Genomic DNA, 72,089 nt, shown 5'->3' with positions numbered 1-72,089 from the left:
GTAGACTACAGCAGAGTGTGACGTATGTGTAATTACTCTGACTGCCAGAAGGGGGAGACAAACGACCCACACTGCAGCTTTAAATAATAACATTATGGGGATTTTCAGCCTGAGAAATTAAACCTGCAACTTACACTTATTTTAATCATAAATAAATCTGGTGATATCTTTTCTTTATTAATTAATTGATTAGTTATTTGGTTAATAAAATGCCAGAAAATTGTGATAAATGTCGGTGACTGTTTCCCAAATATAATCCATTTACTGACACATTTAAGATGCTCAGAGAAATCAGATCAGAGAAATTGTCTTCTAAAAAATGTGACTTATAATTTAATAATTGGATAATTTATATATTAATGACAATAAGCTGTTAAAGCAGCTGATGGATGATGATGATTATAAACAGAAACACAAGACTACAAACTTGTGCTTTTATTCTCTCAGACAGCTTCACTTCTTTTCCAGACAGTCTGAATGAAACAAGGTCGGAGTGTGTGTGTGTGTGGTTGTGTGTGTGCGTGCGTGTGCGTCTGTGTGTGTTCTCCCTCTGTCCTTTCAGTTTGTGCAACCACTTCAAGCAGCAGGACAGAAACCCCATCACACACACACACACACACACACACACACACACACACACACACACACACACACACACACACACACACACACACACACACACACACACACACACACACACACACACACACACACACACACACATTGACACTGCAGCGTGGTTACCATGGTAACCAGACATCCGGTAACAACCCCGTACTCCTCTCACACACACACACACACACACACACACACACACACACACACACACACACACACGCACACACGCACACGCACACGCTGTGCAGCTCCGGAGGCGGTCAGTATAGAGTAAAACGAGGGAGGAGTGAGAGGTAAAAATGAGGACAAAAGGAAGGCGGGAAGAGGAGGAGAGGATGGAGGAGGAGGAGGAGGAGAGGAGGAGGGTTAGGGGTAGGGGGAGGAGGAGGAGAGGATACAGGGTTAGAGTTAGGAGGACGAGGAGAGGAAGAGGATGGTGAGGAGGAGGAGGAGGAGGAGGAGGAGGAGAGGAGGAGGGTGAGGAGGAGGAGGGGGAGGAGGAGGAGAGGATGCAGGGTTAGAGTTAGGGGTAGGAGGAGAGGAAGAGGAGGAGGGTAGGAGGAGAGGAAGAGGAGGAGGAGAGGAGGAGGGTGAGGAGGAGGAGGAGGAGAGGAGGAGGGTTAGGAGGAGGAGAAGAGGAAGAGGAGATGCAGGGTGAGGAAGAGGGGAGGAGGAGGAGGAGGAGGAGGAGAGGATGCAGGATGCAGGAAGTTGTGACAAGTTAATGAGTGAAGCCAGCGTTTCCACGGCAACAGTACAACATTAAAATTCACTGTTCGCTTCAGTCTGTGGCTTTTAAAGGCTTTAACACATTTAAACTTTACATTAAACATTAAAAGTCATTAAGATTATATTAAAACATCATAAATAAATAAATAAATACATTTAAAAAGAATTAAATATAAAATAAAAATAAGCTAAAATAGAATAAGAGTGAATGTTAGAGAGCTAGATGCTAGATGTGAATCAGAAGCCTTTAATGTGATTATATTAAAGGCAGATTTGCAGTTTTTTTAATCGATGTTTGTGAAGATTTTTTTTTTTTTTTGGATAAGATTTTTTCCTCGAGGTTTATTTTGGAGATCTGGACCGATGTGATCCGGTCTCCTGGTCTTTGTTCGGACTCTGAATCAGCTGCAGCTGTCTGATCCAGTTTGTAGAGAGACTTAAAGACTCTGTTACTGTAGTGGAGTCTGCTGAAGATGAACTGAGATAGAAGTCTGAGTTTAAACACTTAACATCAGATATTTATATATATTTAAATTAGGAGTTTATTCACTAATTACTCTTAAACCTTATATTTAATTTCTGCCAAATCAGTCCCTTAAATCATTAAAGAAATTAACTGTACTCTTCTTTCTGGATCAATGAAGTAGAACAACATCATAACAGCTCATATTATTGTATTCTATGCATCGCTAAATTGTCACCTCAGTTTTTTATGTATTTCTTTACTCTGAAGTTTTTATGTTGCATATTTGCATTGGGTTTTTTTTTTGGGGGGGGGGGGGGGGGGGGGGGTTATTGTTTGTTTTATCCATTGTAAGGCGTCCTTGGACTTGTGAAAAGTGCTATATAAATCACACCTGTTATTATTATTAGGGCCCGAGTGCTGACCAGCGTGAAGCCCTATTGTATCTGTAAACCGACAGGCATGGGGGGGCGAGGGCCCGTTCATCGCTGCTTGCAGCTTTAATTATTATATTATTATATCTCACCTTAAAAAAGAAAATCTGTATTGTTGTATTATTTTTGTCTTTTATTTGGATTAAATTAAATCACAGTTTTAAATCTAGATGCCACTAAATCCTACATACTGCACCTTTTCTTTTCTTTCATCTTTCTTTATGTAATCTCTCCTCCCACGCCTCTTTTTTACCTGTTCATCATCCTCTCTCTCTGTACACCTCTCTCTGTACACCTCTCTCTCTCTCTCTCTCTCTCTCTCTCTCTCTCTCTCTCTCTCTCTCTCTCTCTCTCTCTCTCTCTCTCTCTGTGTGTTTTAAATCTGGGACATTTTGATGTACAATTTGTATTTAATCCTCAAGACAGCGCAGCGTGTGTGTGTCGGAGCTCGTTGAAGCGACGCCAACATCAAACAAACGTGATTAAAATATTCCCAGCTGTCGTCTGCTGAGTCACACACACACTCACACACACACACACACACACACACACACACACACAGAGAGACACACTAACACATGCCAATCCAGTGTTTCCATAAGTTTGAGTAATAAACCTGTGTGTGTGTGTGTGTGTGTGTGTGTGTGTGTGTGTGTGTGTGTGTGTAGCTGACCTGTCTGCAGGATTTCTTCGGGGACGATGACGTGTTCATGGCGTGCGGGCCGGAGAAGTTTCGTTACGCTCAGGACGACTTTGTGCTCACACATAGCACCAAAACACCCACCTTCGTTAACGGTGAGACTGACACACACAGACACACACACACACACACAGACACACACACACACAGGGATGAAAGTTGGACACAGAAATGAATAAAGAAGGTAAAAAAAGGACATGAAAACCAAAGTGAACCAAATAAAATGAGAGAGCAGTAACAGACGAGACGGCGCTCTTTTCTTCCATTTATTCCTGATGTGAATCGAGGGTCTGAAGCTAATTCGTCAATTTGAACTTTACAAATAAAACCGACTTGACTTAAAGTTGGAAATAAAACATTATTTACTGAGCTTAAAGGTTCATTACTGACATTTGAAATAAGATCTTTCTAACTTTATTAATCACAAACTATCATCTTGGACATTAAAGATGATTTTAGCAACTTCATTTCATTTTGTTGTATTCTAGTGTTATTATGGAAAACATGAGACTCAATCATAGTGTGATTTCTGATAAATATCAATATAAAGTAGTAGTTATATCTCTACCTCTCTGTCTCTCTCTCTCTCTCCAGAGTGCAGGACCAAGGTCTCTCGCCCCTCCGTCCTACAGAAGACTCCGGCCTCCAAGACTCCCAGCAGCTCCAGTTTATCCACCTCTAAGACTCCACCCAAAGCCCCGTCCAGAACAAAGTCTCCTGCTCCAGGTGGGAACTGATAACAGATAATCAATATGAGTTAGAGTTGGGTGAATTATGATTTTGGGGTGGTGCAGTCTTGTTTTATTAAATATAATCATATAATCATTAATTGTTTGTTATTTACGTTTTAGACTTCTTTCATGTAGCTAGCTCAGTCTAATTATGGCCACGTGTAGACACTACTATTACTGTTACCGTCACCATCCTCTTCCACTTATCCGCGGGGGCAGCAGCCTAAGCAGGGAAGTCCAGACTTCCCTCTCCCCAGCCACTTCGTCCAGCTCTTCCAGGGGGATCCCGAGGCGTTCCCAGGCCAGCCGAGAGACATAGTCTCTCCAGTGTGTCCTGGGTCTTCCCCGGGGTCTCCTACCGGTGGGACGTGCCCTGAACACCTCACCAGGGAGGCGTCCGGGAGGCATCCTGACTAGATGCCCGAGCCTCCTCATCTGGCTCCTCTCGACGTGTAGACATTGAAGGACCAAATGGCTTCAGGATCGAGTTGTTTTTGGTCTGTGTGGATCAGTTTGGGCCTGAAAACAGAAACCCAGAGCTGGTCCAAATCCAGCCGGTGTCATTATGACCCACGATGAAGTTAAACCTGCTGTCTGATAAACTGATTGGAGAGTAGATGGAGAGTAGATGAACGTAGATAAAACTCTACGGACAGATACACACACACGTTACTTTTTACCTGAGTAATGTGACGAATCAAAAGGCTTCTTTCTGTCTTTCTTGTCTGCAGCCAATGAGCCGTTGGTATCACAGTCAGGTGGGAAGTCGTCCAGGTCGAGCCCCTCCCCCACCAGCCCCGGCACACGACGGAGCCTCAAGGTTCGACTCAGTTATTGATTCATGTTGTTCAGTTATAGATCATTCATGTTAGCAACTGTTCAAATGTCCAAGTACTGTTTTTATATTCCTCAACTAAACAATATATCATTTATTTTCTGCTATGTTTTAATCATCATCGTCGTCTTCATCAGTATTGAGTACAGATATATAGTGATTGATTATTGAGTACTTTATTGATTCTATAAGCAGATTTCGGTGTTATATTGTTGCAGCTGAGTCAGTAGCTTAAATAGATTTAAATCAAAGCTGAGAATAGAAACTAAATGTTGGACCATTTTCTTTAATGCTAATAGTAAAAATACACGTTACCATGACAGTTTAATGTCTCTCTGTTGACCTCTGTTGTCACTTTGTCTTTGTCTCCAGATTTCTCCTCATCGTTCTTCCTCCACGGACGTTAACGGAGAGGCAAAGCAGACCGATGACACCACCGCTGAAGGTTTGTGTTCGCTCAGTCTGAAATGCAAAGATCAGGACATTCCCTTTTCTGTCGAGATTTGGGTCCAGTTTAAGAATCTCTCATCCCGAGCAAAGACTGAAAGAAAATTGAGCTTTATAGAAAAGTGTTGAGCAACATCTTCATGACACTGAAGCTCAAACTGTTCGACAGCTAGTTGGAAGATCTGAGACTTTGGAGGTTTTTTCTGGTTGAATATTAAAGTGAATCTCAGGAAAAGACAGAAAAATCAAACTTTCTCTGTCGCTTTATGAGCCAGTGTCCGTGAAATCTACGACAGCTTCTGAGATTATCAAGAGTTGATATGTTTGTTTATTTTGGACACGTAACAAAAGAAATGAAGACTAAAAGGAAACAAGGATGAATATTACATGTTTCACTTCTTTATAACTCAATTAACTCAATATTTATCATAAATACAACTCATAAACATCCACTTCAATGCTGTTATTGGACAATTACCTCAACGTTACCTTCTTGCATTGATTTATATTTTGACTTTTGTTGAGCCAACGCCAACTAAACACTGACAACCTACGGAGCAGAAAAGCCTCAAAGTGCAATAAAATGATGGCAGATGTTTGAGTTTCTGAGAGTAAAAGACTAAAAATTTCTTCTTCTTCTTCTTCTTCTTCTTCTTCTTCCCTCCACAGTGAACGGAAATCGGTCTGTTTCTTCGTCCATGATCAATGACAAGTACAAAGTCGGCAAAGTAATTGGAGATGGAAACTTCGCCGTGGTGAAGGAGTGCGTGGAGAGGTAGAGAAACCGAAACCGAAACTGATCATTTAAATGATGATAATAAGGAGAAAACTTCAAATCCCATGATGCTCCTCTCTCCATTGAGGAAATCTTTAAACAGGAAGTTCACCATGAAATCAGATCTGTTGAGTCTCTTAATTTATATCAATTAAATAAATGCTATTTCCAGCTTCTCCAATGTGATGATTAGCATCTTTTCTCTCTTTTACAGTAATGATTGGAGACTTTTTGTAGGTAGTTATTATTTTATTTATTTATTTTTGTTTTAAGTGAACATGAAGACACGTATTTTTAGATTTCCTCATTCTGTATACACGTTTTCTCTGTTTTGATATTAAACAGTTTTTGGACTGCTGGTCACCTGGTCGATTAATTGACTTAGAGAAAATTAACTTGCTTCGATAATTTAATATTTTTTAAGCAAAAATGCCAAACGTGCAGGTTTGAGTCTCTTGATGTGATGTGACACTCAGATGTGATGATTTAACGCTTAACTCAAATATGTTGATAAACTGTGGGTCAAACAAAATGACTCTGTGACGTTATAATGAGCATTTTTCACTATTATCGGACGTTTTTTTAAACCAAACAACTTAATCGATAATATAAATAATCTTTGGTGCAGCAGTGATGATTAATGTTCATGTTTCTGTTGTGGTTTGATTGACAGGTCGACGGGACAAGAGTACGCTCTGAAGATCATTGACAAAGCTCGCTGCTGTGGGAAGGTAACGCCGATTCATAGCTAGAGGATCCATACTGGCATCTTATATTATTACAAGAACAACTAAAATACAGATCAGAATAAAAGGTGTAGTCGACATTTAAACACACAAAACAGAGAAATCTAACCAATAGTCGACTGTGCAGAGAGTTTAATACACACATCAGAGTGGTTTCTCCCAATTATACCATGAAATTAAGCCAAGCCGTCAAGAGTGAATATTCAATGCATTTTATATATGATTCAACACGTTACAGCAATATTAGCTCACGTGGCTAATGCTAGCTCCATGATAAGTTACCTGAATGTCCAACAGATATCATTTGAAAGCTGTTGAGAGTTTTTGAGGCTTTCTCCATCTTTCAAATGCTGCATTGGTGTTACTGTATTCATGTCACATCGGTAATTACAAGTTCCCATCTTGTAGATAACGCTTATGTTAACATCTGAGTCGTAATTATATTGGGCAAACTTGTGCGATGTGGGTATTTAATAATTCAAAGATGGCAAATATGGATTCCACACATCAGAGAAAGAATCTTGCTCAATGTAATTAAACCCATCTTGATGATTTGAATGCTCACAAGTTGTTACCATGGTAATCTTTCCCCTGTCTACCATTCATACTGTATATCAGAGCTCTCTGTGTGTAGTTCAGGAGGGCTGGGAGATCGGAGCATTTCCAGGAATTGCTAAACACTGAATTGTCTGAACAGCTGCAGTCTATGTAGAATATAAAACCAGGCTTGATTTCCAATAACAGTGTATTTGACTTGATGAGGATGATGTCTGTGTTTCAGCATAATGAGAGTCACTGTATGTATGTGTGTGTGAACAGGAGCACCTGATAGAGAACGAGGTGGCGGTGTTGCGGAGGGTTCGACACCCGAGCATCATTGAGTTAATCGAGGTGGATGAAACGCCCTCTCAGCTGTTTCTGGTCATGGAGCTCGTCAAGGTGCTTCGTCCTCTTCTTCTTTCTACACCTTTCCGTCTTCTCCACTGAAAACATAGAAAAACATTTGAAGCACGTGAATAACAATTGTCTTTCTCTCTCTCTGCCTCCTTCAGGGTGGCGATCTGTTCGACGCCATCACCTCCTCCACAAAGTACAGCGAGCGCGACGCCAGCGCCATGGTGTTCAACCTGGCCGGAGCCATCAAATACCTGCACAGGATGAACATCGTCCACCGAGACATCAAACCAGAGAACCTGCTGGTACGCATGCACACACAATTCACACCATGATCACTTACGGGGACATTACATAGACTTACTTACTAACATTAACTTTAACCACTGACCCAAAAAACACCAATTGGGGACCCCAATCAAATAAATATCCCCAATTAACTGGTCTTTAATCTGGAATATGACAAACCACACACATGCACATTAGTTCACTGAACCTACATAACCAGCCAATACAGTACGAGAGGAATATTAACATAAAAGCAATCAGTTAGTTTTACTTTTGCAATTTCCTGTATTTGAAGTGTTTGTCTCTGTCTATTGCAGGTATGCGAGTATCCAGATGGCACAAAGTCTTTGAAGCTGGGTGACTTTGGTTTGGCGACGGTGGTCGAAGGACCGCTGTACACTGTGTGCGGCACACCAACTTACGTTGCACCAGAGATCATTGCTGAGACCGGGTGAGACAGACAAAGAGTTGAAAAGCAGTTTCTGGGTATTAAGTTGGTGAAAAAGAGGTTAATAGACTTTTATATTAACCTGATCTGTGTGTGCAGGTATGGTCTGAAGGTGGATATTTGGGCGGCAGGAGTCATCAACTACATCCTGCTGTGTGGATTCCCTCCATTCAGAAGGTCAGTGAATGATTTCTAATAATAAATAATGCAGAGTTGACGAGAATCATTCATTTCTTTTTGTTTAATTTCTTATATTTACAATTTTTATCTTATAAATACAGTACCTGGTTCTTATTGTTATAAAACTTAATGAATTGCATTTCTCATCTCGTTTTCCTCAGTGAGAATAACGTCCAGGAGGAGCTGTTTGATCAGATCCTCCGAGGGAAGCTGGAGTTTCCATCTCCAGACTGGGACAGCATCAGTCTGCCTGCCAAGGTCAGTTTGATGCACAATCTTAAGTCGTAAAATTATCTGCATTTTTGTTCAAAGTCTCCCAGTACTTCTATTAGAACATGATATTAGACATTTTACTGCAGGCTGCTAACAGTCACATGTTCTGCAGATGCTGATCAGTCAGATGCTGCAGGTGAACGTAGACGCTCGTTTTACTGCCGAGGAGGTCCTGTCACACCCTTGGGTGACGGTGAGAACACAGGCACACACACAAACACTATATATACAGTACATTCAGGTCAAATATTGTATTTCTTACCTTAATTTGGAAGCATTCATTTAAAACACCGAACTGTTTGCCTCTTTCTAAAAGTCTAATGTTACATAGAACGTGGAAACTTTCACATTCTGGTTTTAAAATTCAGTTCATTTGCATCAGTTTCATCCTATGTTACCTTTTAATAATGAAAAACCTTGTTATTGATATGTGTTTCTGCAGGATGAGGCTCCTGCTGACACCAACACTGTGAGCAGCACTGAAGAGCAGACCAGCGGAGAAACACTGGAACCAGAGCAGGAATCCCCAATTCTGGAAACCAAACAAATTCCTTCCCCTCTGGTCTAGAATATGTCCCCCTTTCATCTACTGTAAACCAAACAAGTTCCCTCATTTCTGGTCTAGAACATGTCCCCTTTCATCTACAAGAAACCAAATAAGTTCCCTCACCTCTGGTCTAGAATACGTCCCTGTTCATCTATTGGAAACCAAACAAGTTCACTTAAATCCAGTCTACAATCCCCCTTTCGATCTATGGGACATCTATCAAGTTCCCACATCTCCAGTCTGGAATTTGTCTCATTTAATCAACTGAATAAAGATCTTAAACACATCCTATACCTTGGACTGTAAAGTGGAAACCAAGCACACTCTCTAGAAATAGTCCTCTTTCATCTATTGGAAACCCATCTCTAGTCTAAAACTCCTCCCATTTTACAAAGTACAAGTTTCTTCTATTGGCAACAAAATCTGTCACTTCACTACTGTTCCAGAAGAGATCCCCATTCCTCTACTGGATACCGAACAAGTTTTCTCACCTCTGGTCTAGAGTGCAACTATCTAGACCTTTTCTTCTCCTGGAAGTTACCTCAAATGTGACCAACAGCACACACCTTTTCATCTACTGGTAACCAAACAAGTTTAGACACCTCTAGTCTATAACTTGTTCCCGTTTTTTTCTACAAAAAACTAGATGATTTCCCTCAAATATGGTCTTAACCCGGTCCTGTTTCATCCACTGGGAGCCAAACAAGTTCCCTCGCCTCTGGTCTAGAACTTGTCCTGTTTTATCAACTGGATAGAGAACAAGTTCCCTCAACTGTGGTCTGGAATTCATTTCTGTTTCTTCAATTGGAAACTAAGTGAGTTACCTCCCATCTGTCCCAGAAGACGTCCAGTTTCATCTACTGGATAATGAACAAGTTAGATCACCACTGGTCTAGAACCCATTCCAGTTTTTCTCCTAGACACGAAACACTAATGTTCAATGTCAATCCTTTTTGCTGTACTGAAACACAGTTCCCTTAGCTCTGGTCTAGAATACCTTCAAGTTCACCTACTGGAAGCAAAACAAGCTCCCTAAAACCTTGCCTAGAACCTTTCCCCGTTCATCTGTTAGACACTGAACAACGTCCCTCACTGGTTGATCCAGAAGTGTTCAGTTTCATCTACTGGAAACTCAACAAGTTGTAAGTGCTGGACCAGAACTGTCCAGTTGCTTCTACTTGACAACAAACCAGATCCCACTACTGGTTTATAGTATGTCTTGTTTCATCTACTGGGAATACTTTCTGGTCTAGAGCACATCCACTGGAATACAAACTGGTTCCCTAATCATATTTTTCTATTTTATGTTCTGGAAACTCCCCTCTGGTCTTGGACATCTGGCATTAAATCTACTGAAAACTACAAAGTGTTTCCACTGCTGCTGTAATATAGGAAAGTATTTACATCCTCTTTAATAAGCTCCACTGAATACACTTTGTTTTGGCTAGACAGTAATGAAGTCGCCTCACTGCTGCTTGAAGGAGATCTACCATATCGGCACTGGGACACCATGAAGGTGCTAATGGACCAATCTGTTTCGTCTCCCAGTGTCTCGTGGGCCTGGACCATTTTGTGGAAGTGGCCCTTACCTCTGGTCTGAATGACATCATTTCAACTTTGAGGCTCTAACAAAAGGCCTCAAACAACTTTCGTTAAGGACATAAACAACTGATTCATTTGTGAACATTCCCTCTGGTACAGGGATTATTTTCTCTGTCGACCCTGCCGCCTGGCGACCAGGATGTCTTCCATTTATTCTGGGAAATGTCCCATTTCTCCTGCCTTTAACCTCCGGCTCTCTTTCTGCTGGCCTGAAGGATGATTTCCCATCTCCGTCTTGGCGCCCACCAATCTGTGGAGATATAGTACTGTGCCTGATTACGCTGCTGATGAATTCCTCTTAATAGCCTAAATCTTAGCCCTTTCATTTATTGTCTCAACACATAAGGCTCATTGTTTTTGGTTTTTACAGATTTTTTGCTGAGATACACCTCGGTTTTTGACAAGAAGCAAATCAGCTTAATAGAATAGATTGGGAGCAGTGGGGAAACTGGCTCTGTCTTCTACCAGCACCTCCAAAAGCTCAATAATTATCCACTTTTTAAAAACTTGTTCACAAACAGAATTGTAGAAGTATCAATTTGGGATTTAAGAAGGAGATCGATTGTGTAACTATTTTGTGAAACATTTTATCCATCTGCCAAACACTTCTGTGCTGCATCTTTGCTGACTGTGGGAAGTCACTGTTACTGGCTGTTGTTCGCAAAGAAATTGTTACAGCACCTAATTCTCCAGACAAAACTTCTGTAAATAGTTAGATAATAGCAGAGTGATATAAAATCCAGGATGTTTTTGAAAAATAAATACTCAAAACAAAGAGCCTTATCTACACAGTCTTTCACTTCTATCATCAAACAAACTCCTTCATTTATCCCCCAGGCTTCGTACTGTATCTCAAATTAACTGAGAGACGACTTCCAAACCTCATCTTAGCTAATTTCTAGGACAAGTTTAACAACCTTCCCAGGTTTCTACCTGCAGTATGACTGAGCTAAAGGGCACGTTCCAGTCCAAGACCACAGCTCCCTGCCTTTCCTCCTGTCTGCAGTTTTATGGAGGATGAAATATGTTGTAAATAGTGTAAATAACTCTGTCTGTTGATGTCTGTCTGTGTGAGTCAGTTGTGAAGTAGGAATACAGTAGCAGTTTGAAATAAAAAAAAATACTACAATGAAAAGAAGTAATCTTATCACAGACATGTGTCAGCACCCCCCAAAAAACCTTGGTTTCCCCAAAGAGTGCAACATTTCTTCAATTAAAAAAAGATTTTTCCAAGTTCATATGAAAACATTTTCACATTTTAAAATGTATTTTCACGAGTCAGTTAAAAAAAAGAGATGAAAAACAGAAGAGAAAAAACAGATTCAAGGTTTCTGACGGGTGTTGACAAACTGTAATGAAAGAGTTCTTACCTTCAAGTTGAGTTCAGATGCTTCCTGATAGATCTGGTAGCAAATGTTGCATAACGACAAAGAAAGGACTGGACAATGGCGGATCTCTTTCCTTATGTGGTCACATGTCTGTAAGATATGACATAGTGGGTCGTCCACCAATAATATCACTCCATCCACACATCCATCATGTTGTCTGTTGATGTTACTGGTTATTAGAATCACTGAGAATGAAAGAAAAGTGTGTCTGTGTGTAAATAAGTGTGTGCGTGTGAGTAATTCCCACAATGAAATTTAACTTAAGATTGTGGCAATGGGGGGAACTATGAGATACAGTGTGTGTGTGTGTGTGTGTATGTGTGTGTGTGTGCGCATAAAGGGAAAGGGTCTTTTTTTTTAAACTTGAAAAGAAGTGTCAGTTGTCGTCTGGATAAATGTGTTGACCTGATGCAGTGTTATGACCTTTGAACTAAGCACGACCTTTCCATGGCCTTGACCTTTTGGTTGGAGCCACTGATTAAGAGTTTGGCGGTGATGTGCTGTGGAGGCCATGATGCAGACTTGGAGCATTGGACTAAAATGCTTTTTGTCACTTGCTAAAAAAACAACCAGAATATTCAGCATCACAGATTTAATGACGGTTGTCTCGGTTGAGTTTACATAATTATCTCATATTGCAGCATCGTGTACAGACTTGGGTTTTAAAAATCAAACAGATGCTCGATTCTTATTTGTTTCAGCAGTGCAGATTCTACTACATTGGCGATACCAAGCTAAATATTCTTTATCTGATCAAACTTAAGAATTAACAAGAGGATTTAAATCAGTTTTTCTTACAGATTTTGTCACAGAAACATTCTGCAAACGCTCCAGTTGGTCCCAAAACCCAACTGGTAAATTTGTAACAAAGAAGACAACATGGCCACCAGTGAAAACGGCAACAGCAGTCCAACTCTTTAATCAGTGGCGTTGACCTTTGACCTTCTATGCCTGCTATGAACCCAGTAGTCTTAATTCTTTTCTCTTTGCTTTATACCAAACCAAAAGGAGCCTTCTGTTGATGATGTGCAGCCACACAGGGGTCAACGAGCAGCTGAAATCTTCTCAGTTCACGTCACTTTTGTGTTAATGTGTTACGCTATATGTCAGTGCTTTTTCTCTCCAGCTGATGCACAGTTTAGTGCAAACAGGAAGCTAATGAGCCAGAAGTGGAGGAGGAGAGTAAAAATGGTTTTACCCCATTTAGTAACAGTTTTCAAAATCCTTTAAGGTTTTAGATTGGTTTCCTTCCTTCCTTCCAGGCAAATACATGTTACACTTTAGTTTAATATGCAATGGAAATCAACTTGCAGACAATTATAATTTTGTTCAGTTAATCACAAAAATCACTGAGTATTTTTAGTCAAAGTTACATTATCATTACGGCATACAGTTGTGATCAGGAACCTGTTTGATATTTTGTGGTACTAAAAACTGTTGCAGATGTCAAAGGTTCCTTTTAATCAATTTATGCACTCAAGTCATAATTTGGTGAGCAAGACAATTACTTAAAGGTGCATAAGATTAATCTTTGTCTCTACATCCTGTGTGGATCACAGCTGAACATTGTGAAACATCAAGTTTTCACTAGCAATGAAAAACTATTGTTTTACTGATCTGGAATCCCAAGAACTATCAAAGTTTATGTGTTAAAGGTCTACCGGAAAATACAGTCATTGAGTTTTGACAGCTTTCACATGATGAAACAAATAAACATTTTTAATTCCCTCAAACTGTGTTAACACAAAATCAGCTCTACAGTAACTCACAGGTGAGCAGAGTTCACCAACGCTGCTCCTGTATCTCCCCACTCTAACACACCTGATTCTAACAATTAACTCCTTATCAAGCAGCTGAAGCTTGTCACAGGCTTGATAAGTTAATTATTAGATTCAGGTGTGTTAGAGTGGGGAAATACCTGAAACATGCAAGGCTCCAGGAGCAGGGTTGGTGACCGCTGTTGTAGATAATCTTATGTCGAAGTAACTGATCTGATTTCAGAGTAGTTTGACTCTTGGTGGCTGTGGTTACTTGGCCCTTTGTGTGTGTTTTTAGCCAATGCAGTGTGTGTCTGTGTGTATATGTGTGTGATCATTCCACATCATGCATCATTTTAGACAGGAACAGATTTTTTTTTATTAAGTGCTGTAGACAAATTTAAGATATTGAAACAAACTGGACTGGTTTTCCTAAAAGGAGTCTTTGGGTTTGAGTTCAATCAGCTGAAACGTGATTCGTGTTGAATCATTTTATAATGGGTTTAATAACATGATCTTCTCAGTATAAAGGTTCTTAAATGTATTATTTTGAACACAATCCAATTTTTGGAAGGACAACATTAATGTTTAATTTGAACTCCTGAACATTGAACCTGCTATAGTTATAAAATATTTTATAATTGCAGCATAGAAGTGTCATTTCTTTACAGCTCTTTAACCTCAATAATGATTAGCTCTGTACTTCAATATTTCAAGAATATTAAGAATCTAAATAACCGTTAATAAGCTGTTTAATATTTGAGTGTTTCTCTCTGTGAGATGCTTTTAGGAAAACTAGTCCTGGGTTAAAGTGGAAGGAGAAGTGAGAAGAACAGTGTTTTGAAGACATGTTGTAGACATGTTTTAATGCTAACAATGATCTGTAATGTGATGTGTGTTGATATGAAACATGTATGTTTGTTGGGATCAGGGTGCGGGCATTTGGCGATAACAAAAACCCTGATTTGTATTGAGAAAAGATGCATTCAACTGTGAAAATAAAACTAAGGCAGTGGCATCACGTCAACCTGCTGTGTCTGACTTATTGTATTTAAACAGCTGTTGGGACTAAGATAACATTTCAGCCTTTTCCTTCAAAAATGTCAGTGATACAACATTTACTCAAACACTAAAGGCCACACTGAAAATGTATACGTCCCTTTTAAACGATGTTACCGTCACTGCTCACATACTTCCATGCGTCCTTTACGTTGGCATGGATGTTAACCAATACATCCACCAGGGGGCAGTGCAGAGTCAAAGGTTTATGAAACAACAACAAACTCAAAAACAAACATGGCGACTGTGGAGGAGATAGTGATAATGTTCCTCTTGCATTATGTAATGTAATGTAATGTAATGTAATGAAGTTTATTTATACAGCCCTTTATAACAGTCCTTGCGGTGTACCAAAGTGCTTTACAGTAGGTAATAAATAAATAAAGAGAAAAGTAAAAACAATTAAAAACAATAAAATAACAGTGAAAGCAATAAAATACAACAAAATCGAATAAGATAGAATAAGATAAAATAAAATAAAATAAGATAAAATAAAATAAAATAAAAGTGTCATCCTACTAGGTGTTAAAAGCCATCCTAAAAAAGTGCGTTTTTAGCCTGAACTTGAAGAGGCCCAGGTCAGTAATAGTACGCATCTTGACGGGGAGCTTATTCCAGAGCCTGGGGGCAGCGACAGAAAAGGCTCGGTCACCCCAATGCTTATACTTTGACCTGGGCAGTTCCAGCAAGAGTTGATTTGTTGACCTCAGAGCTCTACCAGGATTACGAACAGTTAAAAGCTCAGAAAGCATTAAAGACAAAAACGATATGTTTAAAGTTTCTAACCAACTCACACAACCTTTCCTCAAAAAGTTCGAGTAGTTCCTCCATCATTATTTCTTCTTCGTGTCTGACTAGAGCTACGTATCGGGTAGTGACAGCAATACAAAACTGAGGACGGTTCGTTCAGTGCATCAGTAAAATTGAGTGCTTTAGCAGTAAATAATTCAGTGAAATCTAATCAACTTTAAAAAAGAGGATCTCTGTGGTAAGGTATGACACCAAAGTAAAAACTCCCGAATTAAATCATATTATGTTTAATATCATCTTACATTCTTTCCTTTCCTCCTTTCTACCTTCAATCTGTAATTCTTTCTTTCCACCTTCAGCTGATCTTTAAGCATGATAAACATATAAATTGTAGATTTCTTGACTCAACTTCACTGAGTACACTACATTGCAAAAAGTGTGACACCCCTTTTGCCTTCTACCATCCTCCCTGTTGTCCAAAACTACATATTAAAGTTTTATTATGGGACAGAGAGCACTGCCAATCAAATTGACTGAAAATGAATGAGGGCCATAAATGCTACCAAGGTTCAAACCACTCCTTTTACCATTATAAATATGGGTTTATTTACTGGTTCCCCATATCACAGATCAACAAGTTTAGAAATGGATGTAACCAACATGCTGTGAAGTACAAGAACCGACATGCCACTTTAAAGCAGATCAGTGTGGAAAAAGGAGCAGAGGTTGCTGTGTGTGACGCTTTTGCTACGCAGAGCTTCTTCGCTATCTGGAAAGTGAAGCTGTTGAAACATTAACCGTCATTGAGAGGTGAAATGGCGCAGCAAGGAAATCAAGCACACAAGGTGAAATTCTGTTGTTCGATGTGTTTGGATCTACTGAAGGATCCGGTGACTATTCCCTGTGGACACAACTACTGCATGAACTGTATTAAAACTTTCTGGGATGGAGAAGATAAGAAGAAAATCTACAGCTGTCCACAGTGCCAAAAGACTTTCAAATCAAGGCCTGAACTTGTGAAAAACACCATGTTAGCAGAGTTAGTGGAGGAGCTGAAGAAGACCGGACTGGGAGCTGCTCCTGCTGATCACTGCTATGCCGGACCTAAAGATGTGGCCTGTGATTTCTGCACTGGGACAAAGCTGAAAGCCATCAAATCCTGTCTGGTGTGTCTGGCCTCTTACTGTGAGCAACACCTTCAGCCTCACTATGATTCTCCTGCTTTTCAAAAACATAACCTGGTCGACGCTTCTGCTAAACTTCAGGACACCATCTGCTCTCTTCACGATGAGGTGATGAAGATTTTCTGCCGCACTGATCAACAGTGTATCTGTTTTCTCTGCTCCATGGCCGAACATAAAGGCCATGACACAGTCTCAGTTGCAGCAGAAAGGACTGAGAAGCAGAAGGAGCTCAGAGCGAGTCAGCAAAATATCCAACAGAGAATCCAGGACAGAGAGAAAGTTGTGCAGGAGCTTCAACAGGAGGTGGAAGCCATCAATCAATCAGCTGATAAAGCTGTGGAGGACTGTGAGAACATCTTCATTAAGTTGATCCGTCTCATCCAGAAAAGAAACTCAGATGTGAAGCAGCAGATCAGAACCCAGCAGGAGACTGAAGTGAATCACGTCAAGGACTTTCAGAAGAAGCTGGAAAAGGAGATCACTCTGCTGAAAAGGAAAGACACTGAACTGGAGAAGGTCTCATGCACAGAGGATCACACCCAGTTTCTGCAAAAATACCCCTTTCTGTCAAGTGTTGAGAGATCTGCAGGCTCTCCCAGAACCAACATTGATCGCTTGTGGTACTTTAAGCACGTGGTTGCATCTGTGGCAGCGGTCAGGTATAATCTGCAGGCCATTCTTAGTGAGAAATGGCCACAAGCAGAGCCGAAGAAAAGAGCAGAGTTCTTAAAGTGTTCAGGTCAGATCACACTGGATCCAAACACAGCAAATGATTGCCTGGTTTTATCAGAAAGGGACAGAAAGATAACATATAATGTTAAAAATGAACCATATCCTGAACATCTAGAAAGATTCATTCACGCATCTCAGGTCCTGAGTAAAGATGGACTGACTGGACATTGTTATTGGGAGGTGGAGAGGAGCGGGAGCGTTGGAGTAGCAGTTGCATACAAGAGTATTGGTAGGTCAGGGGACTTTAATGCATATGCGTTTGGATACAATGATAAGTCTTGGGCTTTACGATGTGACACTGCATACACATTCAGACATAACAAGATCTCAACTACCATCTCAGGCCATCAGTCCTCAAAAATAGGAGTCTACCTGGATCACAGTGCAGGTGTTCTGTCCTTCTACAGCATCTCTGATACGATGACTCTCATCCACAGAGTCCAGACCACATTCACTGAGCCTCTCTATGTTGGACTTTGGCTTTGCTCTGATGGACACACTGCGAAGGTTTGTAAGTACAAGTAGACGGAACAGAATAAAAAGACTGAGGGACAGTTAATGTTTATCTGTGATCTATGACCATTGTACTTCATGTCACAATCCTTGAGTGTTGACATTTTATTGCTGTAGCTGAGGTGTTCATAAAATTTATTACACAAAGAATGTAAGATGTAATAATTCACAAAATGGTCAACAATATGCTTAGTGACTTTTAAGATGGAAAACAACATGAGGTGACTGTTAAGTAGGGCTGGGTCTCGTTTAAAAAATTATGACACCAGTAAAAATCCAAGTACCCTTAAAGTGATTCTGATACCAACGGAGTAGTTCATTTGATACCCATCATGTGAGTAGAAGCATTAAAACACGACTTCACCATCACAGACAGGTCGTAGCTGCTGTGGCAGTGGACCAATCACATGTTGCATTAAATTGAAGAATGCTTGTGTTGATTGGCTGTGAGTAAGTCCATACAAATAGTCATATTTTCTAGCTTTGGGTGCAAAAAGGATCGATTGCAGGTATCGTTTGACTAGAGACGTGTCGATACTACTTGGTATTGATTTATTTCAGGTGATACCTTAAGCTGTCAAGTACCTATACCCAGCCTGAATGTTAAGTAACTGAAAACAAGAGTCACAATGACAGAGAAGAGCGTTTTCCATTGAATGATTGAAAGGCAACACCTTTGACAACTAACATTTTTTAACTCTGTAACCTTTCAAAGCTGTTGTACTTATTAGCTCCTTATAGCTAAATCTTCCTAATTTGTCACTAAAAAATAAAGCAGGAAACTCTGACTATTAAAAAAAAAAGAAAAGTTAATTAAATTTCAGCAGTGTTTCTATGTGGAGATCATTATAGGAAAAAATGTCTTTGATGAAATTAGAAATAGAAGTGACAACAAAAGTGTTTTGAGGACATGTTGTAATGTAATAATGATATGTAATGTGATGTTTATTCATATGAAACATGTATGTTTATTGAAATCAAGTTGTGGGGATTCTTGGAGAAAATCGAGACACTTATCTGTATAAAAAATGTATTTAGCTGTTAAAATAAAAGAGAACCATCTGGCATCGTATTACTCTGTGTCTGACTTTCTGTCTTCCTACTGTGATGGTAAACTCTATCTACATGAGTTAATGTATACAATTTTATTACATTATGTTAAACATATTAAGAACAATTTTGAGTGTAATTATTGATTGTGACATTTACAACACACAATGCACATTTTAGACTACAAAATACTGTGTGGACAAACTTACAATTTGAACCTTGTTCATTGTGGATTACAATGAAACTACAGTAAGTACATATTGTCTAGCACCCTTTTAAGGATTTGGTACTTCAAATATATCCAGTAGTTCCATTTTTTAAGACTTTCAACTCATTCATCTGATAATGTCAGAGGGGGATATTCTACTTCTTAAACCACTACATTTAACTAAAGGCTAAAGTTACAGGTTACTCTGCAGATTCATACTTTACATTCTACATTAGAGATCCCACCTGACAATGACACTATTGTACTTAACTATGAATATGTTTTATACTCAAGTTCAACCTCTTTTTACTTTAACTGGTTTGATATTTTTCCACTGTGGTATAATGTGACTTTACTTACAACAAATAAAGGACCAGAGTACTTCTAACTAACACTGCTGATGACAAATGTGGTAGAAAAAAGATATGAGTATAAAGATTACTAGAATGGCTGAACACAGTCTATAAAGGTCCGTCCACACTGAGAATGATAACTATAACTGTAACGATGTGCTCGCGTTCACACTGAGAACGATATGACCTGTAAACAGCGGTGTCCAGTACGAGCTGCTGTAGTATGTTATACGGAGAAAGAAAAAGAAAAGCAGCAGAGTTCAGAGGTGGGTACTGATTCAGTAATGATCAGAAGTATTTCAGACACTAGTTGCTGTGATGGTTCAGTATTTACACACCAAACTGACCCACAGCAGATGTTGAAACGCGGTGTGTAAAAGTGCACCGCTGCAGCAATGACACACAGTATGAGCTCAGATCTGCTTACAAAGATCCGCTAACTTTGTTGTTGTTATTTTAGATTATAATAGAGAACAAAGCCACAGCATCTTTGTAATAATAAAGACCTATCTAAAGAAATCTCCTCTGTCATCTTGCTCCAGTTTACAGTGCGTCAATCCGTGGTGAGAGAGGAGCAAAGCCGCTTTATAGTTTGACAGTCAGTGTTTTTATCGTTCATCAAATCGCTCTGAAAGTGATTCGTGATATCGTTACAGTTGTGGTGTGGACTCCGCCATCCAACATGAATTAGACATATATTTAAAACGATACATGTATAGTTATCATTCCCGGTGTGGGAACCAACGTGAATGAAGGCTGTGAATGAGTTAAAACTGCCTCTATTTCCTTGACTGCAGCAAAGACTGACAACCCCTCCCACTTCTCACAGAGTCCTGCTCTGACTGTTTATTTCCTGGTTCCCGCCCCTTTCACAAATCGACAAGTTTAGAGATGAGTGTAACCAACACGCGGTGAAGCACAAGACCCAACAAGCCACTTTACAGCAGATCAGTGTGGAAATGAAACTTATATTTTCTGTGTGTGACGCTTTTTGAGAGTGTCTTTGCTTTAGTGAAAGTGAAACTCTAGAGACATTAACTGTGAAATGGCGCAGCAAGGAAATCAAGCAGACAGAGTGAAATTCTGTTGTTCCATCTGTCTGGATTTACTGAAGGATCCAGTGACTATTCCCTGTGGACACAACTACTGCATGAACTGTATTAAAACTTTCTGGGATGGAGAAGAGCAGAAAATCCACAGCTGTCCTCAGTGCAGAAAGACTTTCAAACCGAGGCCTGAACTAGGTAAAAACACCATGTTAGCAGAGTTAGTGGAGGAGCTGAAGAAGACCGGACTGGGAGCTGCTCCTGATGATCACTGCTATGCCGGACCTGAAGATGTGGCCTGTGATTTCTGCGCTGGGACGAAGCTGAAAGCCCTCAAATCCTGTCTGGTGTGTCTGGCCTCTTACTGTGAGCAACACCTTCAGCCTCACTATGATTCTCCTGCTTTTAAAAAACACAACCTGGTCGACGCTTCTGCTAAACTTCAGGAGACCGTCTGCTCTCTTCACAATGAAGTGATGAAGATTTTCTGCCGCACTGATCAACAGTGTATCTGTATTCTCTGCTCCATGGATGAACATAAAGGCCACGACACAATCTCCGCTGCAGCAGAAAGGACTGAGAAGCAGAAGGAGCTCAGCATAAGTCAGCAAAATATTCACCAAAGAATTCAGGACAGACAGAAAGATATGAAGGAGCTTCAACAGGAGGTGGAGACCATCAATCAATCAGCTGATAAAGCAGTGGAGGACAGTGAGAAGATCTTCACTGAGTTGATCCGTCTCATTCAGAAAAGAAGCTCAGATGTGAAGCAGCAGATCAGATCCCAGCAGGAAACTGAAGTGAATCACGTCAAGGATATTCAGGAGAAGCTGGAAAAGGAGATCACTGAGCTGAAGAAGAAAGACACTGAACTGGAGAAGCTCTCATGCACAGAGGATCACACCCAGTTTCTTAAGAAATACCCCTCGATGTCAGATGTTTGTGGATCTGCAGACTCTCCCAGAAGCAACATCAATCGCTTGTGGTACTTTAAGGATGTGATGGCAGATGTTACAGCAGCCAGAGATAAAATGCAGGTCATTCTTAGTGAGAAATGGCAACAAGCAGATCCGAAGACCAGAGCAGAGTTCTTACAGTGTTCATGTCAGATCACACTGGATAAAAACACAGCACACACTCTTCTGATGTTATTAGACAGGAACAGAAAGATAACATATAATATATTTAAACAAACTGTTCGAGTTTCAGAAATATTGAGTGCATATCAGGTTCTGAGTAAAGATGGACTGACTGGACGTTGTTACTGGGAGGTGGAGAGGAGCGGGACTGTTGACGTAGCAGTCGCATACAAGGATAATGGCAGAAAACTTACAGATGCATTTGGATACAATGATAAGTCTTGGGCTTTACGATGTGACACTGGATACACATTCACACATAACAAGATCTCAGTAGCCATCTCAGGCCCTCAGTCCTCAAGAATAGGAGTCTACCTGGATCACAGTGCAGGTGTTCTGTCCTTCTACAGCATCTCTGATACGATGACTCTCCTCCACAGAGTCCAGACCACATTCACTCAGCCTCTCTATGCTGGACTCAGGCTTTTCTCTGATGATGACACTGCTGAGTTTAGTGAGTTGAAGTAGACAGAGTAGAATAAGGATAGTTAATGTTTACACCTGATTTGACCATTGTACTACAAACTGTGGTCCTGACTTACTATGACAGAGAAAGTTGTTTTCCATTACATTTTTCACAATGGCTGAGAATTACTACACTTTCAATGTTACTGCTCTTAATATTCAACACATTTTTGCATATTTGATCAATCTAGTCATTAATATTATGTGATAGTTGTTTGATGTTTTTTGTGATAATTACTTTTAAGTCATCCTGATATATTTGAATTACTGTTTGTATCATGGCATGAGTTTGGTGTGTTGTGGTTTGTGTTGGTTAAATTTGTTAGTGGAATCATTATATTGGTTAAAAATATAATGCTTTCTTAATGTTTTCTTATTAATAATGAATAATAATGTAATAAATCTGTACTGTTAACATTTACAGAGTTTTCTTTTTGAGCATGAATAGTCTCAGTCTTTTAATCATACAGACATTGTAAAGATAACCTTTCTTCCTTCCAGGTAACTACATGTTTCATTTTAGTTTACTATGCAATGAAAATCAACTTGCAGACATTCGGAACATTATTCAATTAATCACAACATTAGTCATAGAAACCTTTTGTCGAGGTTATATTATCTTGTGTAATGTAACACTGCAGTTGTGAACAGGGACCTTTTCCTTTTTTTGGTACATTAGAGAACGATCGGACATCTGATGATTAAACAAAGCACTGTGCGAGCTGTATCATTGCAAACAGAATTAAACCCAGAAGACAAATAAGAAACATGAACGTTGCTAAAAAATTTAATCTGAATTTTATATTTTGTGGCACTAAAAATGTTTCAGTTCAGCTGCCAACTCCTGAATTACAGATGTCAAAGGTTCCTTGAATGCACCAAGTGACTTATCAGTTTCATGTCTTGTGCTGCATTCACTTTCCACAGGAAAGATGGTACATAGTAGTGACTTAATAGAAAGTAACATCAATGAGTTCATTACGCACTGAAAATATGAAGAATGGGATATTGAGATTTGGAATAAGCCATAAAACTTAGGACATATGGTTTATTCAGTGCTTTAGTAAACTTTAGCAGCTTAGTAGTAAAAAGTATGACATTTAATTAGCCAACAATGAAAAGATGTCTGTATGATGTGTTACCATTACATTTGGAAACAGGATGTCATGTTCGTATTGAAGAACAGGATTGGCTTTGTCAGTTATACAAGTTAAATAAAGCAGAAAATGTAATTATTTTTTTGTATTGTCCTTTGTATCATTACTTTCTTATGGAAAATGATTAAATTATGAAAAGACTTTTGCTCTGTGTGAGTATTTTAACAAAGTTTGGTCATTAAGAAAAAATGCTTTTAACAGGTAGCCTTTATATTACTTTCGGGTTTTTTGTTTGATCAGTTTTTTCTACTATGGTATTTGTGATTTTACTTACAGCAAATAAAAGACATGAGTTCTTCTAACACTGGCGGTGACAAATGTGGAAGAAAAATAAGACATGAGTATAAAGGTTATGCTGTATGTAAATTGAAAACCACCATTGTGAATGGAGTACAGAATGGCTGAACAGACTGATTTAATTCAGTCTGTAAAGATGTGAGTGAGTGCTGTAAATACTGCCAAGGTTCAAGCTGCTCCATTTCCTTGAATGAAGAAATGTCTAATAGATCAGAACGAGAAGCCAATCTCACTGACAGAGACTGAATGTTTTACTGCCAGAAATAGGCTCCCAAAAAGTATAAAAAATGAAAATTAGTATGAGATAATCAGACATATAACTACACATATTCGCAGGATTATTTCAGGTAATGATCAGAGGTAAATATATCAACTGAGGATATTTGCTGTAAACTCGTAAAATACAGCAAACATATAAAGAAAAGCTATGAATGTAGTCAAACTGCCTCCATTTCCTTGAATGAATCAATGACTAAAAACTCCTCCCTGGTTCCTGCCCCTTTAACAGATCAGCCTTTGCTTTAGAGAAAGTGAAACTCTTGAGACATTAACTGTGAAATGGCGCAGCAAGGAAATCAAGCAGACAGAGTTAAATTCTGTTGTTCCATCTGTCTGGATCTACTGAAGGATCCAGTGACTATTCCCTGTGGACACAATTACTGTATGAATTGTATTAAAACTTTCTGGGATGGAGAAGATCAGAAAATCCACAGCTGTCCTCAGTGCAGAAAGACTTTCATACCGAGGCCTGAACTGGTGAAAAACACCATGTTAGCAGAGTTAGTGGAGGAGCTGAAGAAGACCGAACTGGGAGCTGCTCCTGAAGATCACTGCTATGCCGGACCTGAAGATGTGGCCTGTGATGTCTGCACTGGTAGGAAGCTGAAAGCCCTCAAATCCTGTCTGGTGTGTCTGGCCTCTTACTGTGAGCAACACCTTCAGCCTCACTATGATTCTCCTGCTTTTCAAAAACACAACCTGGCCGACGCTTCTGCTAAACTTCAGGACACCATCTGCTCTCTTCACAATGAAGTGATGAAGATTTTCTGCCGCACTGATCAACAGTGTATCTGTATTCTTTGCTCCATGGATGAACATAAAGGCCACGACACAATCTCAGCTGCAGCAGAAAGGACTGAGAAGCAGAAGGAGCTCAGAGTGAGTCGGCAAAATATCCAACAGAGAATCCAGGACAGAGAGAAAGATGTGAAGGAGCTTCAACAGGAGATGGAGGCCATCAATCAATCAGCTGATAAAGCAGTGGAGGACAGTGAGAAGATCTTCACTGAGCTGATCCGTCGCATTCAGAAAAGAAGCTCAGATGTGAAGCAGCAGATCAGATCCAAGCAGGAAACTGAAGTGAATCACGTCAAAGAGCTTCAGAAGAAGCTGGAAAAGGAGATCACCGAGCTGAAGAGGAAAGACACTGAACTGGAGAAGCTCTCATGCACAGAGGATCACATCCAGTTTCTAAAGAAATACCCCTCGCTGTCAGGTGTTAGTGGATCTGCAGGTGCTCCCAGAACCAACATAGATCGCTTGTGGTACTTTAAGGATGTGATGGCAGCTGTTACAGCAGCCAGAGATAAAATGCAGGTCATTCTTAGTGAGAAATGGCCACAAGCAGATCCGAAGAAAAGAGCAGAGTTCTTAAAGTGTTCAGGTCAGATCACACTGGATCCAAACACAGCAAACAATTGTCTGGTTTTATCAGACAGGAACAGAAAGATAACACATAATGATAAAAACATACGATATCCTCACCATCCAGACAGATTCATTCATGCATATCAGGTCCTGAGTAAAGATGGACTGACTGGACGTTGTTATTGGGAGGTGGAGCGGAGCGGGAGTGTTGGAGTAGCAGTCGCATACAACAGTATTGGTAGGTCAGGAAACCTTAATGCACATGCATTTGGATATAATGATAAGTCTTGGGTATTACATTGTGGAAACAGTTACGTATTCAGACATAACAAGATCGGAGTAGCCATCTCAGGCCCTCAGTCCTCAAGAATAGGAGTCTACCTGGATCACAGTGCAGGTGTTCTGTCCTTCTACAGCATCTCTGATACAACGACTCTCCTCCACAGAGTCCAGACCACATTCACTCAGCCTCTCTATGCTGGACTTTATCTTTCGTCTAATGGGGACACTGCTGAGTTTTGTGAGTTGAAGCAGACAGAGTAGAACAAAATGGCTGAGGGATAGTTAATGTTTATACCTGATTTATGACCTTTGTCCTGAGAGCCTGACATTTGTGACTTTGAAAATATTAAAATGAAACATCAGGTGTGTGTTAAGTAGCAAAAAACAAGATTTACTAAGACAGAGAAAGTTGTTTTCTATTAATGAATGAAAGCAATACTATGGTGATTAAAGCAGTAGTTTCATTTACACAATATATTTGACAGAAATATATCATATATCTTAATGTGAAGATAATATATTATTCACAATGGCTGAGAATCACTTCAGTTTCAATGTTACTGCTCTTCATATTAAACATATTTCATATTTGGAAAATGGATTAGCAATATTTGTATGTGATAGTTGTTTGAGGGTTTTTGTGATAGTAATTATTTTACTGAATATATCATTCTACAATCTTTGCATTTCTGTTTAATCATTTTCAGGTGACAGCTAAAACACTGCTGATTAAGTCATCCTGATGTATTTGAATTAATGTTCATATAATGGCAAGATTTTAGTGTTTGCGTTGTTTAAATTTGGTAGTTGGAACCATTATGTTGGTGAAATATATAGTGCTTGTCAATGTTTTCTTATTAATAATGAATAATAATGTAATATATCTGTCATTTACAGTTTTCTTTTTGAGAGTGAACAGTCTCATTCTGGTAATCATACAGACATTGTAAAGATGTTTCACTTTAGTTTACTATGCAAATTGAGACTTTATTCAATTAATCACAACATTAGTCATAGATACTTTTTGTCGAGGTTATATTATCTTGTGTAATGTAACACTGCAGTTGTGAACAGGGACTTTTTCCTTTTTTTGGTGCATTAGAGAACGATTGGACATCTGATGATTAAACAAAGCACTGTGCAAGCTGTACCATTGCAAACAGAATTAAACCCAGAAGACAAATAAGAAACATGAATGTTGCTAAAAATTTGATCTGAATTTGATATTTTGTGGCACTAAAAATGTTTCAGTTCAGCTGCCAACTCCTGAATTACAGATGTCAAAGGTTCCTTGAAGGCACCAAGTGACTTATCAGTTTCCTGTCTTGTGCTGCATTCACTTTCCACAGGAAAGATGGTACATACTAGTGACTTAATAGAAAGTAACATCAATGAGCTCATTAAGCACTGAAAATATAAAGAATGGGACATTGAGATTTGGAATAAGCCATAAAATTTAGGACATATGGTTTATTCAGTGCTTTAGTAAAGTTTAGCAGCTTAGTAGTAAAAAGTATGACATTTAATTAGCCTACAATGAACAGATGTTTGTATGATATGTTACCATTACATTTGGAAACAGGATGTCATGTTTGTATTGAAGAACATGATTGGCTTTGTCAGTTATACAAATTAAATAAAGTAGAAAATAAAAAGCATATTTTTGTATTGTCTTTTGTATCATAACTTTCTTCTGGTAAATATTGAAATTGTGACAACGATCATCAAGAAAAAACAATTTTAACAGGTAGCATTTATATTGGGTTGGGTTTTTTTCTATTTAAAACATGTTTTCCCCTCACTGCACACAGTGTGTTGCTTCTGTGTCACCAGAAGTTATTTCTATGTTGTATTATGTGTCACAAAATTTACTATTTTAGTGGTGTGACATGAAACTAGAAAACAATCCTAAATTCAGTCATATTATGTCTCATTTTACACTCTTTTTCTTCTTTGCTATATTCAATCTGTTATTCACTCTCTCTCTCTCTTCCTTTAGCTGATCTAAAAGCATGAAAGAGCCCAAAAATGGATAATTCATTACTCAACAGCAACACAACATGTATTGTTACTCTGAGTACACTATATGACAAAAAATATGTAGATATCTCTTTTGCCTTCTACCATCCTTCCTGTTTATCTAAAGCTACACATTAAAGTTTATTGTGGGGCAGAGACCACTGACAATCAAACGGACTGTAAACATGTGGGTGAGGGCCATATATGCTGCCAAGGTTCAAACCACTCCTTTTACCACTATGAATATGTGTACATTTCCTGGTTCCTGCTCATATGACAGATCAACAAGTTCAGAGATGGATATAACCAACATGCTGTGAAGTGCAAGAACCGACAAGCAACTTCAAAGCAGATTGGCTGTATGTGACGCTTTTGCTACACAGAGTGTCTTAGCTATCAGGAAAGTGAAGCTGTTGAGACATTAACCGTCATTGAGAGATGAAATGGCGCAGCAAGGCAATCAAGCAGACAGAGTGAAATTCTGTTGTTCCATCTGTCTGGATCTACTGAAGGATCCGGTGACTATTCCCTGTGGACACAACTACTGCATGAACTGTATTAAAACTTTCTGGGATAGAAAAGATCAGAAAATCCACAGCTGTCCACAGTGCAGAAAGACTTTCATACCGAGGCCTGAACTGGTGAAAAACACCATGTTAGCAGAGCTGGTCGACACTTTTGCTAAACTTCAGGAGAACAGCTGCTCTCTTCACAATGAGGTGATGAAGATTTTTTGCCGCACTGATCAACAGTGTATCTGTTTTCTCTGCTCCATGGCCGAACATAAAGGCCACGACATAATCTCAGCTGCAGCAGAAATGACTGAGAAGCAGAAGGAGCTCAGAGTGAGTCAGCAAAATATCCAACAGAGAATCCAGGACAGAGAGAAAGATGTGAAGGAGCTTCAACAGGAGGTGGAGGCCATCAATCAATCAGCTGATAAAGCAGTGGAGGACAGTGAGAAGATCTTCACTGAGTTGATCCGTCTCATTCAGAAAAGAAGCTCAGATGTGAAGCAGCAGATCAGATCCCAGCAGGAAACTGAAGTGAATCTGGTTAAGGATATTCAGGAGAAGCTGGAAAAGGAGATCACTGAGCTGAAAAGGAAAGACACTGAACTGGAGAAGGTCTCATGCACAGAGGATCACACCCAGTTTCTGCAAAAATACCTCTCAATGTCAGGTGTTGGTGGATCTGTAGACTCTCCCAGAACCAACATTGATCACTTGTGGTACTTTAAGGATGTGATGGCAGATGTTACAGCAGCCAGAGATAAAATGCAGGCCATTCTTAGTAAGAAATGGCCACAAGCAGAGCCGAAGACCAGAGCAGAGTTCTTACAGTGTTCATGTCAGATCACACTGGATCCAAAAAAAGCACACAGGTATCTGGTTTTATCAGAGTGGAACAGAAAGATATCATATATCAAATCTGGACCTCTTCATCAACACTTACTAGTAATGCATTCATTGTTGGGCTCATTTCGTCCATCTCAGGTCCTGAGTAAAGATGGCCTGACTGGACGTTGTTATTGGGAGGTGGAGAGGAGCGGGAGCGTTGGAGTAGCAGTCGCATACAACAGTATTGGTGAAACAGAGGGCACTAATGCATATGCATTTGGATACAATGATAAGTCTTGGGCTTTACGATGTGACACTGGATACACATTCAGACATAACAAGATCTCAACTACCATCTCAGGCCCTCAGTCCTCAAGAATAGGAGTCTACCTGGATCACAGTGCAGGTGTTCTGTCCTTCTACAGCATCTCTGATACGATGACTCTCATCCACAGAGTCCAGACCACATTCACTCAGCCTCTCTATGCTGGACTTTGTCTTTGCTCTGAAGGAGCCACTGCTGAGTTTTGTGAGTTGAAGCAGACGGAGTAGAATAAGGATAGTTAATGTTTATACCTGATTTATGACCATTGTACTCCATATTGTGGTCCTGAGAGCCTGACATTTGTGACTTTGAAAATATTAAAATGAAACATCAGGTGTGTGTTAAGTAGCAAAAAACAAGATTTACTATAACAGAGAAATGTGTCTATTAATGAATGAAAGCAATACTATGGTGATTAAAGCAGTAGTTTCATTTACACAATATATTTGACAGAAATATATCATATATCTTAATGTTAAGATAATACATCGTTCACAATGGCTGAGAATCACTTCAGTCTCAATGTTACTGCTCTTCATATTAAACATATTTCATATTTGGCAAATCTGATTAGTAATATTATGTGATAGTTGTTTGAGAGTTTTTGTGATAGTAATTATTTTACTGAATACATCATTCTACAATCTTTGCATTTCTGTTTAATCATTTTCAGGTGACAGCTAAAACATTGCTGATTAAGTCATCCTGATGTATTTCAATTACTGTTCATATGATAGCATGAGTTTGGTGTTTGTGTTAGTTAAATTTGGTAGTTGGAACCATTATGTTGGTGAAATATATAGTGCTTGTCAATGAAACACTCTCAAAGATCTGTACTACTGAAAATGTGGGTATTTATTTGCTCTAAACAGCATCTGGTAGGTTCCCCACATTCCCACAATAATCTCCACCAATCAATTGGAGGTTTAGTTTATAAATTGGATGTAAATAGTAGTATATATATATATGGATTTTTACTCATATTTCCATCAATGTCTACAGTAGAAATTTTACTTTTTTATCTTTTGGTTGAATTAATGTTCAGCTGCCAATCAATCAGTCAGTTATTGGAGATTTGCACTGAAACAGTTAAACTCACCTGTTGAAGTAAAACATGTCTCATAAATGTCAAATATACAAAAACTGAGCAATTCATTTAAAAACTGTAAGAAAAATTATGAGATTATTGAAATGTCTCAAAGTTTTATTGGATTAAAAAGTTGGAATGTTTGGTTATACATAAAAATATCTGTTACAAAGCGATGTATAAATCTCTTTCACTGTTTATTCTCTATCATTCACACTAACGTACACAAACCAGTCCCAAAGGTTTGAAGATACCACATGTAAGATTTCCTTTTTTGACAATTTGCCACCAAATTAGTAGTGATGCCTGCAAACTAAGAAAAATGGAAACATCCAAACTTCCTGACTGAAATTTCAACCTTTAATGTTTTAAAGTGCAATAACTGAGAATTAAGACATATGGACACTGAAAGGTTTTCCTCACTGACTGTAAAATACTGACTACTTCACTTGCTTGATTGTCTAGTGAGAATCATTATATAACTGATGGCTAAATGCAGTGTTTGCAGGTAAAAAAGACAGACTGTTTATTTTTTGTGCTCTATTATTTACCTTATAGTCTGAACATTTCCCCCAAATACCTTCATGACTGTCAAAAAACTGCATGATCTGTATTTTTTCAGTGTGTGTAACATCTCAAAAAGCTATCAAAACATAGCCGATACTGTCTTGTTATCGCTTTCACGTAAACTATAATTAAATTGAATACTGTGAGAAATATAAAAACTACATACATGTCAGATACATTTTTTTAAAAATGGGAAAGGCTCCTGTAGAGAATGCAGACCACTGGACTTTTATTATTTGTGTAAATGTAGCTTTTTTCTCCTCAAATCAAGGCAACACAACTTTAACTTCGCCTTCTCAGACTTAGAGAATTGCATGAGAAATACTATGAATAACAACTTAATGTAAAGTAACTGGCAAAGCTTTTATCTGAGCACATTTACAATGAGAAAATGGGTTTTCCTGTTGATTCCTGCAACAGCACACAAAACCACTGACCTCCAAGTGTCAGATAAACAACTAAAAACACAAATTTAATGAGAGGAACTTTCTTAAATTGACCTTGAATCAGTCATCATCACTGCTAATATGCTGACAGACATCTAAAGAAAACCTTCCATGTTTTTATCTGTAACAAAAACTAAAAAACTTTTTGAGATGTAGTGTTTTAACACAGGAAACACATTAAGGGGAATGTGAAGGAGCACTTCAGCAAAAAAGATGCAAGTACAGTACGTTGTTTTGGTTTTTTAAAGCTACAGCCAGAGCTCTGCACTGTGAACCCTTTCAGCAACGTTACAACCACTTCCTGTTCCCTTTACAGTACCAACATGGTGCAAAAATGTACTCAAAAACACTGTCTGGGTGCAGGAAGAAGAAGAAGAAGCAAAGGTCAAAACAGGTTTTTAAAGTAGTTTTTAAACTTTTTCGATGTCGTAAGTTCATCAGCAAACTGGTGTTGCAACCGTTTCTTGGTCCAGTCTGTATGGACTTTATAACACGTAAAGTCTAATTAAGAAAAAATACTAAAAACATGTTGATATTTTATAGCATCTTCGTACATGGTGTGATTTTAAAGGGTAAAGCTGTCATTTTCTCTGGTTTTCTTTTTATCAACAAATCTCACGTACAGAGCCAAACTAACAATGAACTCCTCTCCTAATTAAGTATCCAAAGCCTGACAGATCTTCTTCCTCTCTGTCATAAACTTCTGTTATCATCCAAAAACTATTAAAAACACATCAGTGAGTCACATCGTTGCACATATTTCTTTACAGTCACATTACTATGTTTAGAAATGGCTCCAAAGTCCAATAACAGCGATTTTCTATGTGAGCATGTACAGGAACACCTTTATAATCTCTGAACTTTGTGCCAGTGTTATTTACAGTGTAGAGGTTAGTAGTGTGGCTATAATTAGTGTATGACGCTGTTTCTAACATGACCAAACTCTTTATAACGAAGGAACATGTGACCCAGTGCAGCCGTGTGACTCGATGACGTGTTTTTGAATAGTTTTTTAGACGATAACGGAGGAATAAGATACAATCACCGGCCTCTTTATTAGATAATTCAATCCAATACAACAACTCAATTCAATTTTTGTTAATATTGACAGGAAGTTGATTATTCTACTTTGTTTATTATTGAGGTCATACTGAGGTGCATTATATTGACTGGTGTTCCTAATATTTTGCCTCCCTCATATATGTTAATGTAGTGGACAAAATATTAGGAACACCATTTAATATACTCCTCCATCACCCACTATATTGGATTAAATTAGATGCACAGTTATACCCAATAAAGAGGCCAATTAGTGTATTTAAGGCTTTGATATACACTCTAGATCGGATCATTGTTGGTTTGGCTCTGAACATGAGATTTATTAACAATGAGAAATATATAGAAACATATAGAAAATGGGCAACCAAATCCTTTAAGTATTATAAAATATACAGCTGCTGTTGTGACTGATAGCTTTGTGTTCGTAGTGTATAACTGCTTTTATTGAGATACTTGCTTTTAGTGTCAAGCTTTAGTTGCATGTTTTAAACTGTCAAATATAAAATATGTATAAAACCTCACATTACAATGTTCAAAAAAATGGTCCAGAAGCCAAGTCAACAAAATAAAGTAGCGTCTGAAAAAAGGTCAAGCAGTCAAGTTAATGGACTAAACCAATAATAGTGTTCTTTATTGTAAAAATGCTACTTTTTAAGCTTCAAAGCTCGAAGGGTGTTTTGAAGAGGCCTTTTTGTCAGAATTTATAGGCCATGAGAATTTATGTGCAACATAAGAAATGAACTCTATAAACATTTATAAATAGCTTTAGGTACCTACAGTGTCATAAAAGTGTCATTAACTAAACGGAGAATGTTTTGAAAGTGGTGATTTTTTGGTCCTTTTCATAAAATCTGCAGGAGGTGGGCTTCATTAAGAGATGAATTAAAAGGAAACTAACAAAACATTATTAACACCGGTCAGACTTACCTTACAGTAACTATCACAAACCTGACCCAGCAGTGATTCAACAACTTAAAGCTCCACATATTTCAGTTTTAATTCAGTTTTCTAATCTCCTCTGGCTCAGAATGAGACTAACGTTCTCCTGTTTTTAGAGTTTGCTGAAGATAAATGTAGTTATATGCTTTAATGGGTTAGATAACATGAACTAATCCACCTCTCTAAACCTGTAGAGTGAACACTTTTCATTCTGAGTGCAGTTGAGCTGGCCTGATTTTAAAACAAAGCTCATGAATGTAATCCGATGTAAACACTGAAACACGATAAAAAAAATCCAATTTCGGCTAAAGTTTATGTCAAACATCCGTCATCAGACACAAAGAGGAAAAAAGTTGAAGTCGTGGCTCTTTGAAGCGTGAGTCCAGCCATCTGGATGATATTCGGGTCGATTTTGGGTCCGTCAACGCTTTTGTGCAGAACTGAAAACGAGTTTAGCGAGTCAAACCGAATCAGCGAAAAAAAAGAGAGAAAAAAAAAGTCCAGTCAAATTTCTTCTACAGTCTAATGTAACCGTCAGTTTTAAGGCAGCGCATGTCCGTCCAGTTCTCTAAGGGAGCACAGCAAGGTCTCGGTCGCCATGGTGACGCTACATCGGCGTTGTCCAGGATAGAGAAACAATCCCATCGCACCGCAAGAGTTCATGTTTCTCCAATTTCACAGCCAAACTACCAACAAAACTTACCAGGCTAATTTTGCTACATTAAAAAAAAAAAAAGATCAAGGAATCAAAATTTTTTTTATCTGAAATTCAGTGGATCGCCATCGCTGCCGTTGAGTGCACTTGCGTTTCGGTCCGGTTAACAAACAGGAATCCACCGTAGAGTCATTAACAAGTCGGTCGGGGAGGGAGATACCCGATAATTGTTTGTTTTGTTTCAGGATTTCCTCGTCAGAGAAGTGAAATGTAGTTTTTAGGAACGATCCCACGCTTCCCGCCCACAACTGCTACAATCCACTGTTCATCTACAGACTCCACCTCTGTTATAACGTCACCAACCTGCAGGAGGAGACAGAGAGAGAAACAAAAACATGAAGCTGGTGACTTCAAAACCAAACTTGAATCATAGTTTCAACAGATTATTCCTCATGTTTTAATATTTAACATGTTACTGAATACATATATTGCTGTTTTTAATTCTTTAAAATCAATATTTTCTTTTATATTTAGTAAATAAATCATGATGTGAGCTTATTTGGAGCACACATGAGTCACAATACCAATTAAACCCACTTTATTCATCAAATATCTTTATTTTATATTCCAAAATCTACATGAACTAATGAATACATTTTACAATGAGAGATAAATGTTGCTTTATAAGAAATGATCTCCCTTATAAATCATGTCAGTATCCATGACAACAGAGCTGGGCTTAGATTTTGGTGCTTAATGGGAACATTTACCCTAACAGCTGGACTTAGATCTTAGGGAGGAAGGAAAGAAGGAAGGAAGGAAGGAAGGAAGGAAGGAAGGAAGGAAGGAAGGAAGGACAGAAGGAGGGAACATTTATCCTAACAGATGGAAACATTGGTTAGAAAACTAGAAAAGTCATCAAATGCAATAAGTTACATTAATTTGATGAAGTCATTGAAATAGTTACATTACATTTTAAATAGAGTAACTAGTAATCTGTAACCATAGTAACCTTCCCATCCCTGCTCATGACACACACACCTTTAGTGAGAGCTCATCGTCGCCCTCGGCGATGAAGTCAAACAGAACTTTGGCCACGCCCTTAACCGCTGACTGCTGCGCTGGGATTGGCTGAGCTGGAAACAGGAAGTTGTGGTTAGAAAAGTATATTATAGTATGTTTATTATATTTGATCTATTTCTGGTCTTTTTTCTCCTGTTAGTGTGTTTGGGTGCTTGTGTCGTACCCTGGCAGGGCTGTGTGAAGGCAGCAGGGTAAAGTCCCTCCCTCCCCTCCAGTCTTCCTCTCCTCCACTCAGAGTCGATGTGCTCCGTCACTCGGATCAACGCCCCCTTGTGGAAAGACAGATCCTCTGCAGTCTGACCGGGGAAGTCGAACAGAGCCATGACCCACTCCTCCGTCTACAGACACAGATTTAAAACATTGTTAAGAACATTTAAAGGAAAATAAATGTAAAGAGAAAAAGCAAATATTACAGGAGAATAAATTAAAAGCCTCTAACCACTAACCTCTGTGTTCAGGTCCTGTGATGACTTTGGTGCTGTAAATGTAAAAAAATAAATAAACATACTCACGGTTAATATTCAGAGACAAAGACATAATTACTACATTTTTAAAAAGGTGTTTTCTACTTTTTATAGTTCAACTAAAAGCAAAATACACAGAAACATATAACAAATACACACACAAAATTACTCCTTAACCCTCCTGTTGTCCTCGAGTCAAGGAAGGAAGTTAGGAAGGAAGGAAGGAAGGAAGGAAGGAAGGAAGGAAGCAAAGCAGGAAGGAAGGAAGGAGGGAGGGAGGAAAGCAGTAAGGAAGGAAGGAGGGAGGAAAGAAGGAAGGAAGTAGGGAAGGAAAGAAGGAGGGATGGAGGCAGGAAAGAAGGAGGGAGGGAGGAAAGAAGGAGGGAGGGAGGAAAGAAGGAAGGAAGGAAGGAAGGAAGGAACAGTCAAAACACACAGGGTCAAGTATATATATTTTATTATTAATAAACTAAGCAAAGAAAGAAGCTGAAGAGTTAAAAGTAAAGTCTATCGCTCACCTGTACTTTCTATCACCGCCGTTTCCGTCGATGTAGTTTTCTCCTTTTCCCCTGGCAACGGTGCCGTCTCCCCCGGCAACGGCTCCACCACTTTGGCGAAGTTCAGGGGGAATATCCCGACCCGCCCGTGGATCTGTCCGCGGGCCCACTCCTGCCCGATGAGCTCCAGCAGGGCGATGACGTCACCCTGGGAGAAGGTGAGCTCGTCCTCTTCCTCACCCTCGTAGTCGAACAAGGCGACGCACCGAGGACCGCTGAGCACACAGGAAGGAGAACAAGAAAACATTATACTCTTTCTTCTTCTTGTTCTTTCTATAGATAGAGAAGTTACTGTGAAGCTGTAGAAGATGAGCAGGTTGTGTGTCGGACCTGACAGGAAGAGGATCCGGTTGTTCTTTCGGCTCGGTCGGCTGCACAGGAAGGATGGACTACGAAGGAAAAAACGATCAGTCACAACATAAAATGCTAAAAAAATCAAATATTTTACTTTTATATCATCATAATCTCCCCAATTTGAGTCCAGGAAGTGACGTTTGTTGCATGTTATACTGCTGTATAAACTAAACTCTAAGGTTGATGTCACCAAATCTGCTTTTTATCACTTCAAAAAGACACAAAGACACTAAAGCATGATTATTATCATTATGTACTGTAACCAGAATTTCATTAGTTTTTATTTTTATTCAGTTTTTCAGCTTATTTTTTTTTTTTAGAATTTCAGTTTAGTTTTAGTTTAGTTTTTATGTAGTTTTAGTTTTTCATGTATTAGAAGGAAAGCCTTGATTAGTAGAAACTGTAAAGGGATGAAATAATGTTGACACTGAGGTAAAGTTTGCTTCATGCTTCTTTGTGAGAGCTTCCAATGTGGACTTTCACACTAGTGGGATTGTTCTGCAGCAGCTGGCGTCCGCTCTGCTGCCCCCTGCTGGTAGAAGCCTGTTGTGTCAAGAAGTCAAACTGAACAGGACAGTGAAAATCGAAGCAGTGCAGTTTAGTTTTAGTTAGTTTTGCATCGTTCATTGTAGTTTTTATTCAGTAAAACTAAATTATTTTGTTCACTGCTAGTTTCAGTTTTAGTTAACTATAATAACCCTGATCCAGGCAGAACTTTAAGGTTCATGTGTAACGTGCCAAATTAGCTTTTTATCATTGAAAAAAATATTAAAACTGACACAAAGACACTACATTTGTTATTATCATTATTACTGTACTTACACTACTTTTGACCACTCAAAGCTCTTTTACACTACATGTCACATTCACACACTGTTGGCATAGCAACGGGAGCAGGTTGGGGTTACATGGACATGAGGACTGGATGAGCTGGGATTCAAACCACCAATCTTCCAATTTGGTGGACGACCGCTCTCCCTCTTCATCCATTGTAACACTTCATTGACCATTTTATGATACTTAACACTATAAACCATCAACACATATAAACAGGTTGAGCCAGATGTTTCAGTACCTCGGACTCTGGTAGGTCGAGGCCCTCCAAGGCGGGTTTTGATTGGCTGTCTGGATCTGGCATCGGCTCTGGTTGGGTGTCCAGGTCCAGGAGACACTGCGATGAGTCGATGAGAGCAGTGACAGCGGGTTGGCTCTTCCCTTCACCGGATACTTCCTCAGTGGGAGCCGGGCTCGGGTCGTCCAGGACGATCAGGACTTCCTGTTTCTAAGATGTGATAAAGAGGGACATTTTACTTAATGACTCAGATTTACGATCTTTAAATGTATGTGAGTGTGTGTGTTTGTCCATACTGTGCTGCTGTTATAAAGCGGGTGTCCTGGTTTAGGGCGGGGGGGCAGAGGTGGCCCTCTCTTTGCTGCCTTTTGACCCTGCGTCTGATTGGATGTTACAGCAGCAGCGGTCTGTGGGGGCGGTGCGGACTGGCTGGCCGGAGACACGGAGGGGGCAGGACTGGTTTTAGAAGGAGGAGGAATCTGGTTCGCTGTGGAAGTTGTGGAGTTGATGGACGGAGGCGGCGGTCGGCCGGGGGTGGATTTGATTGGTGGGGGGCGAAGGGGGAGGAGCTTCACACTTGAAGGCCTAAAGAGAAAGAAAGATACAAGATACATGAATCACTTTATGGCTCCAAGCTGAAAGAGAAAACTGAGCTAGAGCTTTCTGTTTCTGGTGAAAAAGAAAATATGCCAAATAAATAAAAAACGTAACTAGAAACTTCTCTCTCGTCTCTAATATTATAATCTAAACACTGAAAGACACCAGACTGGACTGTTTCTGTTATCTCGTCTTTGAGGATGAACATGTGAGCATGAATAGTTTGTGTGAAGGCCGAACTTAAAGCGTAATAGGACGGTGACTCGATCATGTTTCTTTCATCTAAGAAACCCAACCAAACTTCGGTCTACTGTGTCAGGAAGTGAAATGGAGATGATAAAACATGCCTGTATCTCATCGTGTTCGGACTGCTGTGGTCTTCTTCTTACCTGCCTGAACAAATCTCCTTTAGATCATTTATAAACCGTTGACAATGCTGCTGCTAGGCTTCAACAGATCGTCACATATTACACCTACTTTAACCTCAATGCATTGGCTTCCTGTTAATTTTAGAATGAATTTCAATGTTTTGGTGCTCCCTTATAGAGCCCTGCATGGCTACACATATCTTTGCCCCCTACACCATGAGCCAAGTCCTTTGGTCCTCAATCCAGGGTTTTATAAGTCTACTTCAGACACCCTTCTAGTTGGCAGCGCCAAAGCTTTGGAAAAGTCTCCTACTGTAATACGCTTGAGGTCTTTGGATACTGTGGACTCATTAAAAAAGCAGCTAAAAACCATCTGTTCAGTCAGGGATTTAGGTAGTTTGTGGTATTTCTTGACACCTATATCTGTTCCCTTTGTAAATTTAAGGTATTTGATTTTATATGATTGATATGACTATATACTTCAAATGATGGGAAACACTTCAATCCTATGTTGCATGATAGACGAATACTTAAATGACTCTTATTAAAAAAGCAAAGGGAGCAGCCGACCTTATGACGCAAGAACATTTAATGAGTAAAAACTACTAACACTGAGTTTTAATCCCAGTTACTGAGTATTTTTACCCATTTAATGCATATTTTATTGTCAAAACTAAAAAATGTGCAGGTTATTTAACTGTTTATTGTATAATTTCGAAGGGTATTTTTACTTTTCTTTAGCTCTGAGCCAGCAAATGTTCATTTCTGACCTTAACTTTCAGTCAATCCTGCACTACAATTGAACCCACATCATGGAGGTCAATGTGTTTTGGGTCAACACAGCTGCATTTGATATTAAAAATAACGATGTTTGGTGTAAAAGCCCAGAAATAATAGTCTGTCAGTGGAGGTATTTTTACTTGTTCTGAACATTAAACAGTGTTTTTCTTGTTATGTTTCCTGTAATCATTCCTCCTGTTCATACTGACCATAAGAAGATCCCTTCATAATACACTTACAATGGACTGAATCCACAGTCCTCTTTCTGTTTTGAGGCTTCAGCAGTCTGAGTTGGTTAAATAAAGACGATATCTCCCAAAGAAAACGTCTCTTTAGTACAGAACTCACACTTTTTTTGTTTTCCTGGACAGTGTTTCTGTTGATTTTATCCCACATCACTCACAGTGGAGGCACATTGGGAACGACAGGAATGATTACAGCGAGAACAATCTGTTGCAATATTAACTTTGGGGCCTGAATATTGTTTTAAGACACACTTGAAAAAATGTGAACCATTTAAACTGAACCAAAAAAAGATGTTTAAATGACCGAAAATAACCAAAATATTACCTTAACATGTCTGCTATTAAATTACTATTATTATGAAATTAATATAAAATAACTGACTGTCAAAGGATATAAAACTACACTTTTCTTTATTTTTTTACTTCTTTCTTTGCAGATGATGCAAGTCTGTGAGTATCGGCGCTCGTCTTTTTAAAAATGACTTTAACCTTTGTGTCTGATATGGACACTTTTGTCCAATTCCGATTATCATTTTGTGACTATTTCATAGTGGTTTTAGCAAGAGCCTTGAAAATTGGTAAAGGTTAATCATTTTTCACATATTTTTGAATTCCAAACCCAATCCTGTATGACACTTTCCAACTCAGAGGAAATCAACTTTTACCATAATTAGACTATACAAAACATATGGATGTAACATCCGTGATGTCACCCATTGGTTTGTGGACTGCTGCTCGGAAGCCAATAGTTTTGAATCTAGGCAGTGCCATCTTGAAAATTTCAGGTGCATGCTGGGAAAAATAAAAACACGGATTCTACTTATATGGGCATGAGTTGGCGCCATGAGCGGAGCGGGGAGGTTGCTATAGTTGTGAGGGCTGGATCTCGAGGACATTGGTCAATCAACCTGTCAATCAGGACGTAGCCACGCACTAATGCATACCCTGCTTTATCGTCACATATAAAATCAGGGAGGCCAAAATGTCCCAAATGAACATCATACTGCATTGAAGAAGGCTTTAAACTAGCGATTGAGACCATAAACACATTTTGAAAACGTTTACTGAGGTTAGAAATCAAGTGAGAAGTTGGTGAGTTCTCCATTGACTTGTATAGAGACGGTCGCCCCCTGGTGGCCTTTTGATAGAATGCAGCTCTAAGTTACTTCCTGGTTGGCCTCATTTCAGAGGACCAGAACTCCCTGCCTGCTTTTACCACAATGTGTTTTTTCATGCATCTTCTAATCCACTTCTCCTCTATTGATCCAAACCATTGATTTACTTAATTTCAGACGTTTAACCCCTTCAATGCCAGAACATAGAGTCCCTGGTACTATACCAGGGACCAATATACTGAATTCAAATTGATTTCAGTTTGGGGGGATTATAACAGTCTTGGATATGTCATTGATGAGTAACAAGATTGATTTCCAGGGGTTTTTAGTTTTTTGACCACGTGACTCTCTGAACCAAACTGGCACAAAGTGGTAAATGTGCCAGTAAAAAATATTAGGGTACAAAGGTTAAAGGAACTGCTGGAATAACAAGAAACTGAGAGAAACCGTGAACATCAGAGCAGAGGACACTACCTCCCTTTGTTCCAGAGCAACAGCAGAAATCTGACACTCACCCAACACACAGAGCCGCTTAATTCCCATTTAATTAACAAATCGTTTCACTTTTATCGGGTTTATATCCTCCGTCTAGAGATCTACTGTGCATCCTTCTCACCGTGGAGGAAGAGGAGGGTCTGAGGAGTTTGTGTTAGCAGAGCTCGTAGTTTCAGCTTTGGTTTGGACCGCAGAGCCTTTCCTCAGAGCCGGAGCTGGAGCCGGAGCCGGGGGTTTGACCACGGAGGGAGCAGGGGCGGGACCGGGGGGTTTCGGGGCTGTAGCAGGGGCAGCAGCTGAAGGTTTGACTGCTGGGACTGGGTTTGGATCTGGGGGCGTTCGTGAAGCACCGGAGGGTTTTGGGGCGAGAGAGGGAGCTAAAGGTGGTAAAATATAAAAAAGAAGAAAAAGAAAATCCATCACATTTTGACCCTAAAAATTTTAAATAATCTCATCATTAATAATCTCTTGTACAACTTAAACTGACAGACACAGACTCAGACCAACTATCTCAAACTAAACAAGAATGAGATAAAACTGATAAAGGTAATCAAAGTTAGACTTGGTAAAAGAGAATAAAACATTTGAAAACATGAATACAATAAAATAAATGATTAAAAACATGAATAAAAAGGTCAAATCTCTCCAACTTTACCCAAAGAAACTCTAAAATATGTTTTTTTGTGACTCATATTGGCTCAAATCTGAACGCAGCACGCAGAGGTTGAACAGCTACGTTGGTAAAAATAGACCGATGACCTCAGACGAACCCATGACCTACTTTAGCTCACAGAGCCGTGACGAATCACTCTGTTGTTTGGGTTGTTTTTTTTTTTTTGCAGATTCACATTTTTTTTCTTTGGTGTGTGTGTGTGTGTGTGTGTGTGTGTGTGTGTGTGTGTGTGTGTGTGTGTGTGTGTTTGAAGCCGTGAAGAGTAAAAACCATTAAAAATCAAAGTCTTAACTTCTTTACACAAATTCATGTTAGCAGCTTCAATTAAAGCTCGGTTAATTACATCAGGGGACTTATCTAGTTTAGCTGTCCAATCACGTGGCTCGGCTGAAACACACACACACACACACACACACACACACACACACACACACACACACACACACACACACACACACACACACACACACACACTCACACTCACACATAACTCTGACACTTGAAACTCACAGTAGAGGCTTTTTTCTTCTCTTACAATCACAGCATTTTTCTTCCACAACATTTGCATTGCATAATATAAACCAACCCCCCCCCCCCCCCCCCCTCTCTCTCTCTGTCTCTGTTATACACAATGACACACAAACACACACACACACACAGATAGACACACACACACAAAATCATTCCACATGTTTGCATATTTCTGTCACATTACCAGCGAGTGAGATTTGTCTTTTCTAAGCTCTCAAACGCTCCATTGTATTACAGCAACATGCAGCTCAGTGTTCACTCTCACTAACACACACACACACACACACACACACACACACACACACACACACACACACACACACACACACACACACACACACACAGACGCACACAAAGTCTCTCTCTCTCTTACCGCTGCCTCTGCGTGCTGAGGTCAGTGCTGCTGGTTTGGTCGGGACGCCTGGACGAACACTTCCTACTTTCACTGAAATAATAAAAAAAAGAAAGAAAATATGAACAAAAAATAAAACTAATAAATAAATAAATAAATAAATAAATAAATAAATAAATAAATAAATAAATGTTAGTGGTGCTATAAGACAATCAATGTTAGTTGATTAATAGACACAATAATCCTTTTTTTCCTCCTCCTTGTCAAAACCTGGTGACTACATTACCCACAATGCAACATTTCCACTTCCATTAGTTTATTATTTTATTCTTATTTATTTTATTCGTCTGTTTTATTTTATTATTTTTATTTTATTTTATTTTTTACATCGTTTTTAGTTTAGATTTAATGAAACTTTTTCTCTCTTATTTTAGATTTTTTACTGGTTTTTTTATTGATTTATTTTTATTTAGTCCTCTAGATGGCGCTTCATCATAAAACTAAAACATCCAAAATACAAATAATCATTCAATTCATTAAGAAGTTTTTTTTATTTTTTTTAGAGGTAAATCTTGGAAGATAAATGCTCCTTTATCCACTTTAAAAAGGTTCAGTTTAATTCAGTTTAATTTAATTTAACCAAACAAAACATCTATTTGCTTTTAATTTGACGTTTTCTGATCAGCATGTGCATTAAAGTACATCACTGGTTGATAAAGTCGAGTCAGTAGAAACCATTAAAACCAGTTCAGTCAGTTTATCTGCAGATTTCTTTGTTATCTGTCATGTTTGTGTCAGAGAGAGAAAAAAAAAATCACTTCCTCCAAACACTTCAGTCTGTTTTCAGTATCGTTCCTTTTTCTTCCAGCATGAGCAGAAACGTCGGCTTGTTGTTGAGTCTGTGATGACAATGAAGTGCTGTTCGTCCGTCGATACGCTGACGTCAGAGCGAGGGTTCAGAGGTTTCAGCGTAAACAGTGGACAGTGTGATAAATGTCAGAATCAGCTCTGAACACATGGAACCAGATTGATCTCATGTCTGAAGTGATATTTCCACACACCTTCATGTTGACTCCAACGCTCCTTTGTGTGCTCGGAAACACTCGGGACTTTACTCAAATATTGACATAGTTGAGGTTTTTAGATAAATGCAACCAAACAAATTTAGAAATGAACAAAACCAAAGATGTTTTTTGGGTCAGTGACAAATAAGGGTTGGCAAGCAATTTAAAAATCTGTTAAAAACTAGTTTTAAAAGCAGCATCAGGTTTGTTAAAATGTATATTTAGTATTGCTGTTGGTTTTATATAATTTGCACCATTTTGTACCAAAAGTAAGACTGAATGCTCCTGAAAATGTCAAATGGTGTAACCACAAAAGAATGATAAATATTTAATACTTTATCCACCTAGAGAGAGAAAGAAAGAAAGAAAAAAAGAAGTTGGAGGAAAAAAGAAAGAAAAATTAGGAAGGAAAGAAAGTTTTTTTTTTATCCTCCTAGACAGAAAGAAAGAATGAAGGAAACCAAGAAAGAAAGAAAGTGAGATAAACAAGGAAGAAGAGAAAAAGTGAAAATTAAGTGGGAGAAAGAAGGAAAGACAGAAAGATATAGGTGGAAGAGAAGAAAATAGGGACAAGAAAGACAGAAAGAAAGAAAGAAAGCAAGCAAGCAGTCAGGTTCCTGATCTCCATGATTCTCCAGATTAAATGTAATATTTAGAACAATAGTATTCCATTAGCTTTATTTAATATAAAAGTTATAATGTAAGATCATGCCAAACTAGTTGATATGTGTTTTATTGACTATTTACTGTTTTTATGGTTACACCACTTAGACATTTTTGCCATAATCCTCTAATATATTCTCTCAAAATTGATTAAAAGCAGAAATTTGATGCTTTTGCTCCACAAAAAAAGAATGTGTGGAAGTTATTCATACGTTTATTTTCACATTTTAACCTTTTAAATTTAAAGTAAACCTCATGGACACAAAAAAAACGTCACTGAAACTTCTCGAAAACCTGATAATCAGACTGAATTACATCTTAGTGTTCACTTCATTATTCCCTTTAAGAGATGTGAGCAGTGATTCAGACGTCTGCAATTATACAGCTACAAACTATACGAACTATAATTCTGTAATTTAAGCCTCCGACTGATAGCAGCACCATTTCTCCATATTTAGAGAAATCCGTGACAAAGATCATCGACAAAAATCATTGACACAGATGTACGTCAGTATTGGCTTGAAAACAAGGAACTAGCAGACGTCAGTTGGTATTTCCCCAACACTTAAATCTGTGTTACTATAAAATCAAACAGTGTTGATAACTGAAATCTAAATAAAAGGACGACAGCTGCTTCGGTCAACAGCTCGAACTACACTGAGCGCTTATCAGCTACAACGTCATTCAGGTTATCTGGCAGATAAACAGCACGCTTCATTCAAACCTCGTGTAAATATTTGAGGAATGCGCTGAACTTCTGCTCACATGGAGACACAAAGGAGTTCACCAGCTGACTGAGAGGAACTGTCTTATACTGTTCACTGCTGACGTCACAGAAATATTAAAAACTCGTCAATACAATCGGCTTAAATGAGAAATACACTACAGGCCATTACAGTGACAGGTTTTTTAATGATAAGACATATTTAATGGCTTTTGCAGCCATCTCAGGCAGAGACCAGAGACGAGGAATGACACGACTCTTACAGTATCTCACAAAAGTGAGTACACCCCTCACTTTTTTGCAAATATTTCATTATATCTTTTCATGGGGCAACACTATAGAAATGAAACTTTGATACAATTTAACAGTAAATCCATAAGCTATACAAGCTGTACATGCATATCAAAGTTTCATTTCTATAGTGTTGTCCCATGAAAAGATATAATGAAATATTTGCAAAAAAGTGAGGGGTGTACTCACTTTTGTGAGATACTGTAAGAGTCGTGTCATTCCTCGTCTCTGGTCTCTGCCTGAGATGTGAGTCCGTTGGCCTGAATCTCACTGATCTTGCTCGCTGGTTGAGATCCCAAAGTTTGTTAATATTAAATATTTCACGCATCCAAACTGCAACTAAATTCGTTACTGCACTCCCTTGGCTCTCCAGTCATACACCCACCAAGTGTAGAGTAGGTCCGGGCAATATATTGACATTATATTGATATTGTGATATGAGACTAGGATATTGTAATATTGTGATACGGCATAGGTGTCGTCTTTTTCTGCTTTTAAAAGGCATTACAGTAAAATTATGTAATGTTCTAAACTTACCAGACAGTTCTAGATGTTCTAGTATTAACCTTTTACCAACTTAGTCATTATATCCACAATACTGATGATTATTTATCAAGAATCTCATTGTGGAAGTAACTTGTGAAAGCACAGATAGTCATCCCTACGATATTGTTGCAATATCAATCATGATATTTGATTTTATGTTTATCACCCAGTCCTATTGTAGAAGGTGAATAACTTGAGGTCAGTAATCCGCCTTCAGATTTTTCAGTCATTGTTTAAAAAGTATTCGGTTATCTTGACCTTTTCCGTCAACAGGGGTCTAAATAAAAACCTGGAGATGAAACCGTCACCAGGCAGAACGACACTCACCAGTTTGGATTGTGGTTTCCTCCGTCTCCTCACTTCCAGTCTGAGTCTCCGTCTTCGCTCCGCTGCTGACCTCCACGGAGGGTCTCGGGGGCAGAGTCAGGGTAGTGCGCCCAGCTGTGATGCTTTTATCCTGTTGTGGAGCTCCCATGCTGGCCCTGGGGGCGACTGGAGGTCTGGGTGGAGGTTTGGGGTTGGCTGCCGAGGGCGTCTCACTGACACACGGGGTGATTTTGGGTGGAGGGGGTCTGGGGGCTGGGACGGGGGCAGGGGCAGGGGCAGAAGAACTAGATGGGAGGGTTTCTGTAGCAGGTGGGGGTTTGGGTGTGACTGCAGGTTTTTCTGTGTTTTTGCAGGGTTGGGGTGCCGGAGCCGGAGCTGGAGCAGATTTCGGGGTACAAGAAGGTGCTGGTTCAGCAGTAGTTTGAGGTTTAGAGTCTGCTGAGGGGGGTTCACTTGTTGTCAGAGCCTCAGCGCTATCTGATGCACCTCCATCTTCCCAAAATACCTTACTGGATGGTTTGGGGGCATGTGAGAAGGTTTTGGGTTTCGGAGCAACCACAGGTGGAGCCGATTTGGCCGGTTGCCCCTGGAGACGAGGGCGCGGACGGGGCTCTGGTCTCTTTGTGATGACACACCCCTCGATGGTCCCGCTGCCTCTGTTCCCGTCTCCACAGCTCCCATCAGTCACCTGCTGCTGCTGCTGCTCGAACGCTTGGATCCTCGCTTTCAGAGCCGCCATGTCCTCCGCGTCCTCGTCTTCCTCGGTCTCCGATTGGCTGCGCCCGCTGCTGTCGCTACGGTGATCGGGGAAGCCCCAGTCGTCGGCGCTGAATGCCTCAAGCAGCTCCTGCAGGTATTTCCCCTGACTCACTTCCTGGTTAGTGGTTTCACTCACAGCTCGGGCGGCTAGCGTCGCTAAACCGTCGTCTCGCAGTTTCACCAAAGTCTGAACTTTGACGTCGTTACCGGTTGGCTGCACGCTGAGCCTGGAGCGGGGGCGTGGCCTGGGGCGCTCGCACGGGACTTGTGAAGAAGTTGTCGAAGGGGTTGCCGCGTCAACAGCAGCTAAAGGTTGATCCCATTGGTCGGTTTGAGTGCCACCAGTTGAGGTTAGAGGCGAATTAAGTTCGGCGAGGACGTCGCAGCACTGAGTGTGTGAGTTCGGTAAAACGCTGTCACCGACACGAGAGCTGGCTGTTGATTGTTTGGCGTTGGTGGCGACGTCTTCAACATGAGGCGGTTTAGGAGGTTGGGGGAGAGGCGGTCGCGGCGGTCTAACCGGTCTTTTTGCTAAAACACAAAACACAAATTCTTTTTACTTACAAAATAAAATAAGAAAATAGAAAAGCATTTAAAATGACCAAGCTTCTTCTCACCCTGCGAGTCTTGAGGATCGGGAGCAGCACCCGGGTCGGTCTGGGTGGCGATGGTTATCGTAGAAACTGGACGTGATGTGGACGAAGATAAGGAGGATAAGGAGCTCGAGGAGGAAGACGGACGGAGAACCTGCTCCTGTGTCTTCTCCCTGATCACCTCCTCATAGGAAGGAGGAGGCTGAGGAGGAGACACACCACCAAAATAAAATATAAATATAAAGTCACATCAATACAAGTGGAAAACAAATAAAGTTGACCTATACCATTACCTCTATTTATCAATCAATTTTTCTGTTTTTTTGTAATATATGCTTTTATTTGTTAGTACACTCAATATTTTTGGCTCGGACAAAACAAGCAACTTATTGCATCATACTAGGCTCTGGGAAATTATAATGAGCCTTTAGTTTTTACTATTTTCTGACATTTTGTGGACAGTTTTCAAATGAGTTAATCTTGTGCCGTTTCCAGGAAAGGAAACGATAACAGCAGCAGCATTTTAAACCTGCAGATATCGACATGATATCGCCCCCTACAGGCGAAGGAAGTAACAGCTACTGATGTTTGAACACTGGTGACACCTGCTGGTCATTGAGTCTAACATCACACCAAATACTATGTACCTTTAGTTTCAGGTCTGCATTGCTAGGATCCTAGTTTCAAAGGTTTATTCCACCCAAATATTACTTTGTCTAACTACTACTAAAGGTTCCTAGAAATGCGATCCTGGAACTGCAGCCTCCAGGATTGAAGGAATCTTCTACTCCCGGAAAACTTTGTGATGACCTTGTTGTAAACAGACTGGACCTAATCGATCGATATGTCGTCATCAGAAACAGACAGATAAGACATTTACCTGAATGGCTGGAGGGATCGTGGATCCCCAGATCTGTGCAGCAGGAGGAGGCGGAGGAGGGAATCCTCCAGAAGCTCCGGGAAACCAGGACGTGGAGGCGAGCGGTTCAGCTGACAAGATGGTGATCTCTGGTCGCCTAGCAACGAATCAGAATAAAAAGGATGTTTTATGAGTTATTATTACTGGTGTTATAATTGTCTCAGGTGTTTGAGGTTTGGCTCCACCTTTAATTGGTTATTTCAGCCTGTGGTTCATAATGTAAGTTTGACCTGAGATCTGAGCAGAAGTTCAACTTTGTCTTCAGGTTATATCCATTTTCCACATGTCTACTACAAACTGCGTTGCATCACACTTCCATCTAATAAAACAAATTTTGTTCTCAGCGTTCACTCAAGTGTTTTATAACCAGGAAACATAGCTCAGCTGTAATCCTGGCATAAATGACGCAACACACAATAACAAGAATTATAAAAGTTTATAAATGTTTACTCTGTGTGGACTTGAAACCAGGCTGTGTGAATATAAAGCAGGAAGGAGCCCAGTGATAAATCGCTCCGTCAGTACATTCCTTACACGGGAGTTTATTTACGGTAAACACTAAAGGTCACACTTGTTTGTTGACTACAAATATCCTCCTCCTTTCGATCGTGACTTGACCTAGATTAAAAAGCATCAACAAAAATGTGCCCATACTGTCCTTTTATACTTTTATACTGGTGAACAGGTAAAGGTTTTAGTATTTATAGCAGATATGTTAGACTTTGATTCTTCTCACCAGTAACTAAATGGACAGCAGAGTTAAATTTGAACATGCATGATATATATACTTGCCGTACCTCCTGTCTCTGTCTCTGTCTCTGTCTCGTTCTCTGTCTCTCTCTCGCTCTCTGTCTCTTTCTCGGGGCGTTTCAGAGAGAGATGTCGACCTGTTGGAGGCTGACAGACGGAAAACAGAAGAGTTATACAGAGTTATACAGAGAAAATACAGATTGTAAGAGCTTTATGGAAAATTTTATCTATTATAAGAATTAAAGCGGCAGTAGTGGAAAGTAACTAAGTACACTTACACAATTTTAAAAGGTACTTGTACTTTATTGTAGTATTTCCATGTGATGTTACTTTCTACTTTCTACTCCACTACATTTATTTAACAGCTTTACTTTTCAGATGAAGATTTGACACAATGGATAATATAACAAGCTTTTCTAAAAGCTTTTCAAAATCTCTCTAAACTTCTCACATGGTTATATTTCAATAAATGTTCAAATGATCCAATATTTCAGCAAAAACCAAAGATTAGATTACGTTTGAATCCGACTCTTTTACTCTGTAGATCGATACATTTGGATAAATTCCGGCTTCACTGAAAAAACATTTTCTAGGACGATCTGACATTGCTGAAAAATGTATCCTAAAATATGTCAAAACCATGTCCAAAGTTTGTGGACACATGAGCATAACGGCCAAATTTGATAGGTTAACATTTCATTTTGAGTTAAATCAGTAAAAGGGATGGAATCAAACCATAGTCTAAAATATAATGATTAATGATTACAGTACTATTAAGGTTTACAGAGAGGTCTACATTGAAACCAATTAAGCAGTTTTGTTTGAGAGTGCTTGCTACTTCTCTGATTAAATAAGGCTGCTTTATCTATCCTGATTTCATCCATAGACTCTTCTCTTTGCATAATTTACGAAACATTTCCAGTAGTTACGTCCATAGAAACTTCTGCATCTATCTGTGCAGTGATTACATGAGTGAGTTCAGGCTGTAGATCTGATTATTTAAACTTTCTTATCTCCTTCTTTAATGAAATACAGACATATTTTGCCACTTCATTGCACAAAAATGATCTCCACACCCAGAGAGTATCATGATGAATACTTACTTCTCTTTATGGCAGCTCTGATGGAGGACAGCGGGCCTTGGCTATACAGAGAAAGAAAAAAAAAAGGAAAACATGAGTCACATTACTTCACCTCTGTTGCAGCCTCCTCCCTCTGTAAATCTGTCCCTCTTGGTTTTCCAGGGACAAATATAGCTGGGTCATCCCACCCAGTCGTCAATGTTGGATCCACAAACAGGAAAACACTGGGAACAGTCGTTTTGTTTTTAAAACTTCTAACTTCTCTGTGAAGCTCCAGTTTTTTTTTTAAATTGTCAAGATTTATCAGATTAAATCGATAAATCTGACACTGAAAATCAAAAACAGCCACAGTCACACATTGTTCATATCAGACCACCCTAACCCATTCACAGTATTCCTGCAAAATTAGTCTTTACCAAATTTCGAAACCAAAAACTAGCTCGGAAATACTTCATCATCAGTCACACATAAACAACATTAATCCTAAATGAAGCTTGCAGAGAGCTGAGAGAGTTTATTCTTCAGCTTTTTACACTAATAAATGTGTAAATGCGAAAAAAGGTAACTGTTTTTTTGATTTTTGAATAATTATGGGTCACACTCTCCAATAATGTCTATCAGCTGCACACAAATGCTTTTAAGAAGTTGAAATATTTCCATTTTTGTTTATTCTGGGTCACAATAGGAGAAGTCATCAAATGTCAGGCTAAAATTTAAAGTATTTAGGCTCAAATGTGAGTCAAAATGGGTCAAATTTGACCCTGAACAGTATGTAAGGGTTAAGCGTCCGTCAACTTGGGCCACGGACCAACTATTTATTCCTTGTATTAAGATGAGTTATATTGGGATAGATATCATCATCAAGACTGGAGAGATTTTGGCCCTAGTCACACTTCACCAAATCATACACAAAGTCAGCAAAAAGTAAATCAGTAAATGTTTTAAATGCTACAAAAATAAACAAATAAAAGACTGAAGGACAGAAAAACAGACCGACTGTCCTCATCAGAGGAAACTGAAGGTATCTACACAGGAAGTTCACATCCTGGTTAAAGAGTGAAACTTCCTTTGAAATCCCAGCGGACTCACTGAGCATAGTAAACACACACACACACACACACACACACACACACATAGTAGTTTCATTATTTATCTATTTGCTGTATCTTAAACTTCTCTGTAAACTTCTCTTTAAATGTGCTTGATAACTGACTAAATAATAAATACAAACATCATTAAAAGCATCCTCACTTTTACTTTTAGTGCATAAAACCTTTGCACAGAAGTGACAGTTTTGGTTCAATGTTATCACCTGAAACTACAATGAGTCCTTTATATCTACAGAGGAGGGAACACAAGCCCAGAATGGACAAATCAAACATTACCCTTTCTCTTTTTTGCGGATTTTGTAGCAATCGTACATTCTTCTACATCCTTAAGGCCCATTTATGCTCAACGTACGTATGAAAATGTATCGTCACTGCTCACATACTTCCAATACGTCCTTTACTTTGGCATGGATGTTAACCAATACGTCCACCAGGTGGCAGCACAGAGTCAAACGTTTATGAAACAACAACAAACTCAAAAACAAACATGGCGACTGTGGAGGAGATAGTGATAATGTTCCTCTTGCATTAAAGACAAAAACGATATATTTAAAGTTTCTAACCAACTCACAAAACCTTTCCTCAAAAAGTTCCTCCATTGTTTTCTTTCTTTCTTCTTCGTGTCTCACTAGAGCTACGTGTCGAGTAGTGACAGCAACACTGCCCCCCTCATGGTTTCCGGTGGTACTGCTCCGTTTGGTCCGTATCCGTATTTAATGTTGAGCATAAATCCTTAGAAGGGGAAAGGGGTTTTTAGGTGTTCAATCTCATCACTAGATGGCAGTAAATCCTACACTATGCAGCTTTAATATGCAAAAAGTTGAGCGCCTACATACAAAGAAGAGACCGAAGAAGTGTCCTGTACGTCATCATTTATTCATTAAATGTGTTTCCATTGTAGTTTGTCATATTTTGCTTTTATCGATATATATCTTCATCCCAGTAAAAAAAATTTCCCTCCAAATTTCCAATGTCTCCACTCATGTTTTTGTGTGTGCAAATTGGAAAAGCATGCATGGAAACCAACTTACAGCAATTCCAAAAACTAAACTGCTTCTCCCTTTGCGATTTGTTAAAAGTAATAGTTCAACATTTAAAAAGGAAATATGCAGAGAGTTCGATGACAAGATTTATACCACTCTGGAGTCTGTGGAGTAAATATGAAGCCAATTAGCTTAGCTTTAAAAAAAAAAAAAAAAAAAAAAGAGTCTGGCTCTGTCTGTTCGGAGGATTTTATTACATTTGGTTGGAGAGTACAATCATTTAAATATTGTTTTTCTCTTAATCTGCTTAAAAAGAATGAGTTTAAACAATTCCCAGAAAGAGAATTAGGAAAGTTCCCTGGTATTCCCCTGAACATCGGAGTAAATCAAATTCTCAGACGTCACCTGCCTGCAACCCAAAACCTATCAAACTGATTTAAAAGATGTTTCAAGGTTTAATTGTGCCAACGTTTTTTTCTTCTTCTCTCTTTCTTATTTAAAATGGAAAATGTAAGATGTTGCTCTGCAGAGACTCACCCGGTCAACAGAAGGAAGTCCGATGTCTTAATCTCGTCTCTCGCACTTTTTAAAAAAAAAATTGGCTTTCAAGTCTGTTTTCTTTCTGTGTTTCTTTGTCTCTAACAGTCTCTCTCTTTTGCTCTCTTTTTCTCCTGCAGAGCTTTTAACCATGAACAGACACACATGACTCACCCTTGACACTGCCCAAACACTCCAAAACTGCTTTACTTTTAAACACTGATGGAAAAATACTCCTGTTTTTTCCATTTTCTCTCTGTTTCACTGAGAAGGCATTGGACTAGCACTTCATAAAAAGCAGTAAAGTGACCCTTGTAAGTACAAATTAAGCAAAAAATCACAATGTTTAGATTTGTTTTAACCTTTCAGAAGTCTTAGTTTAACTTGATAGTAACTTTTTACAGCTGTAGTTAGTTTTTAATGTAACAAACACCGACAAAAGGCAGCAGAACAAGTCTTCATAAAGAGGTTAAATGGTATTAAACACACAAATGGGGGATAATGGTGCATATTTTTCTACATTCATTCCTCGCAGGCATTCGTACTCGGGTGTACAAATGCAAAGTGACAGACTAAAGCGTGTGAAGAATAAAAAAACGTAGGGGGTTTAAACGGCACCCTGAGGAGTAACGCTGTGTTTAGCATGTGTTGGCAGTTTATGTGTTTGAATATGAATAAAGATGAAGGTCTTGCTGTAAGCGCTGCAGGTCTTTTTTTATTGCTCGCTCAACAGTTTTTAAAACATGCAGGCTTGAAACAATATAGATGAGTCATGTTTTTAGTGTTGGTGCCAAAGAAAAGGGTTGATGCAGTTTGATTCAATGCAAGTTTCCAGAATAAACTGAGATATTAGTATTTATTTATTTGATGTAAAGACACCTGACACAATAACTACTATTGTTGGACAATATATTTCCACAGAAATAATGGCAACTAACGATATTATTGTCAATTTAACTTTCTGCAACCCTGCGTCATCTGATAAGGGACACTGTTTGGTAGGCTTTACTTTTTGCCTCATTAGACTACCGTACAAATTTGCTGGGTTAGATTCCCATCGTTCCTCCTTCCTCAGGCTTTCAGTGTTGAGACCTGAGGTCAACCTGCTCCTCTCCTCATCTCCTACTGCTAGTTCACAAACTAGAACAAGGTTAATGATCCACATGGTGACATATCATTGATGTGATATGCAAATAAGCAATAGAAAAAAACGTTCTAGTTTTGAGAAGTGCTCCCACACTGCAGAAGATTTCAGTTGGACTGTTTTCTCTGCTTTTGCCGATATCAGCTCTGCTCAACTCCGTCAACCGCTCTACAACATAACCAGAGATGCATTAATTGCACGACACAACGAATCGATAATGAAATTGTTGTTGCAGCCCTACTATTTACTATCAAGAGCACTACATTTACTGTCTACAATTTATTTGACTGTCAACCTGCTCCTCTCTTCATCTCCAACTGCTAGTTCAAACAACTAGAACAAGGTTAATGATCCACACGGTGACAAATCATTGATGTGATGTGCAAATAAGCGACACACTTCAGGAGATTTCGGTTGGACTGGTTTTGCTCCGCCTTTGCCGATATCAGCTCTGCTCAACTCCATCTGAACTTTTAATAATCGATTCACTGTTGCAGCCCTACTATTTACTATCTAGAGCACTACACATTTACTGTCCACCATTTATCTAAGTATCTGAATATTCCACAATGTCCACATCATGCACACTGCTTTCTGTTAACAATCCCACAATTCAATGCTCCACATTTTAAAAGATGTGAAAACTACCGTGGCGCGACTCTACAGCTGATGGTGACGACACAAATCGACAATGATTAATATCCCAAATTTTCTTCTCACTATTGACTGAGCTGTTTAGTGTTTTTAGAGAGTAGTGAATGAGTGAATTAGGGAGAGATTGCAGAAGCAGCCAAAACAGTTGCTGGCTGAACATCAGTCATAAATAAAGAGATAAACCTGAGAGGAGAACGATAATAATCGGGACTTTTGCGATGTTAATATGCTGCTAATGCAAACTTTACACTTCCTGTATATGATTCATAGTAAACCTTCCAGAAAAGACGATTGATTGTCTTTAATATAAATCTGCTGCAGGAAGTTTTAACTGAGGATAGAAGCTGCTCTGCTACTACACGCCTTTTTTTTTTCTTTTTTTTCTTTTTTTTTACAGCTGTTTTTGCTTTAAACACATGTTCTGGTTGAGGTGAAAACCTGAAAGTAATTACCGCAGTTTGATCAAACTCTAAACACAAGATTTAGATAATGTAATATGAAGAAAAACAAAACTAACTTAATCTGATATTAAGTTAACAAGGTCAAAAACAGCCTTGAAAATGACTCTCCGTGCAAAGGCCTGCTGTTTTGTTTCTCTGGTTACCATTTTTCAAGTGAGTGAGTCTATAAACCCTGTGACTTCTCTGGCCAGTTGCCATGCCAACCGGCCAACAGCCAAAATACTTTCAGGAGTGTGTCAGACGCAGACCAAAAAGGGGGAGAAAACTTGTCCCTGCGAGTCTACGAAGACACTGCAGAAAAGAGCCACAAACTGGACTCTTTTTTTTTGTCTTTTGATGCATTTAAAAACCTTCAGATTCACTGATTTTTCCCCCCATTTTGTGAAAGGTTGTGATTCAAAAGATTGGAGCTTTCACTTGGACTCAACATCAAACACACCTCCGGGGCCAAGAGTCTTCTTTCTACATGTGAGACAGATTTAATTCACACTTCCTGCTAACATCTTGATTAAACTGCCAAGTGAGAGCAGCATCTTCTTACCTGTGACGATGCTCTGGCTTTCGTCTATCCGGACGACCTGCGAAGACAAAGATGAAGAGATTACGATTCATTTCACACCTAACTGAAACGTGTCGGTAGCATCGAGTATCGAAAACTGTCCAGCTTCCAAAGAGACTTCAATGTTTGGTCATATTCTTCTTTATTTATTGCATCACCCCTGATTTAATGTTAGACTCTATTCTATCTTGGAAAAAGCTCTTTATTAAACACAGATGGCATATTTTGTTAAATGACAAAGAGGATTACATTGAACATTTCTTGCCTTGATACGGAAAGTCGGGCATCAAGAAAGACCAAGTGAACATTCTTCTATTGTTTTTCAAAAAACTGCCACACAGTCGAAATTCATGTTAACCTCCACTTCAATCTGCATTAGAATGATTAATACATTATATTATCCTCGTTAGCAACGTGTTTATGTTGCTATGCGTCTTTCATTTGGTTTTGTGATGGAAAAATAACCTTCTAACTCACAAGAAGCGATGTGTTTTATGTTTCTGGTGGGGGTCGACCGATAGGGTTTTATTTAAGAGTCAATACCAAAACCGGTTATTACTTATCATGGAGACATGCATGCAGAAGTAACGCGTCAAAATCAACGATTACGCTTCATTCATTATAGAAAAACAGCTTTGGAAAGTCTTTAGTTTGTTTTAGTTGGTTATTTAAATGGAGTGGTGGAAAGACAAATGTACTTTACCCGAGTACTTCCATTTATTTGACAGCTTTACTTACTTTTTAGATTAAATGTTTACATAAAATAACATAATGAACACCTTGTTAAAAGATTAAGGCAATGGTTCCCAAACGTTTTGACTTATAGCCCCTTAAAATCTTTGTGTATTTGTGTCTCTGATTCGCTTGCAGTTCCACTAAAGAGACATTTCCCCTCACATGGTTTCATTGATAACTGTTTAAAGAAGTCCAAAGAAGTAAAACTGTCCCATATTTCACAAAAATACAAAGATTCAATTTGTTACGCAGCAGAACTTCTTCTTTCCTGTCAACATCTCAAAACCTCTCTGAACTCTCTCATGACCCTCATAAAATATTACAAACTAGCTCCCACTTGAAGCAACTAGAACAATAAAATGCATTGACTCATCTTCTGTATCAACAATGCACTTTGTTAAATGTAATCAAGAGATCAGTCACAGCCCGCTAAACAAGTACTTTCACTGTAATACTTTAAGTAAATTCAGCTGGTGATACTTTTACTGAAGTAGTAAATGTTGCAATGAAGTATTTTTGCATCGTTGTTTTGATTCTTTTAATTAAGTAAAAGGTCTAAGTACTTCCCTATAGTCCGTCCCTATAGTAACAGCAGGGAACCTGACATTTAAACCTAAGCGACTTCATTACTAACGATTCCTAGAGCTGAATAGGTACAACACTGACTATTCAACTCTGACACCTGTACACCATCTGTGCAGTCTGTTGATGGATTAAAACCGACCTCAGATGCAGATCATTTACGTTCAAAGTCTCCAACAACAATCCTGAATCTCTTAAAACAGAAACATGAAACAGATCCAGAAACAGCTGAAGGGCTTAAAACTCAGTAATGTTACTAGAGTCGTGGGTTGAGACTGAACGTTAAAGTCCTTGTAGGTGATGTGTAAGAAACAACGTTGGTAGAATGGTAAATGGACTGTGCTTATAAAGCCCCTATCTAGTCTTTTTTTGGATGTTTTTACACTACATGTCATATTCACCTATTCACACATGGATGGCAGGAGCTACCATGCAGAGAGGCAACCTGTTCATCAGATGGAGGCTAATATTCACACACCATTGGGAGCAATTTGGGGTTCAGTATCTTGCCCAAGGACACGTCAACATGTGGACTGGAGGAGCTGGGAATTGAACCATGGATCTTCCAATTGGTGGACGACCTGCTCTACCTCCTGAGCCACAGCTGCCCTCACATTTCAGCCAGTCAATCTTTTTTTGTTGCTTTTGTCAGACGGCTAAATTATGGCTCAAATAATCAACTTGGTGACTTCACTATCAAATTTACATTATCTCTACAAGACTCTACATTAGCTTAAACCACTGCAACAAAGTGCACTACTTGGGTTCAGCAGTGTAAGTGGAAAACTGGGCATGCTCATCACCATAGCAACAGATCTATAGATTTTGGTGTATTTAAAACTTCAGTGTAGAGGATTGGGATTTTTTTTTTTTTTTTTTGCAAATTCAGCAATATCTGCTGCCTCGCCTTCCTTTCTTCTCCGTGACGTCTGCAGCACAGCAGCATGCACAGCCGCCACTGCTGATAGGCTAATACTCATGATGAGTAACCAATCAGATAGTGCTGTGGGCGGGACATTGTTAAAAAACCACAGAGTGGAGACTACAGATGGAGAGAGGCGGCTGCATCAAAGCCTAAATTGGACATATTGACCATCAGATTTCTTTTTAGAAGTGATTCCAATAATTGTAAAAATGCTAAATATCCCATCTGATAGTCAGTCGACCTTTTGTTTCCAGTTTTTTTTGGAGTAAACACAACAAAAAGAACTGGTCATCGTGGTTGAACAGACAAAGACAATTGCACCAAAAGGAAACCCTAACAGGAGGATGTTAGTCTCCTGCACACATTACTTTGATTGACAGGTCATTTCTAGAAAGTGTGACACAGAAAAACTGGAAAAATAAGACCTGAGCAACAAAGATGATAATAAAACAAAAAAAGAAACAAAGAACATCTCTAACATCTCCTCATCTGAAGCTGCCGTCTGCATCTTTTTAAGTTAATAAAAAGGACAAAGAAAAGAGAGAAAAGACAAGCAGAGCTACCTTGTGTTTTTCAGTGTGTGTGCATTTTCCATTTCCTACCTCCTTTCCTCTCCTTCTCGTCACAAACTGATCAACGGGTCAGCTCGGTTCGCCTTAAAGTCCACAATAACTAAATGTTGACGTGTTTGGAAAATATTCTGGATAAATGACAGATTTTCTCTCTTTTTCTGCTCCTCTTAATGCTCAAAACTTCTCCTTCCTCTGTTCAGTCTTCTCTTAACACCCCCCCCTCCTCCTCCCCCTTTCATTCTCACTGCCCCTAAAACTCGTAAACGGACCGCCCGTCTGCTCTGGCCCAGCGTCGTGATTGGTGGACACCTTCCAGGAAGTGGAGCGGCGATTGGCTGCTGTGAGATTCTGCTGGAGTCATCAGGAGTTTTAACACTTCCAGATGTTTGTCCTGCAGCAGGCTGGCTGAGTTTTAGTGCTGGAGCTGCGTTCAAACGCGCAGACACCGACCGCAGCACATTTTCCTCAGAGCTCGTCATCGGCCGGGTTTCTTGTTTGGCACGGGGGGGTGGGGGGGGGGGGGGGGGTCAGAGGTCACGGGTCACAGATTGGAGCTGGAAGGGAGTCAATGTTTTGCTCGAGAAAGACTTCAAGATGATGAAAACAGAAGACAAAAACCTTCTTTTCTGACCCTGATTCTCTAATATTGGGAATCTTCTGATATCGAGTCTGAATATCATTTTTCACAAGCTGCTTCAACCCAATAACGAAGGTTCTTGTTCAAAACTATTAAGTTTATCATCTTCAATTATTGATGTGCAATGATATGAATATTCAAATAGCAAAAAGTGACTCCTAAAATTGACATGGCGCGATCCTCTAGAGAGAAGACGTACCACTCTGTTAGACTCTGTAGAAACTACAGAAACACAAAATGTACCAGCTGCTTTTACAGAGTGAAGCATCTTACCTAACAAAGGATCTTTGGCAGATAACCAAACCCAACAACAGCAAAGTTTACTTTTGGTTTTGCCGTCAAGTTACGCAGAGAATGAAGATTAATTAGTCATCAACGTTTGTTATTTTAACTAGTCAGCGCTGGATCAAAATGAGAAGCTCCTCAATGAATGTTTTTCACTCAATCACTCTTTCAATAAGAAAGAGTTAAAAGTAGAGATCCAATTTGACTTTTTCAGTCCTGATATCAAGTACCCTTCCCATACTAGTGTTTAATTAAAAAGCTGTATGACTGACAGGTTTAACTTTGTAAATATGGATCAAATTTAACTCCAATGTGAGTGCAGATGTATTTTCTACCTTAAAATGCTACACACTAGTGGATTAAATGAGGAATTAGATATGACCCGTTTTCTGTGACTCCATCTTATTGTCTGTCAGTGTTGGTGTTATGGAAATATATTATCCTAGTTTGTTTGTAATGACTTGATCTGGGTCTTCAATCAAGTCCTACATCATTGATTAGGAGCACCAGTAGAGTAACTCACATCTCATTTTGCACTTCAGTCCAACGTGGACTCAATCATTTGCACATTTTTTCACTGTCTGCACAGTCCTGCAATGTAAATAATAGAAATATGTCAAAATAAAATTGGGTGTCCTTCTTTGGTCCACTGAAACTTGTCTTGTCCACCAGAGAAGCAGACCAAAGGACAGTTTGGAGCTCAACCTTTGCAAACCACAATCTTTCTAAAACAAATAGTGAATCACTGAATAGTTAATATCTATTAAAATAGTGCTGATACCAGACCCAGCTACTTAAGTCAGTGTAGGACCAATATGTGAAATCAGTATCAGTGGATCTCTAGTTAAAAGTCAGAGTAGCAGCATTTGCTTTATTTGAGCTGATATCAAACTATTAAAACATTCCTGGTTCTGCTCTGAATCCTTAAAGGGACAGTTTTGCATTTTTCAACCTTGTTTTCCCATCTTTCCAAGTGACTAATGGGGACAACAATGTTTGAAACTGGTCCAGGATTGGACCCTAACCCTTTTTGTTATTTTTGGCCCCAAGTGGTTAAAAAGAGGCAGGTTTGAAGCTGAAATAGGTAGCGTGCAGCACAGCAGACACACTAATTGACAAACTGACCCACTTTCGGTCGCTGGTGAGAAAACTTTCTCCACATGAGATGAAAGCCTGAAACACTCACATGAGACATTTATCACTTGGCACACTGAGAGGAGACTCTGTGGTGGAAAAACTGGGTCACTCTGTAGTGAGAATCATGTCTCATGGTCACTTCATTACTTAATATAATCTATTACCAGGAGTGGAAACGTTTTAGAAACCTTTGATGTCCAATTTGACTCAGAATCGATTCTTAATTCAAAACTGATTATTGATTAAATGAGAAAAAGGTTTTGTTTTATTTCCTCTTGCTTCAGTAGACTGTGAGCCAAACTATTCACTGGTGTCATTACTGCACTGCGCTGCCTCTTATATAGAAATTAAAAAGGTAAATAACTGTCTCGACCCATAATGCCTAAGGCTGTTAATCTCCCTCTCTAAACCCTTTTAAAAATTTCATTCATTATTAATTTTATTTGTCGAATTATATTCAAAATTTTAATGCTCAGATTTAGTTTATTAATAATATTCACTATGTACTTATACACAGCCTTATGTGTACTGTCAACATGTGGTTATTTTACGTTCTGTCCACTAGAGGGCATCGCAGCATTACAAAAAGACAGGCTAAAGCTTTTAGCTAGCTGCTAAATAATAATCTTTAATCCCAACACATTCCTCTCCTCATTGTTTCCTCTTTCAATGAACTGAGCAAAGCCAAACAAACTGAAAATAGATCAAAGTGCTCTGTTCACTGCATTAATAGTGATAACATTTCAAATATTAGCTAGATTTAGTTTTGTTGTTAGAAATCTAAAATACACGGTTTGTAAGCTAATAGGAGTGTTGATCTCTGTAGCTGCGTCTGCTTCACTTTCTGCCATTTCTGTTGTGACGTTACGTTAGCGCTCTGAACGTTAGCCAAACTCACGAAACTTTATTGGTCAGACGTAATGAAGGCATTTCATTTTCACACACAGGTGAGGTCAAGATGAATAGAACAAGATTTGCTAACGTTAGCTAACAGTTCAAATGATATTCGAATACCAACATTTGTTCCAACAGGCCTAATAATGGCAGTCTGTGTTTCGTGTTGTTTATTCGTCACGCCCCTGGTGTGTACAGGCCTTAAGGATCAACCCTCCCCACATCTAATCTACTACATCTAATTAAATAGATCCAACATCTTTTTTCCTCTTTAAAAAATGGAGAATGTTGTTTTTTTGACATCATTCGCTTTTTTAAATCTTTCTGACCTTTAAAACGTAACAAAAACTGAGCTGCGGTTCTGAATTTAATTAAGCGGTATTTCCCACGGCTACAGGAGAGGCTAAAGACAAACAAACTTCAGAAATTCATCACAGCTTGCTTTTAAATCCACTGAGAGACCAGACTCAGCGCTGGAATGCTGCACACGCACGCACACACACACACACACACACACACACACACACACACACACACACACACACACAAACATAAACATAAACCCGTGGTTGCTTTCCAGTGTGCGCGTTCATGTTAGAAACTCAGTGATCTCATCACAACAAGATCGATGTGTTTTTAACATGTTTCAGCTTCTCTCCTGATTGGTCTGACGTGCACGTTTTGAAACACGCCTGCTGTTTGAAACGGCTGAACACCGAAAACATTATGAGGTGCGTCAAACTACTACAAGCGTCAAATGAGGACCAACCGATCAAACGCTGCATTGTTTTTTCTCTAGCCAAAAAAAGAGAGATAATTCGAATGAGCTCAGATGAACCTGGATCATTAACAGACTCACTAAATCCTGGTTAATTCAACAACAAACCTGAACTCATGTACAGTTTCTGATTTATCATGTTTTCTTTTGCTTATCTTCTTTTTATCCTGTATCGTATTTATTGTACAGCTGATTTGATTTACAGTATTTTACTCTCACTTTCAAAAGTCCTTCTAGGGAAGGGTAATAAAAATGAGTATCTGCTATAAACAGTGTGATACCTGCATCCTGACATTTATTATGACCACAATAATGATGATGATGATAATAGAGTTGTTTAAGCCGGCATATTGAATCTGTCCCCAATAAATGAACCATAAAAATAATAATAATACTTCCACTAAAACTACTACTACTACTACTACTACTACCACTATCACTACTACTACTTCCACTACTACTACTATTATCACTTCTTCCACTACTACTACTTTCACATCTTCTTCCACTACTACTACTTTCACTTCTTCTTCCACTACTACTACTTTCACTTCTTCTTCCACTACTACTACTTCTATCTTCAATCAATCAATCAATCAATCAATCAATCAATCTTTATTTGTATAGCGCCAAATCGCAACAAAGTCATCTTCTACTACTTCCACTTCTACTTTTACTACTTCCACTACTACTACTACTACTTCAATCAATCAATCAATCTTTATTTGTACAGCGCCAAATCACAAAGTCATCTTCTACTACTTCCACTTCTACTACTACTACTTTTACTACTTCCACTATTACTACTACTACTTTTACTACTTCCACTATTACTACTACTACTACTTTTACTACTTCCACTACTACTACTACTACTACTTTTACTACTTCCACTACTACTACTACTACTACTTTTACTACTTCCACTTCCACTTCTACTACTACTACCAATAATAATAATAATAATGAATTTTAAACCCTAATCAATCATTGTTTTTTTTTCATTTTGGGGAGGGGGCTCATTGTTGGTGGTTGATCATGTTGTTTTCTAAACATTTATTTATGAGGTAAAGATGTAACGAGGGAGCCAGACGTTGCTGTGAACATTTTTTTTACATTTCAAGATTTTTTTTTTATTCTCCCGTCTGAGCCTTTGATTGGTTGTTTAACCCTGAGGAAGATGCAGCCACTTTAATAAACGCTTTCAAACTTTTACACTGACGACTTCCTACTCGAGCATCAAGAGCAGCTGTTGGTGTCAGATCCGAGAAGTGCCCACCCGCCGCTCCTCAGTTTGTTTATATACAGTAAAGGAAGTTTCTGTTTGCTTCTATATTATCATGTGGCTCTAATTGGAGAGCGCTGATATGAACGCCGTCTCACTTCAAAGCTGCAAAGATGAGACGATTAGATGATCCACTTAAAAACTAATCTGTAGTTCATTCATTTCAGTCACAAAATGATCTGTTTTTAGCTTCTCAAATATGATGATCCTTGTCATATTTGACAGTAAATTAAATGGATTTAGATTTAGAGCTGCTGGTCAGACAAAACAAGTAAAACTGAAGACATCATAGCAGTCTTGAAGGCATTTTCCTACTATTTTTTAAACATTTTATAGAGTTAACTTTAAAACAAATGTGAGATGAATCAGTCATAATAAATAATCATTAATTGCAATCTGAGTCTTAACAGAATACTGGAGATCAAAGCAGTAAAAAATGTTCAAAAGCCTGGGGAAGTATTACAATTATTTGAATGTTGGGTTCAAACTTCAACCCATCTGTTTGTATTTATAATCAGACTGACGACATTAGTTCTCTCAGTTGATCTGTTTTGCATTTATTTATTGGGAACGGTGTTGTTTTCTAGATATTAATGTGCTTCTCTCACTCTGTGTCTCATGTTGTTCACATTTCTGTTGATAAAAAGATCAACTTTAGTTCCTCCTTTCCACCTAAACGTTCCTAGCAGCTGGTGTGAATCCGCTCTGTGCTATTTTTAACACCTGTTCTTTTGTTTTGAACATTAACTTCATGTGTGTGTCTGGGACATAATGTGAAAGTCTGGTGCAATCTGCCTCATATTTGGCGCTTTTCCACTACACAGTTCCAGCACGACTCGACTCGACTAACCCTAACCCTAACCCTTTTTTTTGTGTTTCCACTAGGGATAGTACCTGGTACCCGGTTACTTTTTTAGTATCTGCTCTGCTGCGGTTCCAAGCGAGCCGACCCGATACCAAATGTGACGTCAACAGACTGCCGACCACTGATTGGTCAGAAGAGTTGTCGCTGGAAGAGTCATGAGCCGTCCCACACAAGAATCAAACCCGTTTTTAAATACCGGCAACAGCGCTAAAGCAATTTGTTTCTCTTCTCTTGCTTTGTGTGTGACAGAAAGCCACATACAGCAGCAAGTACACCATCGCCTTCAAGACCTCCATTGTTTATGTGTTTGTGTCGCGTATAAAACGAAGTCACGGCAGTTTCGGCGAGCCGTTGCTATGACGACCCCGCCCACGTTGAGTAGGTACTTCTTGTAATGGAAAAGGTTGTTCCTGGAACCGAGCCGAGTCGAGGCAAGTCGTGCTGGAACTGTGCAGTGGGAAAGCGCCATTAGTGTAATATTACAGTACTTTAATCCAGTGTTTCTCTGAGTTGGACAATCTTGTAAACGCTCCAATAGAGATAAAACTATTTAAACTATTAAATTAATCGCCAACTATTTTGATCATTTGAGTCGTTTTTTAAGGAAATAAAGTGTCTTGACTCCAGTTTCTCAAATGTGAATATTTTCTGGTTTCTTTAATCTTTGATGACAGCAAACTGCATTTAATGTTGTGGGTGTTTTTGATATGAAGATTTAAATAATTAAACATTAATTCATCTATTTCCTGTTGCTGTTTTATTTTGAAGAATACAGTTGCATTCATATTATTTTAGTTAATCTGAGTATTGGTTAATGCTTTTGTTTTGAAGGTAGTGAGCAGCTTGAGTAGGCAGGTGTAGGTAAACCTGTCACAGTAACTACTTTTATTAGACGATATATTGTCTCAGAAATAATCGCGATAAACAATATTATTGTCATTTGAAGATCATTTTATCCCACTGATATAATCATAATATAATAGCATAATGATGTAAAGAGAGGTGGGATTGAAGAGTGGACGCTACACTTCTGTAAAAACCCTGACTGCCATTATGTTTGGGGACAGAGTTATTTACCTTTAATTCTTCTGCAGTCTCCACTCAGGACGTACACAGTGAGGAATGGAGGACACTACTCACTTAACCAATGTGACATGAATAGCCTCTTAGCTGCTAATGTGAAGTGTGGCATTATTGAGGTCAAAGGTCATATCCATGTGTCATACGATATGTCCAAATATAGACATGATGATGCTGATAATTATGTTATTGTGACAGGCCTAGGTGTAGGACCAGCGGACACAGGGAAGGGTTTATAGTTGTTTTTTGTTTTATTAGCATGGTAAGAGAGGCAGCAGTCGCCATTGTTCTTTGTCCGTTTGCTTTAAAAAAAAAAAGATCAAATAACTACACCTTCTCCTGGACAATGGACTTATTTCCCCCGTGTAAGATTCAATTCATAGGTGCCTCAGTGTTTGAGTTTATTTATTTTCATACTTCTTAACCATTTCATTTATAATAAAGTATAGGACAAATTGCCAGTGCAGTAGGGTAAAAACAGGACATTTAAGGGCGTCATCTTGGACATTTTTCACAATTTTATGACATTTTATGGACAAAATAACCAATGCAGCTTTGCAGTACATGTGTGGCAGCAGGTGGGTATTTTGTGCACAAATGTATAGTTTGTAGTCTGTGCCTTGTCTTAACTGAACTGAGGAACTCGCTGAAGCTTTTCTAAATCCTGTTATGTTGTCATTACAAATTCTTCTGCACGGTCTTATTGAGTCACACTTCAAAGCTCTTCAGACCTGTGTCATAACTTTCCAAATGATAGCGATTGAGGGCATCATCTGAGAGGCTTTTTATGGACTAATGCTGCACTTGTCCTACACACACACAAACACACAGAGAGCATTTGTTTACAGGAAAAGCCCTGTAGAGTCAAGATAACTTGTGTCTCTCCGCCTGAGACAGAGACAGAGGGGGGACAAAGAGGGAGGCTTTAATTAAACTAATGGCTTTAAGTCTTGGCACAGGCCTGCACCATTACAGTCAACTGGGAATGTTTCTGTGTGTATGTGTTATCAACTGTATGTGTCAACTTTGACCCAAATTATGACTAGCTTGCATGTTCATACAAGAATTTATGGCTTTGGGTTGAACAGGTTAGACTCCCACTCATAACTGTACAGTACTGGTGGTTTTGCCAACACTTTGAATGTCTCTTATTATCAGACACTTCATCTCTTTCTCATTGGTCCTGAATATCTTCTGGCATGTTTCTGTCGCTTTAGCCTATACATTGGAGTAAATAACCTTTGCTGTGTGTCACATCTCATACTTCTGTACAGTTTACATTTGATATTTTAAGTGTATGGAAAATGTAGTGGCCTATGAGTCCCTGGATGGTGCACTCAAAACGGTCAAAAAGTTGAGACATTTCTCGCCATCAACGGTCGCCATCTTGGCTACGTACCACTTTTCAAACAGGAAATGGCATCCAGGGTCGTTGTAACTACGGTGAACATTGCCACAGCTTGGCACCCTAACTCAAATTCACCACGACATCACCACCACAGACGGGTTGTAGCTGTTGTGGCAGTGGACCAATCACATGTTGTATTAAATCAAAGAACGCTTGTGTTGATTGGCTGTGAGCAAGTCCATACAAATAGTCATATTTTCTAGCTCTGGGTACAAGGAGGATCGATTGCAGGCATCGTTTGACGGGAGACGTATCAATTTATTTCAGTCAATACTTTACAGGCTTTGAGAACTGATACCCAGCCCTAGTCAGTAGGGGTATTGGGTTAATTTAGGAGTCTGTAATGATTAGGTGCCACGAACAATAACGTGAATGCTATCCCTAGCTTGCTAACTAGCTAATCGTCATTTCTGGTAAGTGTGTAACAGCCGTGTTTGATTTGAGATAACACTACATTGTCGAAGTTTGGGCACTACAGGAGTAAATACATAGTGTAGAAGTATGTGACTAAAATCAGTACATTAAAAGCGTTTCTTGGTTGTTTTAGCCCAGCCAGTACTGTATATGTATTTACACCCAGAATTGTACCAGTTTAATGATAATTTTTACAGGGACTCTACAAAAATCACATAATTGGAGGACTCTGGAGGAGTATTAAATATTCAACAGGTGCCATTAGACCCATTTAACCTCACTATACTCACCACAGGAATACAGCAAAGCTACACAGGGAAAAAAGGATTTTGAGCTGTCTTGTCTTGTACATGGATAATTATGCTGATATTTAGCTTCAATTTAGTGTTTGTATTTTCAGTGTAAACCTGCCAGTTGATTTGAGACAAAGGGCAAACTTTATCATTAGGGAAGGTGGGACATAGTCTGGGGCCCCAAAGTAAAAGCACCCCAGACAGCTAAACCTCCATTATATTTTAATATGTAAAATAATGAAATATGTTAGTATTCTCACTCATTGCAACTTGCAAAAAGTCCCCCAAAGTATGCAACAATGTACTTTCATTTCAGAGGAGAGTACAACTGCATGTTACAAATTCAGATTGTAACCACAAAATATAACAATTATATATGATGAATTATTACTGGTTAAACCATCCAGATATAATCTTTCTCTTCACTTTTAATTAAACATGAGACTTTTAACCAGTTTTACTTGAGACAAAAGTTTTGAAACGTTTCCCAGTTTAAGAAAAGGTGAAAATGAACCAAGACAGAGTTTGTCTGAGGCCCCCAAACCACAAAATCCGCCCCTGCCCACAGGTATCGATTCATTGTATCGATACCCGACGGAAACAGCTCAAAACAAACCACAGATATTCATGTCTTTTTCCTCATTTACCTCCAGAGCTGTTCGGCTGTCGTCGGACCACTTGTTCCCGGTTATCTCTCATCATGTTTTCCTCCTCTTCCTCTGAACGTGCCTCGGCCATTTCTCCTTACTTTTCTGTCTTTCTTCCTTACTTTCTCCTCTTCTTCTTTTCCTTTCCTTCTCCTTTCTGTCTAGAGAAAGATGAGGGTCGGGCGGGTTAAAACCAAAACACAGACAGGAGCAGCAGTAGAGGCAGCCACATTATTCCTCCTCCTCCTCCACCTCTTGTGTTGTCGTCGTTAAACATCCACCACAACAACTCCGAGACAAGTTCACCCCGAACACCGTCAACTTCAGACCGATAAACGACCTCCCATGGCTGATTGAAACACTTGGGCTCCGCGTTGAGCAGCTCCGGAGGCTTTAAACAGTTTATACCGTGTGGTTATCTGTAAAACAATAGCTGTCGTTGTGTTTGGTTGCTCGCTTGTGGAGGTTTTCTCGGAGCTTCCCGGTTCTTCGAGCTCCACATACAGAGCCGCAAGCGCTCCGGCTGCGTGACGTAACTACCTTGCGCAAAAAAGAAAAAAAAAAAAAACTAGAGCCAAAGCAATAAAGTTTAAGATATACATTATAATTTAAATAGCTTCCGTTTTGATGTACGTGTACTTTACTTGAGTAATTCCATGTGATACTACTTTATACTCTCACTCCACTGGAGGGGAATATTTACTTTCTACTCTACTACATTTATCTGACAGCTTTAGTTACTTTTCAGATGAAGGTTGACACAGTGGACAACAATAATATAACATGCAAGGAAAATAAGATAAGATAATAAGAAAAAAAAACATAATTTGATGTTACTAGTTATCTCATTTCCACCTTAGGTATAACATTTCAACTTCAACTTCAACTTAAATTTTACTTATGTCCTCAAGGGGGGAGCAAAACAGAAATAGACACATAAAAAACAACACACACCTGAGTACAGTAATAATACAAAGGTCAACCACACAGGGAGACATAACCGCAAATCAATAGCAGGACAATTAATACCAATAAACATATAAAGTGCTCAGAAGAACGGCACATGCTTAATAAGTAAGGGATAAAAGAATGTCTATACCTGTTGCTTTTAACAAGGGGGAACCTCAACCTGGCTAACTGTAAAGTAGTGTAAACTAGCTAACTGTATATAAAGTAGTACAAACTAGCTAACTGTATATAAAGTAGTATAAACTAGCTCCACCTCCAGCAGCTACAACAGTAACATGCTGCTCTAACACTGATGCTTCACTATTAATAATCTAATGATGTCATATATAATAATATATCAGTCAGAGGGACTAAACCACTACCTTTACTGTAATGCTGCATATTACATCACTCATAATACTTGTGTATTTGTAGGATTTTTTATTTGTTTACTTTACAACTCTCTCTCTGCTTTTACAGATGATCTGGCCCTGTTGGCTTCAACACTCCAGCAAGCACTGGGACTGTTTGCAGCCAAATGTGAAACAGCTGGGATGACAATCAGCACCTCAAAATCTGAGGCCACAGCGCTCTGCTGTGAAAAGGGTGGAGTGCTCCCTCTGGGTTGGGAGTGGAGTTCAAGTATCTCAAGGTCTTGTTCATGAGTGAGGGTAATCATCAGCAGTAATGCGGGTGAGGAACCAGTTTGTTGTGGTGAAGACAGAGCTGAGCCCGAAGGCAAAGCTCTCAATTTAAACAGTTGGTCTACATCACAACACTAACCTATGGTCATGGGATCGCAGATACCAGCGGCTGCAATGAGTTTCCTCTGGAGAGCGTCTGGGCTCGGCCTCAAAGATAGGGTTAGGAGTTCAGACATCTGGGGGAAGCACAGAGTAGGGCAGCTGCTTCTTTGCATTGAAACAAGCCAGATGAGGTGGTTTGGGCAGGTGTTCCTGGATGCATCCTAACTAAATAAATTAACTATTCCCCTGACCCTTCATTATGTTGTATTATTGAAATCAGTGACCATCAATTCATTGGGTTAGTCTTCACCTTCTCTGTGTTATCATGTTTGTTTCCGAAGATATGATGCAAAACACATACTTTGGTTATGGTGGAGAGTAAATTGGGGGCCATAACTGCCACAAGGTGTTTTTGTGATGGCTCCATTTCGGAAAATGTTCAGGGCCCTGAGCTGTACAAGTTTGCAAAATGTCATGATTTTACAAAAAACTGAACATATTACATCAAATGTGACAAATTACCTGGACTAATTAAGAGAAAATGACCTGGTTCAAAATCAGAAACACTGGTCTGCAGGGATCAGGTTTTAATATGAAACAGGTTTATTATTTTACAAAGAATTTAAAAACAAGTTAAAGAAGTTCCTTGCAAAGCATTTTGCCTTTAGTTATCTTTAGCTGCCTCGATAAAGCTGCTGCTTCATTTCATATAAAACTCTATAAATCAAGCTTGGACTGCAGCCAACAGTCATTCTGATAATGGATTCATCGTCACTTTAATCAGATCAGTCAATTACTTGGTCTATCAATTGAAAGAAAATAGTGAAAAATGAAAAACTGTTCAACTTTCAGGCAGTTCAAGGAGATGTAATAAAATGTCTTCCAAAACTCAAAGATATTCATATTTACTCTCATAAATGATGAGGAAAAACAGAAAACCCTCACATTTAAGAAGACGGAAACAGCGACTTTTGGGCATCTTTGCTTGAAAAAATACAGAATCTATTAGCAAATTATCAAAACAGTTGGTGATTAACTGTCTGTCAATCGATTTATAGATTACCCAACTAATAATTGCAGCTCCAAGCTGAGCAACTGAATCGATCAGCTCAGTGTTTTGTCTCTGTGGATAAACAGCGACACTTAGTGGTGAAAAATCAGAAGACAAATTACTGCAACAAACTAAAAGACATCTGATGCACCTGTTACTCAAACCTCGACCAAATCAAATCTGACCAATTGTTAACAATAAACGGACACAAAATATGATCTTAAATACCTACAATTTTAGTTTTTTATCCATTTCGTCCAAATAGTAAAATTTCATTCATACTTTTGATTCATTTGGTGTGTATTTATTCATTGCCAGACTGACTTGAATTCATTAATCTTGACTTGTGTTGTAGTGTTTATATTTGTGATCGCTCTACTGGGCAAGTTTAGACATTAAATTGGACTTTAGTCATGTCTGAAAATAAAGTTTGGAGTGGGTGTGTGAAATAGAGAATAAAACATAAAAAGGCACTAAACCTGATAAATGTAAATATTCACAGATTCAGATTTATTTTAATGTAGTAAACGGACTACATGTCATTGTTACAATCTCTTTGTAGGTTTAATCTTATCGCTTGCTAACTGGTGTGTACTCTTTAATTGTCATCCTCGCGATATCTTGTGTCTTTAAATGGGGAAAGCGGCTATTTGGATCATCTACTCTCGCGATACTTGGTCTGTCCAAAGGTTTCCAACAGCTCGTGTTTCCACTCACAACAAACATCGGTTGGAAAAGTTGGTTATGATGATAGAAACCTGCTTTTTCTCCCGGTAAGAGAC

The 72,089-nt window shown here is 39.0% G+C and overlaps 6 protein-coding genes across 6 annotated transcripts in view; 5 read left to right on the top strand and 1 right to left on the bottom strand.

Annotated features, from left to right (window-relative positions):
• The window catches only part of LOC128384066 (serine/threonine-protein kinase DCLK2-like), a 19,727-nt gene extending 10,598 nt beyond the window's left edge, over window positions 1-9,129 (top strand). The window contains exons 3-15 of the mRNA XM_053343643.1: window positions 2,913-3,039; window positions 3,539-3,670; window positions 4,407-4,495; window positions 4,883-4,955; window positions 5,627-5,732; window positions 6,406-6,463; window positions 7,298-7,417; window positions 7,531-7,677; window positions 7,978-8,111; window positions 8,208-8,285; window positions 8,450-8,546; window positions 8,674-8,754; window positions 9,004-9,129. Of these exons, the coding sequence (XP_053199618.1) occupies window positions 2,913-3,039; window positions 3,539-3,670; window positions 4,407-4,495; window positions 4,883-4,955; window positions 5,627-5,732; window positions 6,406-6,463; window positions 7,298-7,417; window positions 7,531-7,677; window positions 7,978-8,111; window positions 8,208-8,285; window positions 8,450-8,546; window positions 8,674-8,754; window positions 9,004-9,129 (1,368 nt within the window). The remainder of the gene's footprint in view (window positions 1-2,912; window positions 3,040-3,538; window positions 3,671-4,406; window positions 4,496-4,882; window positions 4,956-5,626; window positions 5,733-6,405; window positions 6,464-7,297; window positions 7,418-7,530; window positions 7,678-7,977; window positions 8,112-8,207; window positions 8,286-8,449; window positions 8,547-8,673; window positions 8,755-9,003) is intronic.
• A 7,350-nt stretch (window positions 9,130-16,479) lies between these two features.
• On the top strand, window positions 16,480-18,105 carry LOC128384078 (tripartite motif-containing protein 16-like). The gene has a single exon (XM_053343657.1). It carries the CDS (start codon window positions 16,480-16,482, stop codon window positions 18,103-18,105), a length of 1,626 nt encoding a protein of 541 aa, XP_053199632.1.
• A 2,599-nt stretch (window positions 18,106-20,704) lies between these two features.
• On the top strand, window positions 20,705-22,512 carry LOC128384079 (tripartite motif-containing protein 16-like). Its single transcript, XM_053343658.1, has one exon. It carries the CDS (start codon window positions 20,750-20,752, stop codon window positions 22,355-22,357), a length of 1,608 nt encoding a protein of 535 aa, XP_053199633.1. The 5' UTR covers window positions 20,705-20,749; the 3' UTR covers window positions 22,358-22,512.
• Window positions 22,513-24,366: 1,854 nt separating this feature from the next.
• Window positions 24,367-29,805, top strand: LOC128384077 (tripartite motif-containing protein 16-like). Its single transcript, XM_053343656.1, has 2 exons — window positions 24,367-26,111; window positions 29,768-29,805. Exon 1 carries the CDS (start codon window positions 24,367-24,369, stop codon window positions 25,996-25,998), a length of 1,632 nt encoding a protein of 543 aa, XP_053199631.1. The 3' UTR covers window positions 25,999-26,111; window positions 29,768-29,805.
• A 4,431-nt stretch (window positions 29,806-34,236) lies between these two features.
• LOC128384049 (SH3 domain-containing protein 19-like) lies at window positions 34,237-68,618 on the bottom strand. Its single transcript, XM_053343623.1, has 17 exons — window positions 68,563-68,618; window positions 56,008-56,044; window positions 50,600-50,640; window positions 49,544-49,643; window positions 48,708-48,843; window positions 47,852-48,029; window positions 46,476-47,765; window positions 42,882-42,953; window positions 41,426-41,681; window positions 38,001-38,289; window positions 37,708-37,914; window positions 36,609-36,667; window positions 36,240-36,493; window positions 35,704-35,735; window positions 35,421-35,595; window positions 35,216-35,310; window positions 34,237-34,537 (listed from the first exon to the last, which is right to left on the bottom strand). The coding sequence occupies exons 1-17, from the start codon at window positions 68,615-68,617 to the stop codon at window positions 34,430-34,432; spliced, it is 3,384 nt and encodes a 1,127-aa protein (XP_053199598.1). The 5' UTR covers window position 68,618; the 3' UTR covers window positions 34,237-34,429.
• Window positions 68,619-71,986: 3,368 nt separating this feature from the next.
• Window positions 71,987-72,089, top strand: part of LOC128383574 (uncharacterized) — a 9,756-nt gene continuing 9,653 nt past the window's right edge. Inside the window, exon 1 of the mRNA XM_053343175.1 lies at window positions 71,987-72,080. The gene's annotated coding sequence lies outside the window, so the exon portion shown is untranslated. The remainder of the gene's footprint in view (window positions 72,081-72,089) is intronic.

This window comes from Scomber japonicus, chromosome 22, assembly GCF_027409825.1.
Source record: "Scomber japonicus isolate fScoJap1 chromosome 22, fScoJap1.pri, whole genome shotgun sequence".
In the NCBI taxonomy this organism is placed as follows: Eukaryota; Metazoa; Chordata; class Actinopteri; order Scombriformes; family Scombridae; genus Scomber; species Scomber japonicus.
This window is presented reverse-complemented; position numbering and strand designations above follow the sequence as displayed.

What these genes read in the sequence shown, in the direction of transcription:
- LOC128384077 (XM_053343656.1), top strand. Translation starts at nt 24,367, where the DNA reads ATGGCGCAGCAAGGAAATCAAGCAGACAGAGTTAAATTCTGTTGTTCC.
- LOC128384079 (XM_053343658.1), top strand. Translation starts at nt 20,750, where the DNA reads ATGGCGCAGCAAGGAAATCAAGCAGACAGAGTGAAATTCTGTTGTTCC.
- LOC128384078 (XM_053343657.1), top strand. Translation starts at nt 16,480, where the DNA reads ATGGCGCAGCAAGGAAATCAAGCACACAAGGTGAAATTCTGTTGTTCG.
- LOC128384049 (XM_053343623.1), bottom strand. Translation starts at nt 68,617, where the DNA reads ATGATGAGAGATAACCGGGAACAAGTGGTCCGACGACAGCCGAACAGC. An exon ending in CAGAGCTGCCATAAAGAGAA is followed by an intron (nt 49,644 to 50,599) that starts GTAAGTATTCAT and finishes TCCGTCTGTCAG; the next exon opens with CCTCCAACAGGTCGACATCT. An exon ending in TCGACCTACCAGAGTCCGAG is followed by an intron (nt 36,668 to 37,707) that starts GTACTGAAACAT and finishes TTTCCTTCGTAG; the next exon opens with TCCATCCTTCCTGTGCAGCC.